At 39.8% G+C, this 71897-nt stretch overlaps 2 protein-coding genes and 1 long non-coding RNA gene across 21 annotated transcripts in view; 2 read left to right on the top strand and 1 right to left on the bottom strand.

Moving 5' to 3' along the window:
* The window catches only part of Parp9 (poly (ADP-ribose) polymerase family, member 9), a 33862-nt gene extending 27944 nt beyond the window's left edge, over positions 1–5918 (top strand). For 15 of the 16 annotated variants that reach the window (XM_087576207.1, XM_087576215.1, XM_087576211.1 and 12 more), the window contains 2 exons: positions 929–1103; positions 5145–5918. In XM_087576207.1, the coding sequence (XP_087432333.1) occupies positions 929–1103; positions 5145–5539 (570 nt within the window). In that variant the 3' untranslated portion in view covers positions 5540–5918. 16 annotated transcript variants of the gene reach the window in all.
* Positions 5919–12234: 6316 nt separating this feature from the next.
* Kpna1 (karyopherin subunit alpha 1) lies at positions 12235–71009 on the top strand. Of its 4 annotated transcripts, none has more exon segments than NM_198726.3 (14): positions 12235–12419; positions 26071–26204; positions 31054–31161; positions 37264–37363; positions 41521–41615; positions 47500–47631; positions 48378–48466; positions 48799–48898; positions 49607–49770; positions 50710–50788; positions 59741–59866; positions 61900–62027; positions 65340–65518; positions 65841–71009. In NM_198726.3, coding segments are annotated over 13 exon segments (1617 nt in total). In that variant the 5' UTR covers positions 12235–12419; positions 26071–26075; the 3' UTR covers positions 66029–71009.
* Positions 29792–35524, bottom strand: LOC148002619 (uncharacterized). The gene is made up of 3 exons (XR_015633476.1): positions 35438–35524; positions 33825–33931; positions 29792–30877 (listed from the first exon to the last, which is right to left on the bottom strand). It is a non-coding gene; the product is annotated as an uncharacterized LOC148002619 (long non-coding RNA).
* Positions 71010–71897: the final 888 nt, after the last annotated feature.

Raw genomic sequence — 71897 nt, 5'->3', positions numbered from 1 at the left:
ATACATTAGAATCCTTGGTCCCCAGTTAGTGTAACTATTTCTGAAGGGTTTGGAGGTGTGACCTTATTGGAGGGGGTGTGTCACTGGGGGGGTGGGCCTTGAGGTTTCAAAAGTTTTGCCAGTCTGTCTTGCTCTCTGTTATGTTCTAGCACACGCCCGCTTCCTTTAATATGATGATCATGGACCAAACCCCAAAAACTATAAGCCAGCCCCAGTTAAATGCAGTCTTTAATAAGAGTTGCCTTGGACATGGTGTCACTTCACAGAAGTAGAATAGTATATAACACAGGGTCTCTCATTTTTACTTGGAACTTGCTAACTGGGCAAGCTTGGCCAGCCAGTGCGCCTCAGGGACATGTGTCTTCCATGTGTCCTCCCCAGTGCTGGGATTACAAGCACATGTCACATGTTTGGCTTTTTAAAATGTAGAGTCTGAAGATTGAACACATGCCCTCATGTTTTTAAGCCAAGCACTTTACTAACTAATGGAGCCATCCCCCCCCAGGCCTGTGAGTTTTTATTAATATACTTTCTTTTGAGACATAGTCTCATGTAGCCCAGGCTAGCTTCCTACTTGCTGTGTAGCTGAGATTGTCCTTGATCTCTTTCTTTTTTTTTTTTTTTGGTTCTTTCTTTTTTCGGAGCTGGGGACCGAACCCAGGGCCTTGTGCTTCCTCCTTGATCTCTTTCTGATCCTCCTGTCTCTACTTCTGGGTCTATAGGCATACAACTGACATTATTACATTTGTTGGGAAAAAAAAGGGGGGAGTAGGTAGATTTTGAAGAGAGAGAAGCCAAATTAGGAGAGAACTGAAAAGCAAACTTCATATACTCCATCCACATAGCAATGCATTTTTCAAGCAGTGCAGGAAACAATTTAAGTCGCCACTTTTCTGACCATCGGTTCTCTTCTCCTCTCTGCTTATAGGTGGAGGAGGTAGACAATGAGGTGTTGCTGGCTGCGTTCCAAGAGAAGAAGAAGATGATGGAAGAGAAGATGCCAAAGGGATCTGGGAGCCAAAGGTTGTTTCAGCAGGTCCCACACCAGTTCTGCAATGCAGTATGCAGAGTCGGCTTCCACAGACTGTACTCCACACACAATGGTAGGTATCGGGCTTGTCTCTGGGGCTTGTCCTTGGGGCTTGTCTTCAGGGCTGCCTACTTGTGCACAGGCAAGCAGGCATCAGTGGATGGCTGTGGGGAAGGATCCTTCACCCCTGAGCTCTGTCAGAGACGAAGTCTTTTAGAAATGGTCACTCTTTTGTCTTTTCTGTCTTTTGTTTGTGGGCTATCCTTGGATGTGAGTATGGACAGCAGGAGCTATGGTTCTGGTTTTTCTCTCCTTCCTGTTTCTGTGTTCTAGCTTTCCTGTCTACAGAGAACACCGTGATGCATCCCTTCCTTACCTTTCTCATTCCAACAAAATTATCAATACCAACTCCTCATTCCTTAGTTAGAAGCTTACATTTAACTTAAAGGTAACTTAGTTATTTAAGAAAAGTAGCGTGAAGAAGCTTGTGTCTTGTGCCCCACCCCACCTTTTTTAGACAGAGTCTGTATAGTCTTGGCTGTCTTGTAACTCACAGAGATCTGCCTGCTGCCGCCTCTCCCTGGTACTGGTACTAGGATTTAAGGTGTGTACCATCAAGCCGATCTGTTCTGCTCTCTAGTTCCTGTGCTGAATCAGGTATAATCTGGCAGGCGAAGTGCCCCTCTTATTAGCTACTGGTATGAAGTGGATTGGGAGAAGTGTAGTGATCACTCCCATTTTGAAACGGGAGAGGGAAAACACAGAACAAACACTTACTGTGTGCTGCTGGAGAGGACTCTAGTTCTATGCCTAGAGAGGGGATTGCCTTTGGACTGCCTCACAGGCTAGAACATGCTCAGATTATTGTAGCCAGACTACAATTTCCCCAGCAATTTGACTCCTTTAACAATTCAGTGGTTAAGAGCACCTGTTGCTCTTGCAGAGGACTCAGGTTTGATTCCCAGAACCTACATGGCGGTCCACAACCCTCTGTTACTCCAGTTCCAGGGGATTTGATGCCCTCTTCTGAACTATCCAAGCACCAAACACACATCCTTGGTACACGCACATTGATGTAGGCAAAACCACTCACACATAAAATAAAATGAATAACAATATTTTTTTTTAAAGTCCAGCAAGCAGGGCTGGAGATGGCTCAGAAGTTAAAAGCACTTGTTCTCCCCCAGGACCAGGGTTTGACTCTACTTGGTGACTCACAACCATCTGAATCCCAGTCCCAGAGGGATCCAGTGCCCTCTTCTGGCTTCTATGGACACTACATGCACATGGTGTACAAACATGTACACAAGCATTCACGCAGACACACAGAAAATAAGTAAAATGAAATAAATCTACAAACACACACAAAAAAATTGAAAAACTCATCACGGAGGAGGATTCATTTGAGGTCAAGTTCATGTCTTCATGATTCCACAAGGGGACACAGGATCCCTTTCCTCAGGTAACATCAATAAAACAGTTTTAAAAATGGACTCAGCAGGTAGCTCAAAGATTACTTTGTGGGAGCCAGAGAAAATAATAGAGCAGGCAAACAGGCTGTGCACTGGCTAGATGTGGGGTGGGAATAGAGGGAACATCATACTTGCTGAGCTTCCAGTCAAGACAGCAGGCGGGCTCAGCAGGGGGAGTCTATGGCTTCACAGGACACAGAAGTGAGCTCCAGAGACTGAGGGACGCCCCAGTATCAGGACAGACAGGCTTAAGATTTTGGTCAGGAGATAAAAGTGAGTGTTAGGCTGGGGAGGGGGAAGGTTGCAGTTTCTGGGTCAGAGCTAGTCACATCTCTTTCTTATTATTTCGGTTCTACCAGCTGGAAGAAAGAATTCTGAACTGAGAAAACTGCTCTAAAAAACTATCATGCTTTATTTTCCTGTCATTTATAGTTTAAAGTCAAAACAGGAAAAAACATGTTTTTAGTCCTTTGGGCCTTTTGTTGGAAAAGAATCTTCTCAGAAAACTAATCTATGGAAGCTAGAATTTTAAGACCGTGATCTCCTTATGAATTAAAAATAAATATCATATATATTAATATATGGATATATTTTATATGTGGATAAATGTATTAAGAGGCTTTGTTCTCAGCTTTATCTCTTTTGTCCTTGAGGCGTTATTCAAAAAGAAGCTCTTGTAATAAAACTTTTATTTATTTTTAATCCCAGACTACTATTATTTTGGCACTGTCTCTTCTCTGTTTACATTTTAGGGAAATCTCTTTGTGATGTTTTCAGAACACAAATACCACCATAGCCATTTATCATGAACTGTTCAGTGTGGCAGCCTCTAGCAACCCATGGCTACTGAACATAAGGCGTGGCTAATCTGAATTGAAATGTACTCTAAATATAAGTAAAATAGATACTGGATTTCAAAGCCTACATAAAGTATCTCCTTAGTGAAAAAAAATTTAAGTATACAACCTTTTAAAAGATTTAATTTACGTGTAGCAGTGTTTTCCTGCATGGATGTATATGCATCACACTAGGAGTGTGCCTGATGCCTGTGGAGATCAGAAGATGGTGGATCCCCCAGGAACTGGAGATATGGATGGTTGTGAGCTACCATGTGGGTGTTTGGAACTGAACCTGGGCCCTCTGAAAAACAAGCGCTTATAACTTCTGAGCCATCTTTCCAGCCCCCATCCCTAGTGAATTATTATACTGATAATTAGATATTAAAATGGCACTATAATAATTTGATTTCATCGTTGTTGTTGTTGTTGTTTGTTGTTGTTGTTTGGGACGTGGTTTCTCTGCAGAGGTGGCTGGCCTGGAACTTTATTTGTAGACCAGACTGGCCTGGAATTCATAAGAGATCTGCCTGTACTAGGATTAAAGGTGTGCACCACTACGCCAGGCTCACCCCCCCCTCCCTTTTGTTTAAAGTGTGGCTACTAGAAAACTATTAAAGTGTCATACGTGGCTTATATTGCATGTCTAATTCTCAGTGCTGCTCTAGAGCCTAAGGCAGTGTTTGGTTCAGTGTAGAAGGGACAGGAAGAAGGAATGACACTATAGCTTCAAAGAGGCTTTAGTGTGTTACCTTCTACATGATGTTTTCACTGCTGAGAAGTGAACCATGGGCCCATGGTGCTAATACATGTCACTAAGTTGCATTAAGTCCCCCTACGGTGAAGAAGGGCTACTGAACAGAGGCCATCTTGAAACTCAGAATTTGGCTCAGTCTAGAGGGTTTTGGTGTGTTTATTTTCATTTCTGTTATTTTGCTATTTAAGACAAGGTCTTCCTAGATAGTCTTGGTTTGCTGAGAACTAACTGTCAGCTCTGGTGTGCCAGGATTACAGACCTATACCACTATGCCTGGCTCTTGAGTATTATTAATATCCTAGAATCTGTCTTTTCTACAATAGGTATAAACCTAGTTCATAAACCTAGTTCAAAGCAGTGGAGGATGCTTAGTGGGACATTGATTGTACCAGGCCACAGTAAGAGACTATCGTACTTTGCAAGGGATATAAGGACTATATTCTCCTAAACCAAGGTTGTTCTTCTTGAACAAACCAAAAACATTTACATTGTTTCTCTTACAGTGTCCAGGACTCTGCCTTCTTGCCCACTCCCCTTTCTCTTTTTGATTTTCATGCTGCCATCCTAGCACAGGCTGGCCTCAAACTCAACCATCCTCCTGTCCTAGTGCCGCCTGTTCTTGCTGGGTGCTATTTCAAGGCTGTATTCTCAATAGCTGTAGAGATAGATAGACCTATTTGTAGCTTATGTAGCCTGCCAATGTTCTAAGAAAAACACATTTTCTTACTGCTGCCAACTGCCTAGTTAATATTGATTTGAATCATAATTTCTCCAAATCTTAGATTTTTATGCTTTAAGTGAAAATATTACCCAAATTACAGGTTAATTGAATCTAATCAATGTGAAATTGCTTTGAAAGCCAGCAACTTCTCTGTAAATTCTAATTGTGTGCTCTAACATTATTGTTGATATCAGTGGTATCAGTGATATTGTCTCAGGGGAGCAACTTAAGGTGGAGGTAATTAATTATGTGAATGTCTAGAGAGAGGATACATATTAGTACCCAAATGGACATCATCTACCAGAACATATTTTTTTTTCTCTTTCAGACCCAGTTTATGGAGCCGGCATATATTTCACCAAGAGCCTCAAAAAACTAGCAGACAAGGCCAGGAAAACCTCTAGCACAGACAGGCTAATCTATGTGTTTGAGGCAGAAGTACTCACAGGGTCCTTCTGTCAGGGTAATTTCTCAAATATCATCCCTCCGCCATTGAGTCCTGGGGCTTTAGATGTTCATGACAGCGTGGTTGACAGTGTTTCCAACCCTGAAACCTTTGTTATTTTTAGTGGCGTACAGGCGATGCCCAGGTACTTGTGGACTTGTACACAGGATAGGACATTCTCACAGCATCCAATGTGGTCCCAGGGCTACTCGTCAGAACCAGGAATGGCCTCTTCGCTGCAGTCCTGGGGAAGGGTCTCAAATGGCAGCCCTGTTTAGTCTCCACGTCATTTTAACAAGCAGAAGGGTTTGCGTGAACTGACAAAAATGACGACCATTAGTGACTTGAGTAACAGGTTATCTGTTCAGATTGATGGGGTCACTAAAGGCACCAGCCACACACTAGCATCTAGTGCCTTCACCAGTAGCTGGGCAGATGCCAGCTAAAACTTCCTCACTGTCTTTTCTACTTGACATCTTTTATCTCCTTCCCTGTAGGTGACAGCAAGAATACTTTATATAGAACAAGGATTCTTTTTTCAAGTCTGTTATTCTAAAATGTGATAGCACAAACTAGGACGACAGGATGATTTTGATTTTTCTATATAATTTTATAAAGTGCTTTGGATATTCAAATAAATCACCTTTGTCTGAATAACTGGCTGTGAATAGTTAATGCGTGAAATGGAATGACGGAAACTCACAGGACATCAAGACTTTAGTCATATCAAACAATGCCACTCAATGCTGGGTATGGTAGGGCACACCAAGTTCAAGTCCCTGAACTTGAGAGGAAGAGGCAGGAGAGATCTCTGAGTTTAAGGCAAGCCTTGTCTGCAGAGGGAGTCCCAGGACAGCCAAGGCTACACAGAGAAACCCTGTCATGGAAAAACAAGATACCCCACCCCCAACCAATAAACAAAAATTCACTGCCATTCATCCACTGTGTGGCTTAAGTACTAACTCACCAGGCATTTATTTGTGACTACAGTTGCTTCAGTCACTAACCAAGACAAATAGCCCCAAAACATTTTATCCTGAATAATTGGAAAAGGCAGGTATGGACACATGGACAAATATTAATAGTTAAAGGAGGGTTAACAGAGGTTTTGGAAAAATTTAAGTGAGAATAGGGGAAATTCATCAAGGACTCAGAAGAAGCTTCAAAAGAAACAGAGACCAGAAGGTAAGGGGGAGCAGAGCTAGAGGAGTGTTGTAGGCAAAGAGGATAGCTCTTATACGGACTGAATCCAAAAGAAAAAAGGCTGAATCCACCTCGACTGGGCCCAGATTTGGCTTTAAGGTGCTATTTGTAATATATGAGGCCAATCTTAGCATCTATGTACTTCCTACTGCCACATCCATGTTTGTCTGTAATTCTAAACCTCTGACTTCTCACTGGTCAATCTTCAACTCCTCATAAGAACATTCCCTTCTGCTCTTACCTTAAGCTGTATTCTCCTTGTAAGAAACATACGTATTTTACTATATGGTGCTGTCCTAAAATCTGGGCTTTATACTATCGGCTTGAAAGGTCTCCCACTGGGCTGGAGAGATGGCTCAGTGGTTAAGAGTTCAAATCCAGCAACCACATGGTGGCTCACAACCATCTGTAATAAGATCTGATGTGCTCTTCTGGTGTGTCTGAAGAGAGCTACTGCATACTTATAATAAATAAATAAACAAACAAAAATAAATAAATCTTTAAAAAAATAAAAGAGAAAAAGAAAAAAAAAAGTCTCCCCACCTTGGTCCTTTGCTGGAGAGGTCCCATTATGGGTTTTCCATAGCTGGGCCTATCAACACAAGGTACGAAGTCACAGGGCCAAGACCTCGGACCATTAAGACCCTGTAATACTCACTCCTAAGTCAACTATTAGGTATCTAGAAATCTCAGATTTCCTGCTTAAAGAATTTTGAGTACATTTGCAGAACACTGCTGGGTTTTTTCCTTGGTTTTTCCCAGAACAGACTATAGTTGCAGTTAGGCTAGAGATGGACTCAGTGGTAGAGTGTGTGCCTTTCCTGTATGTGGCTGTAGGTTCAATCTGTAGCACATACACGTTTAAAACAAATGTTGTTGAGATGACTCAGTAGGTAAAAACACTTGTTACCAAGCCTGATGACCTGAGTTTGATCCCTGGAATTCACATGGTTCAAGGAGAGAACTTATTCCTGCAAGTTGTCTGATTTCCAAACAGCTCCCCCAACACTCTTCCAATAAAAATAAATGTAGTAGTGTGGTGGTTTGAATAGTTTGGCCCCCACAGACTTATGCATTTGAATTCTTGGTCCAGAGGGAGTAACACTATTAGGAGGTGTGTCCTTGTTCGAGTAGGTGTGGCCCGGGGGAAATGTATCGCTGTGGGGGTGGCCTTTGAGGTCCTATGCTCAAGCTCTGTCCAGTGAGCAAGGAATTCTCCTCCTGGCTGCCTGTGGATCAAGATGTAGAACTCTTGGGTCCTCCAGTACCATGTCCGTCTGTAGTCTGCCATGCTTCCCACCATAATGATGATGGATAAACCTCTTAAAATGTAAGCCAGTCCTAATTAAATGCTGCCTTTATAAGAGTTGCCTTGGTCCCGTGTCTCTTCACAGCAGTGAAACCCTAACTAAGACAAATAGTAATAAAAAAGAACAGCCAAAGGGTGACCAGTTGTCAGGACAGTGGGGCCTGCATGTGTTGACTAAGCAGTACCAAGCCGAGAATGAGAGGATAGGTCATCTGTGAAGCCATGTGGAACACAGAAAGGGGCGGGCTGACTGAGAAGTTGAGGGTTACTGCAGTGAAACACAGCAGGGAAGGATTCACTAATATTTTAGAAATAGAATTAGTTCTATATTTTAAAAAGAGTTCTCAGATGGGCTGAAGAGATGGCTCAGGGGTTAGGAGCACTGACTGCTCTTCCAGAGTTCCTGAGTTCAATTCCCAGCAACCACATGGTGGCTCAGAACCATCTGTAATGGGATCTGATGCCCTCTTCTGGTGTGTCTGAAGACAGCAACAGTGTACACACATATATAAAATAAATCTTTAAAAAAGTCCTTAGAAAAAGACAAGTTAAAATGTATTTCCTAAGTTTCTTATTAAAAAGTTATTATTTAAAAGTTCACTTCAATTTTGCAGCTTCAGATCACGTCTGCTTTATGGAAAGAGGTTTTACATGTGGTAGGTATTATTATTTTGTGGTCCTAGGGACTGAGCCTATGGCCTTAGGCATGCTAGGTAAACACTCTACCACTGACTATATCTTAGCCCTAGAAAAGATGTTTAACTTATGGTGACATACATCGCACATCGGAATGCCTTTAAAGTGCTGGGTATGTAAGGTACTGAGAGACTGCATGGTTAATTTATGGGCGTAAAGGATCTGATTGACAGGCTGTACACACAAAATAAGATAGCCATTTTAGAGAAGGGAAAACCAGTTCTTATGTGTGTTTATTTGCAGAGTTTCGTGTAGCTCAGGTTAGCTCTGAACTTGATTACTACTACTACTACTACTACTACTATTATTATTATTATTATTATTATTGTTTTTTGAGACAGGGTTTCTCTGTATAGTACCAGCTGTCCTGGAACTCACTCTGTAGACCAGGCTGTCCTCAAACTCAAGAGATCCTTCTGCCTCTGCTTCCTGAGTGATGGGATTAAAGGTTTGCTCAACCACTGCTGAGCAAACCTTGAACTTGTTATATAGTTGAGATAATCTTGAACTTCTGATCCTCCTGCCTCTGCCTTTCAAGTGCTGGGATTAGAGGCCCAAGCCATTATAATTAGCTAACAATGAATTTTTAGAAGCTTCTAACCTGCTTTGTCAGTAAATAAAACCTTCAATACTCTATGTTTGTGTACTGTTTGAGAGAAAATTTAGCTTGATGTCATTACTTTGCAATGACTACAGGAACCACTGCTATGCTGGTGAAAAAGCAGAGCTGCAGAATGGAGAGACAGCTCAGCAACAGTGAACCCACATACATGAAATAAATAACTCTTAAAAAAAGCAGAACTGCAAGTCAAAGTTTCATATTTGACTCTATTCAGCCTTACCACTGTGTGTGTGTGTGTGTGTGTGTGTGTGTGTGTGTGTGTGTGTGTGTGTGAGAGAGAGAGAGAGAGAGAGAGAGAGAGAGAGAGAGAACGCAGGAGCGAGACACTTCTCCTAAAAAGCTCGAGGCAGTTCATTGAAGCATTAATGGAAAAGGGAACAGAAAGAATAAAAATACTCAACCTTCTCAGGACAGAAATACATCATTATTTTTATTTAATACAGATATGCATTTAATTAGTTTTTATTGTGGTTATATTCTTCTTATATTTATATACTCTAAAATACAGACCAAGAGGCTGAGCCTAGTTGGTAATGTACTTGATTTCCACAGCGCCACTGCATAAAAACAAGTGTGCAAAAAGGATATAGAATAATATACCCTACAAGGTTTAAACAGGCAATAAAGAATTAAATTGTGGAAGCAAAGGGATAGAAGCATTATAAATATTGTCATATTTTATTATACCTTGTTACTTAATTCCTGTATTTATTACTAGCTGCTGTGTTTATTAAGAACTTGCAGAGGTTTTGAGATAGGGTCTTACTGTGTAGGTCACAGATCTTCCTGCTTCTACCTCTTAAGAGTGCTGGGATTAAAGTTGTGTGCCACCAAGCAAAGTAAGTGCATTTGTGTGGGCAACCTTAGGAGTGGTTCCTCAGGAACTGTCCACCTAGGTTTATTTGTTTGTTTTTGAGAGGAAGTTTCTCACTGAGATCTGGGGCATGCTGATTAGGCCATTGGGCGAGGCTGGGATTAAAAGCCCAAGTCTGGGGCTAGAGGGATGGCTCAGTGTTTAAGAACACTGACTGTTCTTCCTAGAGGTCCTGAGTTCAATTCCCAGCAACCATATGGTGGCTCACAATGGGATCTAATGCCCTTTTCTGGTGTGTCTGAATACACCGACTGACAGTGTATTTATATATAATAAATAAAAATATAAAAGAAACAAATTAAAAAAAAAGCCAAATGAACATACCTAGCTTTTTGCTTGGATGCTGGGGATTGAACTCAGGTCCTCAGACTCTAGTGGCTGGTACTTTCCTGACTGAGCTATCTTCTACTCTCAACCTGTAATTTCCTAATTGTTTTAAAAACAGTATCAGTGTGCAGGTGGTCAGTTGGGTCTTAATTTTCATAGAAGAAAGCCAAAAAAAAAAAAAAGAGAATGATAAAAGTAGTACCAAATGTATAGAATAAAAATAAACAGTTTACAAAGAGATGACGAAACTGAGAGAGAAATTTATTTTATATAAACTTATATAAATGCTCGCATAGAGGCAGGAGCTGACACTGAGGCCACAGAGGGATGCTGCCTTGTGGCTTATGTAGACTGCTGTTTTATAGAACCCAGGACTACCAGCCCAGCGATGGCATCACTCACAGTGGGCTGAGCCCTCTCCTATCAATCACTAATTAAGAAATTTCCTTACAACTGGATCTTCTGGAAGCATTTTCTCAGTTGAGGTCCCCTCCTTCCAGAGGACTAGCTTGTGTCAAACTGACAAAACTAGCTAGCATACTGCTCCTAAGTCCACCCCCCCCCCCCCAAGCTGCTTTGCTCAAACTCAGCTTTGATATAGCAAGCACAGTTAGTGATACGGATGCAGATGGGAGAAAGTGAGAAGAAAGGGAGGGAGGGACTGGAGGGACTGAAGGATCGAGGAAGTTCCAGTTTGCTTTCTGTTGCTATGATAAAACTAACCAAACAACTTGGGGGCAGGCATTTCAGAGCTTACAGTACATCTTTAAGGGAAGCCAGGTCAGGAATTCAAGGCAGGAACCTGGAGGCAGTAACTGAAGCTGACCATGAGAAATTTGGTCACCTCCCAGTCTCAGCTTGCTATCTTATACAGCCCATAGGTGGCACCGCCCACAGTGAGTCTCACAGTCACATGAATCAGGAAAACACCCCACCGACATGCCTACAGGCCAATCTGGTGGGAGCAGTTCTTCAATTGAGGGTCTCTTTTCCCAGGCGACTCTAGTTTGTGTCAAGTTTACTAAAACTAACACAGAGTCCAAGAGAAATGAACACTGCATTACCTAGGATTTAGTCTATGTGGTCCTTTTTCTCCTCCTGTCTTATTATAAATGTATTGCTTCGTGTTGTTGCTCTTCATTAGTCCTTTTAAACTGACTTATTAAATCGTGTCCGGTGTGAGATTTTCCTGTGACCTTTGCTTGGCTGTCTTAAAGTGCTCCTGTGAAGCCACCACTCTACTCCCCAGAAAGAAACATTCCATCACGTAACAGTAACAATCATTTTTCCTAAACATTTTGTTTTAACGCGTTTTCTCAGATCAAAGCAAATATTTTTTTTTTTTTGCCGAAAATTACCGTTATTGAGATAGTATCTTTCTGCGTAGTAATGCTGGTTTAGAATTCGCCATTCTCCTGCCTTATACTTCCCAGTGCTGAAAACATAGGCATGCGTCCCCATGCCAGGTTCAAAAATCCATTTCTTAATGTTTTAGGATACTAATAAATTACCAGGCAAAATGGGTGAGAACTGAAGAGAATACCCAGAAGGTTCTTGCAAATGGGTTGCATGTGAATTCTTTGAACGTGAGACACTGACGTATTTTGTAATACTCCCTCAGCCTCCAACCATGCCATCATTCATCCAATAAGCATGCTCGGGTGTGAGGTACCTACCATGTGAGAGGGAAGCTATATTGATGTGAGGAGGGGAATCCGTCCATTCTGGAAGAGTTTAGTAAGGACAAGTTTGTTTCCATAACTTCTACATGTTACTGACTGCCAACCTCGTCCTCAAGAGTCCCACGCCCTGATCGCTGCGGTTTCCCTGGCCCGTACTAAGCCTAGAGCGTCCACACACGGAGACTCCGCTTCCCGGCAGCCCCTGCGGCGGGCGGCGGAGAAGCGCACGCAGGCGCGCAGGCCGGCCCCCGCACGCAGGCGCAGTGCGCACGCCGGCTGAGCTGGGTCTCGCGGCTCTGTGCGCGGCGGCGAAGAGCGAGGCCTGGTGAGCGCCGCCGTGGTGCGCGCCGGCTGGTCAAGGTTGTGCGCAGAAGAGGCGCAGCGGGCGGGCAAAGAGCGAGCGTCTCACCCTCGTAGTGGCACCGGGGCCGGTCGCCTGAAGTCGGTGAGTGGGGGCTCCTTGCGGCCCCTCCCCCTCGGCGGGCGGTTCTGGGTTCCCTTTGCGGACCCGAGGGAGGCCCCGGGGCGAAGGCGGACACGGGCGGCGGCCGGAGCTGGAGCTGGCGCGCGGGGGACCGGACCCTCGCGTCGCTCCCGTGCGTCACGGGCCCGGCGGTCCTAACGGCCGCGCGGCGGCGGAGCGGGGTGGGGGTGGGGAACGCTGGTGCTCGCCGTGAGGAACGCCGGTCGGGGCGGGGCGGCGGTGGAAGCGGCGTCGGGGACTGCGGGGCGCCGGGCGGCGGCGCGGAGTCTGCGCGCCGCGCTAGCTTGAGGGCGGGGGCGGGCGGCGCGGAGTGCGGTGGCTGAGGCCGAGGCGTGCGGGGCCGATCCGGGAGTTGGCAGGTTACCACCGGGGCCGGTGTTTGGAGGGAGGCGGGGGTGGAGACGGGAGGCTGCAGTTTACAGATGTCATAACTACGCGGGTCTGGAGCTGCTGACGGGGGTGTGGTAATTATAGCAATGACAACTTGGTCGGCTGTGTGAGCGGTGATGCGAGGGAAACCGCCAAGCCTTAGCTGAGGCTCGCATTGGGAGCAGAAAACTGGAGGGTGACTGAGATCAGGGACGTCGGCAAGAAAGAATGTGAGGGTTTGAATGCAGCTGCTTCCAATCCACTTGTCAATGAAAAGTTTCAAATGAATTGATTTTAAGGCTTAAACTTCGGTTTGGTAAATTACTATCAGAGTCAGCCACCGAGAAATGCTTTTGAAATATTAAACACTATCATCTGACCTTTTCCCCCCTTTTAAAATAGTTCCTTCAAACACTATCTTCTTCCTCCTCCTCTTTTTTTTTTTTTTTTTTTTTTTTTTTTTTTTAATTTGAGACTGGGTTTTGTTTGGTAGGCTGGCTTTGAGCTTCTTGTCCTGCCCTGGCCTTTGGGGTGGCAGGATTTCAGATGTGCACCACGCAGTCAGCTCAAAATTTCAATCAGCCTAGATGACTAAGTAGGTATTAGTCCCCACCTTCTTGCCTGTAGGTTGCTTTTTCTTTGTGTTTGTTTTTGAGACAGGTCTCAGTATTTAGTCATGGCTGACCTAGCATTGGATACATAGCTCTTGGTTGTTTTGACCTCAAAACAGTCCTGCCTCAGCCTCTCAAGTGATGGGGTTACAATAACAGCATGTCCTCATGTGCGTGTCTTTGTATAAATTCGTATGCATAATGTGTATTTATTTACATACATACATACTTATAGACAGGGACTCATTACATAGCCCTGGAATTCATATATAGACCAGGCTGCCATTGAACTCAGAGACCTACCTGCCTCTGACTCCTGGAGTTCCGACATTAAAGATGAGTGCTTAAAGGCTGAAAGACCTAAATTTTGAAAGGAAATTGAAAATGGTTTATCTCTATAGTTTTGCTGAAATAATTTATTCTTGGCAGATTGTTGTTTATGTGATACACAATTTTAAGATGGAGGTCGGAGACAAAGAAATAAAAGCAAATTTACATCAACTTTCAAGCAGCTATTAGCTTTTCATAGTATGAATGGAAGCATGGAAGAGTGTAGTATTAAGAATAGCTTGTTTCTGGGGGCTGGGGATTTAGCTCAGTGGTAGAGCGCTTACCTAGGAAGCGCAAGGCCCTGGGTTCGGTCCCCAGCTCCGAAAAAAAAGAACCCAAAAAAAAAAAAAAAAGAATAGCTTGTTTCTTATAAATATTTTACTTAAATTTTAAGTGTGTGAGTGTTTGCCTGAGTGTCAGTGCATCGTGATGGTGCCTGGTGCTTACAGAGGCCGTAACAGTGTGTTAGAGCCTCTAAAACTGGAGGTGAAGATGGTTTGAGCTGGGTACCAGGACCCAAACTTGTCTTCTGCAAGAGCAGCAAGTGCTCTTAACCGCTGAACCATCTTTCTAGTCCAGAAACCACTGGAAGAAGACAGTAGTATATCTTGAAATCTTACAGTTCTAGGGAAACAAATTATTTGCTGATAAAAATGCATTGTAAGAGCTTGTTCCTATAATCCTGGGGGAGTCAGGAAGATCCTGAGTTTGAGGCCAGCCTGGAACTTGACCCTGTCACCAAACAAGAGAGCAAAACCTGTAACAGGGCAGGAGTGTAGCATGCCAGAGACCTGTAGTTAAAACCCTTAACCCCACCCCATCCCCAAAGAGGTCTACAAAATCCAACCTAGAAAACCTACAATCAAGTAACGAGAATTAAGATATTACCTTAAATTAAACACTTGGATTATACTCTTTTTTCTATTGAAATAGGGTCTCTATGTAGACTTGGCAGTCTTGGAACTCAAGTATTGGCATTAAAGGTGTCCACTGTGCCAGGAGATTGTGCTGTCTTTATTTTTGTGGTGCCAGGGTCCATTTCCTGGTCTACACATACTAGGTTAGTGTTCTGCCTCTGCATTATGTCTCCATTATGTGCTTTTTGGTGGTCTTCATGAAATGTTACACATTGTGACTTTAGAAATGACACCAAAGGGAACCACAAAAAAACAAAACAAAAACAAAACAAAATAAAAAACTTTGTTGCTTTAGTGGTAGGCTCTCTTTGTGTGTATACGTGTATGTGGGGTATGTTCATGAGGGTTGCAGGCACATGACTGTCCAGGTTCCTGTGCTCATGTGTGTGCATGTGGAAGCTGGAGAAGGACTTTGGGTGTCTTCCTCTGTTGATCTTTGCTGGGCTGGCTTGAGAAAGGGTCTCATTGAATCTGAAGCTCGTGGCTTGTCAGCTAAGCTGCCTGGCTGGCAGCTGAGCTCCAGAGATCTGCATATCTCTGCTCCCCAATACTGAGTTTGCAGTCACGTACATCCATATCCATACCCCTAATTTTTTATTTGGGTGTTGGGGAGTGAAACGCATATCCTTTCCCAGCAAGAGCTTTTACCCACTGAGAAATCTTCCTAGCCTTGGCTTTCTCTTTAAAAAAAAGTTATGTGCATATATAAATGTTTGCTGCATGTGTGGGGTTACCTGTGGAGGTGGCCAGAACAGGGTTGTGTGGGAGCCCATGGAGCTCTGGAATTACAAGCAATTGTCAGCTGTCCAACATGGATTCTGGGAATCAAATTTGGGTCCATGGGGAAAGAGCAGCAAAGTCTCAATTATTGAGCTACCCCCTCCAGCCATTGCCTCCCCCCCCTCCCTTAAATGCAAGATTGCTTGTATTAGACAAGTGTTTTTTGTAAGCAGTATTGTTTTCTATGTTGGTCGGTAGGCTCAATAGGTTCAATATTTGTGATTTTCTTCAGTCTCTACTATGTCATAAACTTTATACCATACAGTCATTTCCTGAACTATTTTGTTATCTGTTGCTTTCAATTATTTTACCATTTTATCTTTTCCGGAATGGAGAGTAGGATTATATCTTTTCATCCCTAAGGTTAGCACCAGTATTTGGGAGGGAGATAGGAAATCAGGAGTTCAAAGTTATCCTGGGCACAAAGTAGGCCTACTTGGCTTACATAAATCAAACCAAACTTAAGACCTTTGATTGGTTCAATGGCTGACTTGTTGATAAAAATAATCCCTTAATACTCTTGTTTTTGTTTTGTTATCTTTGTGCTTTGTGGGGCTTGTGAATTTAGGTGTGATAATTGAAGAGAACATTGGCTGTGACAATTCATTTAGCTGCACTGATGCAGTACAGATAGGACTTGTGCTAGAATTGTGAAGTAGTCCATTGAAAATGTGGGAATAAGGACTGATGAATTGTAGTTTCTGTTGGTTTTTTTTTTTGAAGACCTTAGCAACACCGCAAAATAGACTTTAAATGGAAAAAAAAAACTGATTCTGTCCCAATGTTGTAGACTAATTGGAATAATTTTTGAGAGCTGGCAATAATCCAGAATGTGGATAATGGGGGTAATCCTCTTCATATAACAAGAATAATGCTGCCCTTCATATACAAAGATATGTCTGCTTGCTCATCATGAATAGTTTTCCAGCCCGAGTAAGGATATGTGCTGAGTCGTCCATGTGTCTCTTATGCTTTGTGACCAGCAAGACACAGAATGAGGTCAGAATGAGGGCTTCTAACTGAGGAATAGAGAGACTCACAGAAAATAGTAAAATGCATTCTGTGTCAGTCTTGTCTACATCAGATGTTTTTCAGTTATTATCCTTGCAAAACCACTTTGAGAAGGAGATTGTCTTACTGTCTGATTAGGTAACTTGCCCCACTTCACAGTAAGTGGTGGGGCCAAGATCCAAGCCATAAGGCTGTTTGTAATATGCTTATACCAATCATTAAAGCTTGGTTTTATCAGCAGTTCAGTCTTTACATCAGAACAAACTTGGGGCTGAACTTATTTACAGTTAAAGGGATTGTCTTAAGTTTTTTATTTTATGACCATTAAATTTACCTCAATTTTAAAATAGGATAACAAGAAAAAACTACCTCCCCTGTTCCAGTCTCTGTACTTTTAGATGCTATTTTTTTTTCTGTTAAATGTTGTATAGTTCTATATTGATAAATACTTTGTTTTATTGCTCCTCTCACCTCCTTTTTTCCCCTTTAGTTCTGGGGCTTAAATGAAGGTCTTTGGGCATGCTGAGACACATGAGCTACTACTGAGTTACAGCCCTAACTTCTATTGCTACTATTGTTGTTACTGTTGTTATTATCTGTAATGGTCTCACTGTTTAGTCCTAGCTCCCTAGAACTTGCTATGTAGATCAGGCTGGCCTCATAGTTACAAACATGGATCCACCTTTGCTACAGAGAGTGCTGGGATCAAGGTTGTGCATCACCCTGGCTGCCTGGCTGGCTGGCTGGCTGGCTGGCTGGCTCCCTCCCTCCCTCCCTCCCTCCTTTTTTCAAGACAGGTGTAGCACTGACTGCCCTGTAACTCACTTTGTAGACCAGTCTGGTCTCCAACTCAGAGATCCGCTTGCCTGCCTCTGCCTCTCAAGTGCTGGGACTTAAGGTGTCCATAACCATGCCAGACTCTGGGTTCTTTCTTTCTAGAATAGTATTGATATTCCTCAGAGAAAAATATTCTTTGGAGTTACATTATCAGCTCCACCTAAACTTACCCTGCCCCTCCCTTGTCAATAGAGTTATCGTAGGATCTGTTAATACGACTGTAAATACAGCCAAACCATATAGACTAGTAGGAGATAATTTCCTGCTAACCAGTTGATGTTTATGTTTTTTCAATATTTTGTTTGTTTAAGATTTATTCATATTTTATGTATATGAGTGCTCTGACTTTATGTCTAACAGAAGAGGGCATCAGATTACATATGGTTGTGAGGCACCATATGGTCGCAGGCAATTGAACTCAGGACCTTTACAATAGCAGTCAAATTCTCTTAACAACCCTGAGCAATCTCTCCAGTGCCTTCAGTTTTATTTTTATGTGTATGGGCATTTTGTCTCTGTGCATGTCTGTGCACTACCTAGAGGCTAGAAGAGGGAGTCACATCCTTTGGAACTAGAATTACAGACAGTTGTGAGCCACCTGATGTGGGTGCTGGGAATTGAACCCCAGGTCTTCTGGAAGAGCAGTCAGTGTTCCAAATCTCTGTGCTTTCTAGCACCTGAATTTTTTTTTTTTCTTTAATGTGGTGCCAGGGTTGGAACCCCAGCATGGTAGAGAAGAACAGAGTTATGTTTTCATCACCCCCCCCACACTTTTTTCTTTTCTTTTTTAAAGAGCATTCTAGGGCTGGAGAGATGGCTCAGTGATTAAGAACATTGACTGTTCTTCCAGGGATCCTGAGTTTAGTTCCCAGCACCCATATAGTGGCTCACAACTGTCTATTACTGCAGACTTTAAGATCTGATAGCATCTTCTTGTATGCAAATGTCTATGTAGACAAAACATCCATATGTATACATAATTTTTTTTTTAAAAACATTCTATGAATCCTTAACAAACTGGCAATTTGTCTCCCAGGTTTGGAAAATTTGTTATTTCTTGTCCTTTAGGTAAAAAGAACTTTAATGTTGATTGCATCTCAATTTTGATACTCCAGATTATACATGTTACTTTAAATTATGTCTTGAATTCCTGAGCCCTGCTTTCTTTCTTTTTTTTTTTTTTTTTTTTTTTTTTCGGAGCTGGGGACCGAACCCAGGGCCTTGCGCTTCCTAGGCAAGCGCTCTACCGCTGAGCTAAATCCCCAACCCCTGAGCCCTGCTTTCGTCTTTCCTGTATGTAGCATTGTGGAATCATAGTACCTATGTGGTTCAGCTGTGAATATTCACAGTTGTAAAATATTTATCAAGACATATATGTATAACTTCCTCTGCTAGAGACCATTTTTGCCGAAGGAATTTTTATGCAGCCAAAGTATGTAGGGAGATATGAATAGGAAGGCAGATCAAGCATTTTTCTGATAAGTCACAAAGAAATTATTTTATTTATTTTTTTCTAAAGATGTGTTTATTTTATGTATATGAGTACAGTAGCTGTCTTCAGATGCACCAGAAGAGGGCATCAGATCAGATCACGGTGGGTTGTGGGCCACCATGTAGTTGCTTAGAATTTGAACTCAGGACCTCTGGAAGAGCAGTCAGTGCTCTTGACCACTGAGCCATCTCTCCAGCCTCCAGAAATTATTTAAAAATAATTCTTTGATATAAATGTACTTTTACCATTTATTAAAGACTAAAGCAAATTTGTATGAGTCAGTTGTGTGTTTATTTTTATATGAAGTATTAAATCTTGACTGAATGTTTGATGTAAGGTGTAGAACATTTTCAGCCCTTTTCAGAGTTGATAATTTGATTTCATGATCAACAGTGCTGAGACTATTTTATTTCATGTGAATACTAAGTACAAAATGGTAGCATTGTGCTGACAGCCTTTTTCAAAAGTGCTTGGAAAGTCTGTCCTGATCCTAGCAAGCCAAAATTCAAGTTGAAGAATTTTTCTTTTTAACTTACATAGCAAATTTAAAAATCAAGCCTTCTAATAATACAGTGTAATGTGAAGATGACATTGTCTTAATATCTGCCGAGGAAGTACTGTAGGAAAATATACAAGTCTTTGTTCTCTAAAATTACTCATGTTTTCTGTAAAAGCAGAAGGTCTTTAGTTTAGTATGAATGCTGCAGTTGGTACTGGAGAGATGGCAAAGATGTTAAGAGCACTTGCCATTTGTCCTAGTGAGGTTTCTGTTGATTGCAGTGACGAAACAACCATGACCAAAAGCAAGAAAGGGTTCATTTAGCTTACATGTTAGTATCTCAACTCATTCAAGGACAGGAACTCATGCATGGCTGGAACCTGAGACAGGAACTGATGATGCAAGGGCTGTGGAGGGGTGCTGCTTACTGGTTTGCTCCTCAAGGCTTGCTCAGCCTGCTTTCTTATAGAACCCAGGACAAACAGCCCAGGGGTGACCCCATCCACAGTGGGCTGGTCCCTTCCATACTAATCACTAATTAAGAATGTGCCCTGCGGGGCTGGGGATTTAGCACAGTGGTAGAGCGCTTACCTAGGAAGCGCAAGGCCCTGGGTTCGGTCCCCAGCTCCGAAAAAAAGAACCAAAAAAAAAAAAAAAAAAAAAAAAAAAAAAAAAAAAAGAATGTGCCCTGCAGGCTTGCCCACAGCTGATGAATATGAGCACATTATTGATCCATTTAGTTTTGTTTTTAGTTGTGCCTTTTGTTTTTGGCTGCTCCTTGTTGGCCTTCTGATTTGCTGAAGTTCACTGTGGATGTGAGATTTATTGTCGAAACACTACTTAGCTTAGACTGGCCTCAAACTAGGGATTGATTTTTGCCTTCTCCTGCTCCTCCCAGTTTGCAGGCATGTAGCACCATTCAGAGTTGAGGACATTGAATTTTAATGGTCTGTTGATTTTAAACTCAAAAAAGATGTATATTCTCTTTTTGTTAGTTTTGTTCTTGGTATTTCGTTAAATGGCTATTCTCAGATTGGTAAATTGGTTCTGTACTGTCCTTAGCCCCTAACTCTCAGCTCTTTGGGATTGGATAAAGGATCTTGAATGCTCGACAAGTACCAAGTCCTCAGCATTTGCTTATTTAGTCATTCACTTCTTTGTATTCAGGCTCTTGTTAAGTTGCTCAGGATGGTCTTAAATATCCATAGCCTTGGGGTTGGGGATTTATCTCAGTGGTAGAGTGCTTGCCTAGCAAGCGTAAGGCCCTGGGCAAGGCCCTGGGTTCGGTCCCCAGCTCCAAAAAAGAGAGAGAGAAAAAAAAATCCATAGCCTTGATGGGCTTTGAACTTGGTGATCTGCCTGCATCACCCTGCCTGGCTGGTAATCACTTTGTCCATAATATTTTAATTTTGGCTTTTTGTAATTTTTTATGTGAATTTTTAGAACTCTTATGTGGCTTAATATTTTATTGTCTTTGCTATTTTTTTTTAAATCTTAAACATTAAAAAAATTTTTGTGTGTATGCGTATGAATGCCCTCAGGCCAGAAGAGGGTGTTGGAGCTCCTGGAGCTGGAGTTAGAAGTTGTGAACTGTCTGTCTGACATGGGTGTGGGGAGCCAAAGTCAGGTCCTCTGAAAGAGCAGCAAGTGCTCCTAACCACTCAGCAAACTCTCCAGTCCCTTACTGAATATTGATTATAGTTTGTATGTGTGTGCTAGTGTTTTCTTTTGTTCCTTTATTTCTCCTATGTTTCCACCCTTGTGTTTTCTCTACTGAGACTTCCCATCTTTTCACTTTAGAGTGTAGTGCCAAACACCAAATTCGAAGCTTTGTGGGTGTGGCTTGTTGATCAACTTGCACTGGAGCAGTCTCAGACTTCCTAGTTCAGGTTTTTTACTCAGCATCTGAGGGAGTTAGGAGGGTTGCTTGACTATATTCAGAGAACAGGTGAAGCAGTCTGGCTATTTCATTGACTTTGAACTGGCAGCCTAGTGTTTAGTTTCTCTGTCTTCAGAGGTACCTGGGAGGTCTTGTGAAGCTTCCTGATTGGTGGGTAGTATTAATCATCTCTTTGTCCTGCACTTGCAGGTGTTCCCCTTCGTAGTTCTCTGCTGGGCCAGTGAAACCATTTGAGGGAGCAGAGGATTGAAAGAAACTTCGAATATTCTCAGGATTATTAGGAACCTACAACTCTTTAGAAGTTTATATATACCTCATGCTTCTTAGGATTTATATGTAACTCAGATCTTTCTGATTTTGTAGTAATGTTTTCTTATAGTTTTAGTTTTCCATGTTAAAGTCACAAATTTTCTAATAAGATGGTATGTCCTTTCTTATAATGTAGTTAAGAGTGTTTGCATTTGGAGGCTAGAGAGACGGCTCAGCAATTAAGAGCACTGGCTGTTCTTGCAGAACATGAGGATTGAATTCCCAGCACCCACATGATGCCTCATGACTGTAACTGCAGTCCCAGGGATTCAGTGCCCTCTTTGTGAGCACCAAGCAGGCACATGGTTGATATACAGACATATATGCAGATAAAACATCAGTATGCATCAATAAAAGAAAAAATGTAGTTTGTGGTGTCCCATTAATGGTATTGTAGCTATTAAATGTTTAGCCCATTTAGAATATGCTTCAGGTTTACAGGAGGGATAGGCTGACTTGGCATGATGGGATGATATAATGTTTGAATATAATAAAAGTAACATCTTTAGTCAGTGAGTTTGGGTATAGATTGGCAGAGAGTAGAGCTTTATTAAATGAATTGAGGCAAAAAAGCATCTTCTATGACAAAATCAGCGTTGATCAAAGCAGTGGTAAAGGCATCATAGGTATGCTTTTTGTTTGTTTTCTGAGACAGAGTTTCTCTGTATAGTCCAGGCTGTAGTGAAACTCACTCTGTAGACCAAGCTAGTCAGAGATCTGCCTTCCTCTGCAGTGCTGGGATTAAAGGTGTGTGCCACCAGACTTGGCTTAATGTTTTTTAAGTGTACACATTGTACAACCTTTATTACTGCCCGCAGGCAAGTTCTGACTTTTTTGTCTTTAGGATTTTTAAGGGGTTTCTCCTCAACTAAAGCCAACTTTTTTTCTTTAGGAAAAAAGAATTACTAAGTATCTTAATTTTTGTGAAATTATTTTTAGATTTTTATAATTTTAATTGGAAAAAATTTTGTTTTGGAACAGGCTCTTTTGCATAGCAGACTGGTATTGAACTTGCTTTGTAGCTGAGGGTGACCTTGAAATCTTGATCTTCTTGCCTCGCAAGTTCTGGAATCACAAGCTTATGCTACTATGTCAAACCTCTTTTGGGGCAGGGCTTGAGTCTCTGTCTGTGTACAAATGTAGATGCCTACAGTGTTGGCCAGAGGTATCAGATACCCTGGAGTTGGAGTTACCCGCGGCTGTGATCCACCTGACATGGGTTCTGGGATCCTCTGTGAGAGTAGTCTGTACTCTTAACCACCCAGTCATCTCCCTAGCCATATTCCCCCAAGATAAGGCCTCTATAGTAGGGCCTATAGTAAAGAGGTAGGGGTGTGTGTGTGTGTGAGACAGACGGACAGACAGACGGACAGACAGGTAAATGAAAGGATAACTGAAAAATTCCTAAGAGTGGGGATACTTCAGTAGTATACTTTCAGTAGAGGACAGAACAATTTGGTAGTAGGTCAGTGAGGAAGCAAACTGTAAATCAAGTCCAGTATCAGTCCTTGCCTTTTGGGGAGACATTCTTTTTCCCTCAATAGGTATCTGAAACTGAGTAATACTGCACATAGAAGCATCTCAGTGTACCAACAGTCGATACGATGGCCAAAATGTTTAGTTGCTAAGAAATAGGTAGTGGGTATAGCATGCATACACTGGACAGTGCAATGGTTTACTCACCTGACAAATTTTGAGTGAGATGGTGTGAGATTCAACAACAGTGGAATGACGAGCAGTGTAAAACTTACGAATTACTTATTTCTGGAATTTCCTAGGTTTAGATTGTGGTTGATTATGATGTCTGAAACTTGGGAAAGCAAAACCGTAGGAAAGGGGAGGGTTGCTGTATACAAAACTGAAGCAAAGTTGGGGACATTACTAGCTAGCTACCTTATAGTAAAAGGATTATAAAAATATCACAGTAAAGGCTTAGAGGAAAGATAAAAGTTAGAGAAGAGCTTTTAGACTTGCTGGCTTCACTCCTTAAGTGGACCAGACGTTAGTACTAAGAAGACTCTCAAGAAAAGTGCAGGTCAGTATCATAACTAGAACACAATTCTTAGCAGAGGACAAATAGAATCCAACAGTAAAAAAGACTTATCATAATCATAGTCAAGATGGGTTTAAAGTCTAAAACATGTTAGTGTAATATATTATTAGTAAAATAAAAACAAAAAGTACATCTTTGTAGACATAGAAAAGTCACTTGACAAAACCAAATTCCTTCAGCAGTAGAAACCCTCATGTAGGAATAGAAAGGAGTTTTCTCAACACAGGAGGGCACAGCCATGGAAAGCAGGTGGTTTAGTGGTTAAGAGCACTTCCTGCGCTGGAGAGATGGTTGGGCGTTAAAGGCTAAGCTCACACTAAAAACATAAGAGCACTTCCTGCATGATCACAGGACCTTAATCTAGTTTCCTGTACTCAAAAAACACTTGTAACTCTAGCTCTTGGAGTTTTGATGCTTTGTCTGGCCTTTGTGGGCACCCAAGTACCATAACGTACACAATAACACACATACATATAAGTTTAAAAAATCTTTTAAAGAAATACTTTCTAGGGTAATATTCTTAATGGCTGCCTTCCTTGAATGTCTGTTTCCTATTTATGTTCAGCTTCGTATTGAGAACTTTAACTAGAAAAACTAAGACAAAAGATACCAAGATTAGTAAGTGTAAATAAAGTGAGCGCTGCAGGAAATTATTTTGTATATCCACTGTTAACAAAATAGGTTAATATATAAGAATCATTTGAAATTGGGTGTGGTGGTCCATGCTTAGAGTCTCAGTCCTTGGGAGGTGGAGTTTGAGGCCAATGTGGGCTACCTCAAACACCATCTCAAAAACAGACCAGCAAACAAAACCCCAGAAGAATAAGTTATATTTCTATAGACAAATGATAGTTAACATAAAATAAAATTAAAATTTGATTCACTAGGACAAAAAAATGAAAAATACTTGGGAACATGCTTAGGAAAAGAAACTAAAAGTTGTACTCAGAATGATGTATAAATATTATATAGGGAGCTGGAGAGATGGCTCAGCAGTGCAGAACACTTGTTCTTGCAGAAGACCTGGGTTTGTTTCCCAGCACTTACACAGTGGCTCACAGTTGTCTGTAACGAGTTCCAGGGCATCCAACCACCTTTTCTGGTGTCCTCAGGGACACCAGGCATGTACATGGTGCACATACATACACACTGGAATAACGATTTAAAAAATTACTGTTAGAAAAATCACAACTGCAAATAGAATTAACTTGGTTAGTAGACTGGAATGTTTAGCTTGTCGTGGTGGCAGTACTATCCAAGTTGATCAGTACATTCATTCCAGTTCTGTTAGAATCTGAGCTGATTTATACAACTTGACAGACTGGTTCTGAAAATGGATGTGGACGTACAAGACATATGTAATGGCCAAGGCAGTCTTTTAAGAGAACATAAAGGAATGCATATACTTCCTTGCTCTAAAGCTTACATAGGCATTGATAATTCAAAGAGTAATTGAATAGAATTGAAAGGCATAAAACTAAACTCTGTGTGTGTGTGTGTGTGTGTGTGTGTGTGTGTGTGTGTGTGTGACAAACTAGTTATCAGCAATAGTACTGTCAGGCAGCTATATGCTTCACAAGCAACAGAATTTCATTTCTCATGGTTCTGGGAGGCTAGAAAGTACAAGGCCAGGGTTCTGGCACATTTAGTCTTTGGCAAGAGGTTGTGTCGAGGTTCATAGATGGTTGTCTTTTCACTTGACAGAAGAGACAACTAAATCCTGTTCACCATCTTTTTGAGATAGGGTTTCTGTAGCCCTGGCTTTCCTGCACCTCAGTATGTAGACCTGGCTGGCCTCAACTCAGAAATCTATCATCGAGTGCTGGGAATAAAGGTCTACGCTGCCATGCAAGCTGGTTGTGTGTTTTATAGAGGAATTAATCTCATTTCTGAGAGGTCTGCCATCATGACCAAATCATACTGGACTCACCTCATATCGGCACTTCTAGGGTGTCAGAAGACAGCTAAAGTATACTCATACATATTAAAAAAAAAAAAGCATTTGGCTAAATGAAACCTGTCAAGATTTCATGTCACATGATTCTGTTTCTATAAAATGTCTACAATAAATAAGATAGCTAAATGAATCAGGTTTCTTTCTAAGGTGATAAAAATACTCAGGTTCAATCTGGTAATGGTTGTAGATACCCATTAATATAGTAAGAACTGTTAAGTTGAATATTTTAATAAAACTATTAGCAATAAAGTGGAACTGTGAGGTAAGACACTTGTCACTAAGACTGGCAATACAAGTTCCATCGGCTAGGCTGATTGACCGCCATACAGTGCGCTGGTATCCTTCCTCCTAACAAACACGTGAATAAAATTTGAAAATAACCTTTTTGGTGAGCCTGTTTTTTTTGTGTGTGTGTGTGTGTGTGTGTGTGTGTGTGTGTGTGTGTAAAATATGTATGTATGTATGTATATATGTATGTATGTTAAAAGCTGAGCTCATTGAATAATAAAACTCTTAAAATTCATCTGTTTCCTCTCTTTTCCTCTAGAAATCATGTCCACGCCAGGAAAAGAGAACTTTCGCCTGAAAAGTTACAAGAACAAATCTCTGAATCCTGATGAGATGCGCAGGAGGAGGGAGGAAGAAGGACTGCAGTTACGGAAGCAGAAAAGGGAAGAACAGGTCGGTCACCTCTCTCAAAGTGCAGTGTGCTTCTGATTTGCATGTGTCACTGAAGTCTCGGATGACAGATGTTTGAGAAGTTTGAAGTTAAACAAAGTTTGAGGGCTTATGAACCTAATAAACCCGTACCTTAACCTGAGTGACTGTCATCAGTGTGCTATGGCTTCTTTGTGTCTCTCTTTGTACAGTTCTAATACCTAATGTTTTGAAGTATAACTTCAGGGAATACACCTTTTCTTTTCTCAGTATATGCTATCCAAAAGTATATTTTGGATAATGCTTTTAGAATAATAGTAATAGAATTATTATTACTAATATTACATTTATTTAATGTGTGTGCATGATGTGTGTGTGGTAGGGTAAGAGTAGACATGTTGGAGCCGAGGGTGTGGAGCAGCTAGAGGACAACTTGTGGGAGTTGATTCTCTGTCTGCCATGTGGGTCCCAGGTGGTAGTAAGTGCCACTAAGCCAGCTCATGGATGCCTTTAATTATTACTATATTTTATGAAAATGTACTGGAAGGAAGAGGACTCAGTCTCACTTGTAAATGCTCAGGGAAAAGCAGGTGCGGCAGCTCACATCTGCAGTTTGAAGTCCTTGGGAAGCTGAGGCAAGAACATTGATATTGATGCTGGTTTGAGGACAACCCAGGTTGCAGACTGTCTTAAACAAAGCTTGGGGTAGCAATTGGTTCAGTAGGTAAAGATTTTTTTCTTTGCAACCTTGTGTCAGTGTCAAAAAGTTTTTCACCTTAGTGACTTATTTTTTTGTGATAGCTTATTCATGTTTCAGTTCTGTTAAAACTTTTTTCTTATTTACTTAACTGCTAAAAGCAGAAGCTTAGCACCCATAGTATATAAATTGACAAATATGACCATACTTTTGACTAAAAGCATTTGTTATAGTTGGAAGTTTACCATATTTATTGTATAAAAATCTGAATTTTCTGGAATATTGTTCTATTTAAAATTTTGAGGGCTGGAGTGATGGCTCAGTGGTTACCTCAATTTCTAGCTACCACAAGATGGCTCACAGCTATCCATAATGGGATCTGGTGCCCTTTTCTGGCATGCAGGTGTAGATGCAGATAGAGTACTCATAGACATAAAAATAAATAAATCTTTTTAAGATACAGTCTCAGCTTTGAGCTGAGTATGGTGGTATACCTTTAATCCCAGTACTTGGGAAGCAGGGGCAAGAATATATTTTTAGGTTGGTGGCCAGTTTGGTCTTGAGAGAGGATGTTCTAGGCCAGCCAAAGACTCCCCCCACAAGAAATCTTAACTTTGTCACTTCATAAATTCTGTTTTGTATGGATAAACTGTTAAACTATTTAGTACTTCATGCTTGACTTGTAAGATAGGAGGGTCAGGAAAACAGGAATTCATTTGGCACTGTTGGTCCCCCTAGCTGCTCTGTCACTTATCTGGAAAAGCACCATCCTTCCAGTAGAGTAGAAATTAACATTATTGTATAGGTACAGTGTGTAAATGATCTCTGTCTAGTTCTCAGACAGTTGAACCAAACATTTTCCTGTACAGAAAAACCTATTATTTACTGAATTACAGATTCTTGCTGACTTGATGTGATTTGGTCATAGGATATTGCTGCTAAAGTTCAAAAAAAAAAAAAAAAAACCAGATTGATACAGAATGAAAGGCTTGTTTGACAGTTTTAGTTACAAGAAGTATCTTCTGGAATAACAGGTTGAAAAAAAACTGGACTGTTGGTGTTCCCATCAGTTGGCTTGGCTTATGAGTGAGTTCTGGTAATTGGTTCTGTATGTGGTAGTCATACCTACCTACCTACCTACCTACCTACCTACCTACCAACCAACCATGATTGTCTGGGCAGTTACATTTTCTTTTTACAGTCCTACTTTGTGAGCGACTGGCATACACAGTAGGAGAGCCCAGTAGTATTAAAGAACTTGAAAATAAATGGGCAGTTTCCTAGGTAAGATGATTTTAAATCTTGTGGATGTTAAATTTCTGAGAGTAATTCCTCCATATTGGTGAGTTTAAAATGTCTACTGATGTTCCAGTCTTCCCATTTGTTTCTAGTAGTACAGTTGTATTCCTGTGTGTATGCAGTATCCATCATGGAATTGAGGAGCTACTTTTTTTTTTCTGGAGTTTTTATTCTTTTTTTTTTTAAAGATTTATTTATACATTATGCATATGGGTTTTCTCTGCATGCATGTATGTGCACTATGTGCATGAAAGTGCCCATGGAGGCCAGAAGAGGAACTGTGAGCCACCATGTGGGACTATGAACTTGGGATGGCTGGTCCTCTGTAAGAACAACAAATGCTCTTAACTACTGAGCCATCTCCACCCCTTTAAAAAATATTTTACTTCTGCATTTTATGTATGTGTTTTGTCTCTATGTATGTCTGTGCTTGGTACATGCCTGGTACCTGAGGAAGACAGTAGAAGCTCGTTTAGATCCCCTGGAACTAGAAGTAGAGGTGGTCGTGAACCACTAGGTAGGTGCTCAGAATTGAACCCAGGACCTCTGGAAGAGCAGTCAGTGTTTTAACATTTAGTCTAACATTTAATCATTCCCTTCTATAGTTAGGTTGGTTTTTAGTTTAACTTTATATTTGTAAACTTTTCAGATAATTTTTTGGCTTAAGTATTGGGGGGGGGTATTGATATTCCTTCCCCAGTATAATTTTTTTCTCTTGGGTCAGATAATATTGCTTATCCTGTGGACTTGCTGTGTAGTTGTTGTACTGAAACTTCTTTACTGGGAATTTCTTACCTTTTCTTATAATTATCCTTTCTCCTTAATTTTATGTGTTTTCTAGAGCAGTGGTTAATCTCATGTGTTTTCTAGAAAAGTGGCTCTCAACTATCTTAATGTTGCCACCCTTTAATACAATTCCTCCTGTTGTGGTGAACCCAACTGTATAATTCTTTTGTTGCTACTTTGTAACTGCAATTTTGCTACTGTTATGAATCATGTTGTAAATATTTGTATTTCCTGATGGACTTAGGTGACCCCTGTGAAAGGGTCCTTTGACCCGCAAAGGGGTGGAGACTCACATGTGAGGACCACTTTTCTAGAAGCATTAACTTCATCCTTTTGCTGCAGTTAGTTGTAGAGTAGACTTTTGAAAAGGAGACGTGGGTCTTGCCTGATAGTTCTGACCGGTCTGGTAGTCACTGTGTAGACTGTGGAACTCTTGTCAGTCTTTCTACCTCAGCCCCTCAAGCAGAGTCTCTTAGAATATGGAAACTGTTTTCCTTCATACTGGTTTTCAAATGCTACTGTTGCTTCTTTGTATATTATTTTCTTTTTATATATTTCTCCCAATTCTGAAGTCTATAATGATAAATGTTGTTTTTTTTTTAAATTATTCATTGTGGTAGGCTTAATTAAACAATTCTTTGAAATCAGACAGCAAACTTTATAGATGATCTTGATTGCTCTTTTCTTCCTTTTAAACTCTCCTGCTGTACTTAATTTCTGAGTGTGTGTAAAGCTTTGCTAGCTTGTGTCTTCTTTCCTTGTAATTTACATATTTCCCTCCCTTACCATAACCTCCCCTTCCTCTTTTCTTTCTTTCATTTCTTTTTTTGTAAGCACTGGCTACGTTGCTTATGTAGCCCTGACTGGACTAGAATTGTCTACATAGAGCAGTCCTGCCTTCCTCTGTCCTGAATGCTGGGATTAAAGTGCGTGCCACTACACCCACCACAACAGGGTTTTATTTTTGAGGTTACAGGCATGGAAAAGCCTCACTCTGTCACTTTTCTGTGTCTTATAGAAAGGTCATATTTTTTTTTAGTTTGCAAAATTTTATTGACTATACAAGGAAAATTAGCATGTTAATTTTTTGTTGTAAATGACTACACAGTTCTAAATTAGTGAACTGAACCAATTAATATTTTGAAGTGTGGATAATAGTTAACTCTTGAATATTTGCTGTACCAGGTACCATTCTAAGCATTTTTGTGGAGGTAGTCTCCTTGTGTAGCTCTGGCTGGCCAGGCTAGCCTTGAACTCACAAAGATTGATATGCTTCTCTCTCCCGAGGGCCCAGCTCCATTCTAAGCATTTTATAAATTCCTTGTCCTAGTCCTTATCCAGAGTTGCATAGGTGGTTGACATCACCTGAACCAGTAATTTTGAAAGTGTGTTCTGTAGAGTTTCAGGGTCTAGCTGCGTCTGACACTGCTTTTATCGCTCCGCATTCCTAAACTTTTGAGCTGATTGTCCAATATGGTGGCCACTTGTTACAGTTAATTTTTAGCTAGTTCAGATTGTGACGAGTGGTGCAAGCTTAGTAGTAGGCTTTGAAGACATAGACAATATAAAGTATTGCCTCGGAAAATTAATGAGGCTTTAAAAGACACTGTTCATATAGTCATCCTTTGCTGTCATTGACTCCTGGAGATTGACAGCTCTAGAGCCCTCTATACACTGTCCTTGAAGACTGTTAAGATGAAGTGTCCGATCATTTTGATAGCGTTTGATAGCGTCTTTGTCATTTTTTCCTGAAGAAATGTTAAGACTGCCTTCTGCCTGAAACAGGTGTTGAAAGAGATGGCTTCAACATGCCCAAAGTTGTTCTCATCCCTGTGGGTTGTTGTTGTCGTCGTCGTCGTCGTCATCATCACCACCACCACATTTATTTCATGCAGTATCAGGTTTCTCTTGAGAACTGGCATAGATAGTGTGGTAGTTAATTGATTCAACTGTAAGGTTGTAGAGAAAGAATTCTAAAGTCTTTCTCACTAGGAAACACACTAAAGGCAGCACAAACAAAGCTTTAGAACTAAAAAGGTGTTGAATTCCTTTGTGTTAAAATTATGTGACTAACATTCTTATACTTTTCAGTTATTCAAGAGAAGAAATGTTGCTACAGCAGAAGAAGAAACAGAAGAAGAAGTTATGTCTGATGGTGGCTTTCATGAGGCCCAGATAAATAACATGGAGATGGCACCAGTAAGTATGATGGTAAAAAGAACTCTTTGGTGGTGTTGTGATGAGATGTTGGGATTTTTCCTTTTTTAGTTTAATAGAAAGGGTAAGTTAGGGCTGGAGAGATGGCTCAGCAGTTAAGAGCTCTGTCTGCTCTTCCAGAAGTCCTGCGTTCAAATCCCAGTAACCTCATGGTGGTCCTCAACCATCTCTAATAGAATCTGATGCCCTCTTCTGCTGTGTCTGAAGACAGTGACAGTGTACTCACATACATAAAATAAATAAATATCTTTAAAAAAAAAAAGGTTAAGTTAATTGGGCATGGTGATGTCTGTAATCCTAGTACTGGGGAATCTGAGGAAAGAGGATAGTTCCGGGCCCTCGTTGACCTCATAGATACTGTTTTAAAACAAAACAAAACTATAAAGCACACGTGTTGAAACATCTCGTTGTACTTTATAATGTATACAGTGAAGGGCGTATGCTGTACAGAAAGTACATCATAGGAAGCACAGAAAGGTGAGAGGGTTCAGTGCGAAAGGCCTGAGTTCACTCTCTGACTCATGTGGTGGTGGAGCGTGAGAACTGACTCCCTTGTCTTGACCACCACATGCAACTGTGGCATGGGCACCCTCCCCAGAGTTGTCATCATAGAACCAACATACATTTGAAAAACTGGATTCTGTATCAGATAGTTTTGTTACAACTTTCTTGGGGGTTGCATAAAAGATACAGAAATTATGCAGAAATGGATCAGATCTGTTGAGTGTCTGTGCATCATAATTAAGTAATTTTAATTATATTAAATATGCTATGCATTTATGAAAATGTCATTAAAAATCCTTTTATAATGAGCAATTAGTATATGTGTTTTTTCTTTTCTTTTTTTCTTTTTCTTTTTTCTTATTTCTGTTCTTCTGAGACAGGGTTTCTTTGTGAAACTCTGACTGTCCAAGAACTAACTTACTCTGAACCAGACTGGGCTCGAACTCACAGAGATCCATCTGCCTCTGCCTCCCAAGTGCTAGGATTAAAGGCTTGCACCATCACTGCATGGACAGTCTATACATTGTAAAGATAGGTTTTTTATTTTACCTGTGTGAGTGTTTTGCTTGCATGTGTATTGATGTGTGTGTGCCTGATGCCCCTGGAGGCTGGAGGAAGGTGTGAACTCCTTAGATTGAGAGTTATAGGTGGCTGTGAGCTGCCATGTTGATGATGAGATTGAACTCAGGTCCTCTGCAAGAATGGCAAGTGCCCTTAACTGCTGAATCATCTTTTCAGGCCCCTATTTTGAACTGTTCATATAGTTTAAAAAAATCACATGCATACATCTTTGTGGTAGTGGGGATTTAACTCAGCCTTTTTCAGGCTAGACAAACAGCATTGCCACTGAGCCACACCCCAACTCTGCATATAGCTTTTTTTAAAAACAGCCCTGTATTTGCTATTTCAATCACCAAATATTTTCTTCTCCTAGTAGTCATTAATATTCACTCATTATTATTCTTTATGAGAACTTCTGTGTGCGAAAGAAAACAAGTATTTCCCCCTTTTTCTATACAAATGGTGGCATGTGATACACTGTTATGTTTTATGTCATTACACAGCTCTCCAGTTTATATAAAAAGATTCCGTTAAGATTTGACAGGGTATTATTGCTTCTGAAAGTTTTAATAGATAGGGTGAAATTTTTAGAATATTTAGCTTCACAGCAAAACAGTAAAAAATGAAAAGCAAAATCCAAACCAAAACAAAACCACAAGCTTTCCCTGTAGTACCCTGACTCTCTACGTGTACAGCGTCTCCCTTCCTCAGCCCAATCATCAGAGTGGTACGTTAGTTAGTGAGCCGCTGTTAACATACCTTCCCCCCTGGGTCCTGAGATTTATTTTTGGGTCCTCTTTTACTAGGATCTTACATAGTTTTACTGTCTTGGAACTCGTCTGTTTATCTCCCCCAAAGCCACTGACTGTTTTATTCTCTCCACGGCGTTGCCGGTGCCATGATCGCATGGTTAGGATTACATCTGTGTAGACTGTTGAGGTTGGCCTTTCAGTTGGTAATGGTGCGTTTATGTTTTTTTTTTTAAATACTTATTTATTTATTTTACGTATAGCATTCTGCCTGCATATGTGACTGCAGGCCAGAAGAGGGCACCAGATCTCATTACAGATGGTTGTGAGCCACCATGTGGTTGCTGGGAATTGAACTCATGACCTCTGGAAGAGCAGTCAGTGCTCTTAACTGCTGAGCCATCTCTCCAGCCCCGCGTTTATGTTTTTTTAATCTATGACTGGCACCTCACTGGAACTGAGCTTTTTTTTTTATAGCGTTGCTTTAAAACTGTGCTTTCCGTGGTAAAAATGGCATTTAAGTTTTATATTCTGATAAATTTTGGAGCAGATAAGGCCTGAACTTAAGAGACAATAATAAAAAATATTAAAAAAAGATACAATAATAGTTAAGGGGCCATGTTCTTGAAACTTACTTGGATAGAAATTTAGAGTGTGGTGGTGGTGCATCCCTTTAACCCCCCAGCACTTGGGATGCAGAGGCAGGCAGATCTCTGAGTTTGAGACCAGCCTGATCTACAAATTGAGTTCAGGACAGTTGGGGTTATACAGAAAAACCCTGTCTCAATCCTCTACCCCCACCCTACTTCTTCCCAAAAGAAAGAAACTTACCTCTGAGGTGAATGGACTCTGAACAGAGTGGAGCTTAAGTGTCGGTGATGCACTTTAGCTTGAGATTGGTACCCAAGATGAAGTGATGACACACTGACCAATTACATCTGTTTAATAAAAATGAACTGAGAGAACTCCAAAATAAATCACAAGTAACAGACATAGGCTCACTAATGTACCATTCTGAGCATACAACACCGAAACCGTTAAAATTGAGAGATGAAAAGAAAATGGGTCCAAAGTTATACATATGTCTCAAAATAAATTCAAGCCATATTCATACTACAAAACAAAACATACTCAATGTAGAGCACAGTTTGGACTATTTTAATAATAGGAGGTTAATGTTAAACTAAGTATAAATGGGTAAGAATATAAAAGTGTATACATATAGGTGAGTGCTGAACTTGAGGTAGATTATATATAAGGTAGCTATAACTAAGGAAGTATTTCAGAGTGCTCATAGCACTTAACTCTGACTGAGAAGTATACCCATCCCAGATTTTTTTAGAAAACAATTGGAACAATTTTGTGTCTTATTGATTAACTTAGGAACTTGTATATACTAGAAGAACTTGGTCAGTGAGCTGCATCCCAGCTCCACAAATGGTCTCAAACATTAATTTGATGAGAATGTATTAAGGGATTGGTAAGGCTTCTGTGGGGAATGTTACAGCTTGCCTAGGCCAAGAGGGATTGGGTTTTCCTCAAAGATAGAAATTGTGGCTAACATTTTAATCCGTTTGCAATAAACCTTTCTTAGGCCTTTAGAAGATCTGTTTCTCTGGTGCATACCTTTAATCCCAGCACTCCGGAGGGGCAGGCAGGCAGATCTCTGAGTTCAAAGCAAGCTAGGTCTACAGAGTGAGTTCAAGGTCAATAAGAATGACACCGAAAGACAGACAGACACACAGACGGGCTGTCTGTCTTTCCAACTATTAAAGTAGTGTTTCCAACAACTACTGCAGTAGTGTTGTTTTTAAAAGATGTCTCTCTGGTACATACTTGTACCTGAGGAGGCCAGAAGTGAGCATTAGATCCCCTGGAATGGGAGTTACAGATACTTGTGAGTGGCCCAACGTGAGTTCTAGCAAAATGGGTCTTTCTGCAAGAGCAGTATATCCTCTTAACTGCTTAGCCATCTCTTCAGAACGTGGTGTTCTTGGAGAAAGAACCATGGAATGGGGCTGGGAAAGGGAGGGAGAGGGGGAAGAAGAGAGGGACTTTTATGATGGGAGCTAGCGACCAAGTAGTTTGGAGGGCAGGTCAGCAAGCTGTAAACTCAAGAAGCATTGTTATAGTCTGAGACTGGATTCTCTCTTTCTGGAAATCTCAGTCTGAAAGGCTTATAGCTAAGTTCACTCCACGTTAGGAAAAGCAATCATAATCTGTTCTATTCAGATGTCCTGATTTAAATGTTAATCACATCTAAAGTACTTAAGAGTAACATTTAATATTAGTCTAGATATTCTGGTTGACACATAAAATTAGCTATCAGAATCTATTCCTTATTTATTAGGCATACATACATTTTTTTAAACTACATGGAGCTTCAAATAAAGATAAAGACGTCATGCCTTCATCTAAAATGGTATAGCTTTTATGTAACCAACCTTCTCCCTAGAAGAGGATGCAAACATCTTTGTGTAATGATCACTCTTCTTCTTGATGTCTTGTAACTTAAATACCATGATATAAATCTGAAAGTGAGGATATATAAAAAGGTAGAAAAAGACAGTTGTTTACCATATATGACACTATCATGTACACATAGGTGTACATATTTTTCATATATGAAGACATGTAGTGGTCCCTTAAACACTAGTTTACTCAGGAATCAGTCTTTAAGGACTTAATTTTTGAATTTGCAGTGGTTAGAGTCTGGTTTCTGCAAGATCACTACCACCTCCTTTACTGAGTGTTAGTTGTACATTTCTTGCATGACTGCCATCAGTAGTGGTGATTAATGTACATAGAAATACTTAATATTAATGCTACCCTATTAATATGTACAATTTTATGTCACTATATATCTGTTGGGAAAATAAACACAAAAATTAGTGTTATTGGGTTTCAAGAAGATTACAGGGGTTGGGGATTTAGCTCAGTGGTAGTGCACTTGCCTAGCAATCGCAAGGCCCTGGGTTCGATCCTCAGCTCCGAGAAAAAAAAAAGTTCAAGGCCACCCTTGGCCAGCTTGGGTTGCATGAGACCCTGTGTCTCGGAATAAATTTAAAAAATAAAAATTAAAAAAAAAAGATTACAGAAATCTGGAAGCTCAGATATTAACAAATAACTAGGAAAAATACCCAGTAATAATAGGAGTTTGGTATGTGACCGAATGGCTAGGGCTGTGGGATGTCTCAGGTAGCAGAATGCTTTCCCTGCAAAGCCTTGGGTTTCAGCCCCCAGTTCGACATAAATTGGGCCTGGTGGCCATGCCTATAAGTTTAGTGCTCAGGAATTGGTAGCAAGATCAGAAGTTCAAGGTTGCCCTTGGCTACATAGAGAGTTTGAGGCCAGTCTGAGATGTATGATATCTGGTCTCATAAATAAAAAAGGAATAGAATAGAAATGACTAATGTAACAGATATATGGAGCAGTTGCTTTAGATTTAGAGGTCATGAAAAGAAACTTTAAATATTTGTATTTTATGCATGTGAGTGTTTTGTCTGTTTTATGTCTATGCACTACTTGGGTTCATGACGCCCAGGGAGTCTAGAAGAGGAGTGGTAGTCCCCCGGAACTGGAGGCTGTTGTGAGCTGTCCTGTGGGTGCTGGGACTTGAGTCTGGGCCCTCAGGAAGAGCAGCCAGTACTCTTAACTGCTGAGCCATCTCTCCAGTTCCACTTTTAAATTTTTTTTATAGTTAGTTTTGATAGCAATAATAGCCATATGTTTTCTGAGCTAGGTGGATAGTGCTAACACATCTGCTTACAGCATTATGGCTTAAATGGCTTTCTTACTGCCAGCACCTACCTTTCTTTGTTTCCCTCCCCTCCCCTTCCCTCCCCTCCCCTTCCCTCCCCTCCCCTCCCCCTCTCCATCCCCTTTCTCTCCCCTTCCCTCTCCCTCCATCCCCCTCCCTTTCTTTCTTTTAAAATGTTTTTTTATTTTTTGAGACAGGGTTTCTCCGTGTAGCCCTGGCTGTCCTGGAACTCACTCTGTAGACCAGGCCAGCCTTGAACTCAGAGATTGCCTGCCTCTGCTTCCCTAGCTCTGGGACTAAAGACCTGCAGCACCCCTGCCCAGCTATCACAGAGTTCTTAGTAATAGAGAGTCCGACCATATCATGCTATGCAGTTGTGGGTTTCAAGATTTTTATTTACTTGTATAACTTTTGAAAAATGTGTTATTAATTTGTTGGCATTTTATGTTGTCTTTCTTTCCTGAACTAAGGTTAATGTTGTGTTGTATTTGCTCTTTGTCTATGGTCCAGGGGGGAGTCATTACCTCTGACATGACTGAGATGATATTCTCCAATAGCCCAGAACAGCAGCTTTCTGCAACACAGAAATTTAGGAAACTACTTTCAAAAGGTAAGTCTTGAGTACATTTTATCTTTGTGTAATCTATTCCTTGTCCATAATCTCTTTTCTACAGGGTTCCTCTGTGGTTTCTTTTGGAATGTGTTTTATAAGTAGAAATACTTCCGTTCTTATTTATGGGATCTTACCAGAAGGGAAAATTACTTTGATTTGAGATTGTTATGTAAAAGACCTCATAGTAAGTAATAATAGCTTATGGTGACTGAAATCGAAAAGCTCTGCTCTCTATAAAAAATTACTTGAATAGTAATTATTGATTTTAATGTTAGCATTTTACCACTGAAAGTTAAGTGTAGATTTATTATGGAATAGGAAAAATCCTTCTTGTATAATTAGAATGAATTGGTGTATGTACTTGTTACTCTGGGCAGGTAAAAATAATTCTGAGCAGTATTAAAGTCTTGATAATAAATAATGAACCATACTATTAAATTATGGTTGTTTAAAATCATATTATTAAAAGTATTTATAGCTAGAGGTGATAACTGCATTAAAAATTGACCATCATAATTTAACACACATATAAGAAGTGGTATTTAAGGCTGGAGAAGTGGCTCAGCAGTTAAGAGCACTGACTGTTCTTCTAGAGGACCTGGGTTCAGTTCTCAGCACCCACATGGCAGCTCACAACTCTCTGTAGCTCCAGTTCCAGGGGATCTGGCTTACACAGACACACACACAGGCAAACCCCAGTGCATTTAAGTTAGGTAAGTAAGTAAGTAAATACATCTTAAACAAAACAAAAAAGTGGTATTTAGTATGACAGTTTGGTAAAATTCTGTATCGTGTCCGTTTTTAGCATGGCTTTTCCATTTTATGACCATTGCTTTCCTACGTGTATTCTAGTTTGTCAGCTTCCTTCTTTTTTTTTTTTTTTTTTTTTTTTGTTTTTTTTTTTTCCGGAGCTGGGGACCGAACCCAGGGCCTTGCGCTTCCTAGGCAAGCGCTCTACCACTGAGCTAAATCCCCAACCCCTTGTCAGCTTCCTTCTTAAAATGCAATAGCCAGAATGTTTACTCTAGATGTGTTTATTACTGAAACTGATGGCAAGAGATTTGCTTTCTTGTCCTGAGAAGACTGTCCATTTCAATGTCAGTTTAAGAGAGCAGTAGTGGTTATGGCATAGTTATGCATCTGACTTTTTTAGCAAAAAAACTTTTCTTAAACTACAGTTTTGAATGATTTAGGTTTTTGGTCAAAAGCAACTTAGGGACAAAGGGCTTATTTGGTTTAGTTACTTTTTTATTGCTGTGCTAAGACTTGAAAGGAATTGTTTGTTTGGGTCTTACAGGTTCAGATGGTTAGAATTCATGGTGAGGGAGGGAGGGGTGTGCACTAGGAGACTAGAGCAGCAGCTGAGAGCTCACATCTCAAACCAATGAGAGGAAGAGGGCTCATGCTGTGTTTTAAACCTCATGATTCTGAAGCCTGTCCTCAGTGATACACTATACTTTCTTTAGCAAGGGCATACCTTCTAATCCTTTCAAATAGTCATTAACTTGGGACCAGGTGATCATGTGTGCAGTACTTATGGGGACCAAGTCACTGCAGCCTACAGTCTATTGTAGAAGGAAGTAAAGGGAGGAATGGAAGGCAGGCCTGTTTTGCTATTTCATGCCAAAGAACACAATTCATAGCAAAAAAAGGGGGGGGGGTTGGGGCTGGGGCTGGAAAGATGGCTCAGTGGTTAAGAGCACTGACTGCTCTTCCAGAGGTCCTGAGTTCAAATCCCAGCGACCACATGATAGCTCACAACCATCTATAATGGGATCTGAGGCCCTCTTGTGGTTTGTCTGAAGACAGCTACAGTGTACTCATAATAAATAAATCGTTTTTAAAATGTGTAGCAGGTGTGCTATGAGGAATCCTCTTACTGGCTAGCAGTCAGTCTTAGGTTCAGCTTGCTTTCTCAGACTGTTCAGGATCATCCTCCTAGAGAAAAGTGCTGCATGTAATGTGGGCAGGGTCCTCATATATCAATTAACAGTCAAGACACTCTCCAGTAGGTAAATCTGATGTAGGCAATGTTTCAGTTGAACTCTCTTACCAGATAATTCTAGGTTCTGTCTAGTTGACAGTTTAATCAGGACAATAAACACAATAGAATTTTTAAAAAGCCTTTAAACAACTACAGTGGGCAGGCCATCAGGCTGATAAAAGACTTTGGGCTCCAAGATTGATGGCCTGAGTTTGGTCTCTGGAACCCTCATGGTGTGAACCAACTCCTGTAGGGTGTTCTCTGACCACCACACGTGTGCCATGTCACATGGGTCCACACAGAGAGACAAACAGAAACAAATAAGTAAATTTAAAATATGTACAAAAAATATGTATTTGTTAAGATGGTTGTGAAATTGTCTACCACTCTAGGAGGTTAAGGTGGGAATCTCAGCTGACCTGGGTAACATATCTTAAAGTATAAATAAAAACAGTCAGCTGCTGTGGCCATAGAAGTAACTTAATGTAGACTGCTTGCCTGCGATGCACACAAAGCCTGGGGTGTATTTTCTGTACTGACAACCAATCTTCTAAAAGGTTGCTTTTATTCTATTCTTCATTTTTTATACAATGTTTCTGTAATTCAGAATATTAACTAATATATCTTCAGTGTTACCAAGTTTGTTATGTATGAGTGATTGATAAAAATGTTGAACCAAGCAAAGGTCATGCTTCCAAACCAGCATTAAACTGTTTAAGTTTTTAGTCAGAACAAAACCAGAGTCTCAGTGTAGTTACAGCCGTCCTGTAACTCGCCCTGAGAATCATCTAAACTCCACATCCACCTCCACTTTTGGAGTGTTGGGATTATTCGTGTGGGTCACCACGCCTGGTTTGCACTGTTTTACAATAAGGCTGGCCGAAGATTTCCCTGGTAGTATTGTTCTAACTGTATTTTTCTGGCATTACTACATACACATAAAAATCTGAAGTTATTGGTCTGATTATCTGATATTTTCTGTCTGTTCACCTAAGAATTATTTATTAATGGGTTGGGGATTTAGCTCAGTGGTAGAGCGCTTGCCTTGGAAGCGCAAGGCACTGGGTTCGGTCCCCAGCTCTGGAAAAAAAAAAAGAATTATTTATTAAATGACAACTTATACTCATTGTCATAAATCAAAGTGATAATGAATTCTTGCTGGCACTTTCTTGTTGTAAGTGCATTGAGAATCTTGTAATCCAGATTCTCTAGGCAGAAACTGAAACCTTTACCAGAGTAAAGTATATCAGAATACTGATGATAGTTGACTGTTGGATTTCCCCTGCTTTCTGAGTTTCTTTTTTTTTTTTTTTGGTTCTTTTTTTTCGGAGCTGGGGACCGAACCCAGGGCCTTGCGCTTCCTAGGTAAGCGCTCTACCACTGAGCTAAATCCCCAGCCCTCTTTATGAGTTTCTTAAAACAGCGAAGTTTTTCAACCTGTAGATCGAAATGATCCTCTTTCACAGGAATTACATATCAGATATTTGCATTACGAGTTATGACAGTAGCAAACTTCAGTTTTATGAAGCAGCAATGAAATAATTTTTTGGTTAGGGTTTATCACAGCATGAGAAACTGTATTAAAGGAGCACAGCATTAGAAAGGTTGAGAATAACAATAGTAGAGGCATTAATTTTAAGAATTCTTGGGGGCTGGAGAGATGGCTCAGCGGTTAAGAGCACCCGACTGCTCTTCCAGAGGTCATGAGTTCAATTCCCAGCAACCACATGGTGGCTCACAACCATCTGTAAAGAGATCTGATGCCCTCTTCTGGTGTATCTGAAGACAGCTACAGTGTACTTATATATAATAAATAAATAAATAAAAAAAAAGAATTCTTGGGATCTGGCGATATGTTTCAGTGATAAGAATTAGTTGCTTAACATACAAGGTCCAGTTCTGAGGGTGCACACATGAGAGATTTCCCTTGTACTGCAAAAAGTAACCAAAGAGTTATTCCCTTCCTTTATTCTCAGGATTAAAGCTTATATTTTTATGATGTCTTTCAAGCCACACTACTTTTAAAGTGACCAGACTCAATTTTGACCTTTTTTGGGGGATAGATTTTAATGAGAGATGGCCCGGGAATGAAGAGAGGGGTATTGTGACTAACTTTGATCTATAAAGTCATTATATTGAGATCTCTTATTTTTATTTTATGGGGAAACAGAACCTAATCCTCCTATTGATGAAGTCATCAACACACCAGGAGTAGTGGCCAGGTTTGTGGAGTTCCTCAAACGAAAAGAAAATTGTACACTGCAGGTGCGGATATTCTCATTTTGTTTGTTCTAGAAAACTTTCTCAGTTACTTATTTTACTCTGTATGAAGACGTATTTGTTTAGAGTGGTATTGGTGGTAACTACCTTGTAAACTGCTTGTATAAGTTTGTTACTGTGTAAGTTCCAGTCCATACTCACAGAATTTGTATCTTACTTGAATTTTAGCAGTGAGTCTACATAACAGGAGCCTATGCAAGCTATGTAAAGTTTTGAGAGAGACAGAGACAAGAGACAACACTACTTGTGTCTCTCAAGAGGTATACATAACATAGACTGCCAGAAACTTAGCAATCAGACCAGGTCTTAACTTAGCCTCCTCCTACACCAAAAGATCTGACAATGAAACTTTGCCGTGAAAACTTTTTGCTTTACGTTTGACCTTCTAATAGTGTACTGTACAGAGACTTACCACCTTATGACTGAATAAATTTTACAGTATAAGGGGTCAGTTGTCAAGCTCACAGTCTTTGAGTGTCTACAATCTAAAAATACTACTTTAATTACTGAATAAATTAAACTTTTGCTACTATTTTGATTGTTCAGTAGCTACACATCCTTGGTATGTGTAGAAATTCCTTTAATATCTGAATTATTGACAAATACCTATAACCTATAAGTTCTCACCAAAGAAGGGCTCAGACCTTTTAGAGATATCCTACAGCTATAAAGTTTGGTTAATTCACAAGTAGATCACAAGATGGGAGAAATAAATGCCAATAGTAAGGTTAATGTCTACTCGAGACTGAGGCATTTTATAGTGGCAGTCCATGTCCCAGGCTCCTTATTGGCTAGGCCATTGCATATGACTCTTGAGTCTTAATGCTTTGTCTTCATATTTTTTCTCTTTCTGCTCCATCTTTCTTTTTATTTTACATCTTTATTACAGTGGTGAATTTCTTCTAGAGGAGAAGGAAGAAATCCAGAAAAGGTAGAGTACTTCCCTGTCCCATCAGTTTCTCTCCTCCAGTTTGACCTTTGCCAATCCCTGTGTTTATTTGAATTAAGACTCTGTTTTGCTTGCTGCCTCTTGTATTATAATTCTGGTCTCCACTTAAGTCCAGAATCACCAGACAGTTGAAAAATCATGTTTATACTGAGAGCAAGGAAAGAGAGATTTTTCTCAGAAAAAAGGAAATCCAGACAACCAACACTGCAGAGAACAGAGCCTGAGCCCCTAAGCAACCTGCCAAGAGAATCAGAGGGACCCAAAGAGGCGTTTACTGCAGTTTATCATTTGAAATGGTTTGTGGAAAGGGAGGTAGGGAAGAGAGCCATTTTGTTAAAGTCTCTGGGAATGAGTATAGTTGAACAGTACTAGTTATACTGTCAGTTCGGCAGTTTTTATTAGATGATTATAGAGACCTACTAGTACACTAACAAAATAGGCTTAAAATGATAAACCTTGAGAAACAAATCTCCCTGTTTTTCCATTCTTCTGTACTTTTTAAAAGCAGTATTCTTTGTTCATATACAGTTCCCTTTCCTGGCTGACACAGAAAGTCCTGAATCATTTTGTGACTCATAATTGGTTAGAATTTAGGTGAACATCTTTAAGCTCTGATTTGCTTTTATCTAAATTTCTAGATTCTACCCTTGGGATCAAAGACTGAAAAATGATTCCTCTCAAGTGATCACTTTATAAATTTTTGCCTTAACTCTCTAAGCCTGAGAGGTAAGGAGGCTAGTGTTGTGCTTGTTGTATCCACTTTTCCTTGTGCTTGTGACGCACAGCATAGTATTCTTTCTCTGTGTGAGTACTGGGTAGCGCCTGTCACCTCTAAAGCAGTAAGAGATTTGTGTATGTCAGGGAGACATACTTGCTCTACTATGGCTTCAAATAAATAGGCACGTTCTGGAAAGCTTGTGGCTAGGGGAGAGCACTAAATGTAAGGTGGTGTATGTGTGCCTGCCTGCTTTCTGGAGATGGGAGTAGCTCATTTTGGATAGGGGTTTACCATTTCTCTTTCAGAAAGACACTGGTAGTATGTGGCACAGAGGAAACTAGATGGTTAAATAATAAATCCCAGGGCCAAGTTTGATTTTTTTTTTTTTTTTTACCCCATAGCTAAAGAATTGAGCTTTAGTGAACCTCACTACCATTTTGTCTACTCAAACTAGTAGAGTGTCTCAAATAAGGGTGCTTAAAATGCCTCTTGTTTGGACATCATTACCCAGATACTCTCTTGCCATTCAAACTGGAGGTGAATTTGGGTAGAATCTAGATTTTGGAATTAGGCAGCTACTTAGCTTCTGAGTATGGTCAAGCGTAGTGACTCCCCTAACCTTTGGTGCGAGACTGGTCTGCTCTCTGAGATGTTCAGGCCCGGCATCTTTATACTATTTTCTGCGGTGCTGAGACACTGTGTTGCCCAACCTCATATTAAAATATCTAGATAGAATTGCTTCCTGCTTCTAAACATTAGATGGCACTTCTCTGAAAGTTGTAACATTGAATGAAGTTGGCTTAGTTTTCCCCCTTTCTTGGCTTTCGTGTCCCCTCTGGAAACTTAGTGTGATAAACTGCAGTAAGCTTCACCCTCTTCCCTCCCATCTGCACTGATCTCCACCTTTCCTGGACGGTTGCTCAGATGCCTCAGGTGCTCTTCTCTGCAGAGTTTGATAACCTGGGTTTATTTTTCTGATGTGAGCCTTTCTTTTCACTTGCTCTCCAGGTGAGCCTGGCATTTGCTAGGAACCAGAGTGGAACCGGCAAAGTGGCCAGCAACAGAGTCCTGATCCAAATGGAGAAAGGGAGCCAGGCGTACCTCAACCTGGAGTGGGAAACTTGATAGGAGGTCAGAAGTACTTCAGCTTTGGACTCTCGTTTTCCTTATTATTAAAGGAACTGAGCACCAGAAGGTAGAGACTCAGAAAGAGGACAGAGAGAAAACCTCAATCCTGAAGAACACAGATTGCAATTGTAGCAGTCAGTTCTTATGTAGCAGGTTCCTGGGTAAAATATCAGTGGACAATGATCTATGAGCAATTGTAGCTACACAGTAGGCTGGTTTCTGTGGTGCAGTTTTTGGACTGCTAAGAATATATTAGTATAAGATAACAGAAAGCTAAGACTGTGATGATTTTGTTCATCTTGTGTTTCTCTTAGTTATAACATTTTTAGATTCTCCCTTTCACCTTTCAGGTTACTGTTCTCTTGAGTTAACACAGTTACTTAAGTTATTATTGTTTCTTTCTATCATATCTTTATGTATTTGTAGTCACCATTAGTTCTGAGCTTTCCTGTTTTACTATCTCTTTCTGGTTGCATTCTAATCTAGCATCTAAGGCTGAAATATTAAAAATAAAGCTTCCTGTCTAAGTGAAATGGAGTTTGTAGTACAGACTATGAAGAAATAACATCTAGGTAGCTCACATCCAAGTTTAAAAAAAATATTCCTGCATGTTAAACACATTTGATAGTGACTGACATTAGCAGGCTTACATTCCTGAAGTGAATTTTGTCTTTCTCATTTCATCTCTCTTACACACATGGCTGTATCCCATTGTAGCTTTCATTCTGGAATGTCCTTTGCATTTGAAGATGGCTACCATTATGATTATTATGTAATGAATATAAGTGTAACTATGGCACATTAGCTCTTTCAAAAGCATATCTCTTGTTTATCATCCATGCTCAGGTGTGGATCACTCTTCCATTTTCCTAATCATCATTGCAGTTGTTTTTTTGTCTTAATTATCTGAGTATGTTTTTGATTCTCATTTTTCTTAGAGACCTTTGATGTTAAAATCAGTCAGCAGTGTGAAGCGGCAGTTAATGATTTTTTTTCCCCACCGATAACTCTTAGCATGCTCTTTATGGTAGCAGGGTATTAGTGTGATTTTTCATCCAACTCTGACTGCAATGGTTTTTCTCTTGGATTTGTAGTATCCACATAGAACTACTCTTTCCAGGTCGCTTTTCGTCAGAGTTTTCAAATTGTTTTGACTTGAACTCTATAGTAATTGGTGATTATTTTTGAACTTTTTAAAAAAATATTTATTTATTTATGCATGTGAGTGTACAGTTACTCTTCAGACACACCAGAAGAGGGCATTGGATCCCATTACAGGTGGTTGTGAGCCACCATGTGGTTGCTGGGAGTTGAACTCAGGGCCTCTGGAAGTGCAGTCAGTGCTGTAAACTGCTGAGCCATCTCTCCAGCCCCTCTTCTTTTGAACTTCGAGTCTGCCTTCTGATAGGACATTCTGCTGCTTTCTTGCATCATTTGACTTGTATTCTAACCGATTAATTTTAAATAGTTGCCTGCACTACATTTAGGCAGCCCCTCCTCTATAGGATAAATAACGTAATATGCTGTTTGAACTTTCCCTAGGTAGTAGAACTAAAAGCAAATGAAATATTTATGTATATGCCTCAGAGAGATTGAAAAGAGTTTGAACATTTCTTCAATTAATTAACTAGAGATAAATATATAAAATGCCCTTTTCCCCCATGATATTTCAGCTTTAATTTTTTTTTATACTTCCACCCCCAAAGTCTTCTTTATTGATGTAGTTTCATGTATGTACATCATATAGTACTAGCCAAACATTTCTGCTCATAGGTGTTTTTGACTTCCCTTTCGTTCTGGTGGCATTTTTTCCCAACTATAGACCAAATCAGATCATCGTACATAGATGTATCCCATAAGGACAAGAAAGAACACATAGATATAGAACTCACTTGATCTTTTGTTTCTTCTGCTATAAATTTACTGTCGGTCGCATGGATTTGTTCTGCTGCATCCAACGTTTGACAGCTTGATTTTCCCTGTGACAGTTGCCTTTTCACTGGTATAAAATCTTAGAAAATATTCACAAGCATGTTTTTGATGACATGTAATTGACTTTTTACTCAATTTTACCTCTAAATAGAAACGTGACCTTTTTTTCTACTACATACACTATTCATTAAAGAATAGGGAATGGCAGAAGGAATTAACCTAATAAAATTCAGGAGTTTTTTTTTTGTTTGTTTGTTTTGTTTTTGTTTTTTGTTTTTTTCCCGGAGCTGGGGACCGAACCCAGGGCCTTGCGCTTGCTAGGCAAGCACTCTACCACTGAGCTAAATCCCCAACCCCAAAATTCAGGAGTCTTGATTGAATTACTTTTGGATTTCTTAATGTTAAGCTAAAGAGAAAATTAAGAATCTCTGAAATTGGTAATAGCTGTAATTGTTGGCCATAAGTTCATTTCTCCTTACCAGTGCTGTAATACTAGGCCGACTTTTCCTCCGTTCAACTTTGCCACCACCTCTTCATCTCCCCCCCCCTCCTCTTTTTCTTTTTTCTTGTAAGAAACTTACCTTTAGCTGCTGGGTATAGTGGCACTTGTTTTTAATCCTGACACTTGGGAGGCAGATGCAGGCAGACCTCTTGATTTCAAGGCCAGTGTGGTCTACATAGAGAGCTCCAGGCCATTTCATAATCATCTAGGCCTGTCTGTGTAAGCTTATGATGGTTTCTTGTGACTGTCTAGAGATTATGTGTACAATATGTATATTAATGTGTTTATTCCCTTTTAACCTTTTAATGAAATGGTATTTTAACTGTATTGAAGTATATTATTTGTCATTTTGTTCCTTTCATTAGAGATCATTTCATATAAACTTATGAAACACATTTTTTTCCCCTGTGGTTTCATGGTAATTATACTTTGGTCTGAAATTTTAGATACCTTTAAATATTCCTTTCATAGACTGAGGTATTCTGGAAACTATTTTAAATGAACATGGTATTTACAATATGCCAATAATAGTCCCAGTCTGACTCCAGACTTTTATTTTATGTTCAAAATACTGTATTTCTTTATGTAAATAACCTTCTAAATTTTAATAAGGTAATGGAACTTACTTTTGTCTTTGTAGTTTGAATCAGCTTGGGTCCTGACAAATATTGCTTCAGGAAACTCTCTTCAGACCCGGATTGTGATTCAGGCAGGAGCTGTTCCTATCTTCATCGAGTTGCTTAGCTCAGAGTTTGAAGATGTCCAGGAGCAGGTAAGGTCTCAGCAGTCACACAGATAAGAGAGCTCACATTCTCGTAGCCACACCCAGCTTCATTTAGATTACTCCATCACAGTGAGTCATAGCTTGTTTAAATAGGAAAAATCCTCTAGTATTTCCCTTTCAACCATGGCATTCTTGCAGCTTTTAGCTGTCTTCTTTTTAAAATAAAAATTGTACAGTGTGGCATGTACACCTGTGAGACCATTGTTATTAAACTTTCACAAGTTTAATAAACACCTATATTTTTATTTTGGTTATGTGCTTAAGAGTTTTCTATTAAAAGCAACCTTAAGTACATTTTTAATCTACCAAGTAAGCCATTTAAATCCTTGTTCTGTGCAGAGGACTATAAAATATTACTTATGAGGGAGGATGGGATCCTATAAAAATAATTGCCTCCAGACTGGGGGTACATCTTATTAGTAGTGGGGCAATTGTTCAGTGCCAGCAATTGTGTGAAGTCCTGAATTCAATTCCCAGCTCTGGGAAAAGTTCTCTTACTTGTAAGCTTTCACTTTAGTGGAACATTTCCTTTTGCTTTTCCACATAGTCACATATTTTCTAACTCTAATCCTGGAACTGCTTTGACTCCCTGATGAGTGGTTTTAAGAGTTAATAATAGTCTTTATATAAAATGTTGGTGAACTATTATTGATTTTGTAAAATGTTACTATGGTATGCTGGCATCCCTTTTAAAGAATTGTGAGGGAATGAAAGTATACAACTTTACTTCACAGGCAGTCTGGGCTCTTGGCAACATTGCTGGAGATAGCACCATGTGCAGGGACTACGTCTTAGACTGCAATATCCTTCCCCCTCTGCTGCAGTAAGTGTCGTCTTCTTCCTTTTTTCTTTTTTTTCTTTCTTTTTTTTTTTTTTTGATATGAGAAGTATTATATCTTGGGACATCATTTTGGATTTCCTAGTGTTATTTTGATTTCCAGTATCTTGTTACATTGTTAGGGTGATGTCTCTTACTGAAATTCTGAAATAGTGAATAAAAATTAGTGAAGTTTATCTTCAAAGAGTGAGTAATGTAGGAAAGGGATGAATCTTTATTGTTCTGGAGAAAAGTTAGAGAATCCTTTATCAGTAGTATTAATTCCTTTCTAGAGAATTAGTATCTTAGAACTTACCATGGAACCATTATACTTGTAGGTTATTTTCAAAGCAAAACCGCTTGACCATGACCCGGAATGCAGTGTGGGCTTTATCTAATCTATGTAGAGGGAAGAGTCCACCTCCAGAATTTGCTAAGGTAAATACTACGCTTGTGGGAAATTGTTAGGGAATACTGCTCTTAAATATTAATGTTTACAGAAAGGGATTTTTGTTTGCTTTGTGTTTGTTTTTCAAGATAGGGTTTCTCTTGTAGCTTTGGTTGTCCCAGAACTTGAGTCCAAGGCTGTCCTTGAACTCACAGAGAACTGCCTCCCTTTGCTTCCTGAGTGTTGGGATGACATGAACCATCACCACTTGGCTAGGACAATTTTTGATAAAATTATTTAGAGTGTTAGAAAATGTACTGGTTTGTAGAGAAAATGCTTTTGGTAGTTTGTTTTCGTTTTTAATTTAGTGTAGTTTCTCAGTGCTGGGATGAAGCTCTATGTTACGTTTAGGGCTGTAGCAGTTTTTGTGGATAACAAAGTTCTGCAACAGAAGTTCTCAGCAGTAGTGTTTGTGGAAGTTCCTTTACCTCCTTGTTGGAAGTGTGTATTAAGGAAGAATGCATAAAAGTTTTCTTCTTGAAATCAGTTTTCTTGTGTTCTGACATCCTCAGTTTAGTAAACTGAATACCTATTGACCACATTGCCAGAGATAGAAATGTCCTTCAGAGACTTGACGGTTCCTAACTAGAAGTGTAACTCACCCAGCATCTATCTGGTAAGCTTCTTGAGAGTCTTATCTCACTCCAGCAGTTGTAATCATCTTTTTTTTCTTTTCTTTTTTTTTTTTTTTAAACCAGGTTTCTCCCTGTCTGAATGTCCTTTCTTGGTTGCTGTTTGTCAGTGACACTGATGTACTGGCTGATGCTTGCTGGGCTCTCTCATACCTGTCAGATGGACCCAATGATAAAATCCAAGCAGTCATCGATGCAGGAGTATGCAGGAGACTTGTGGAGCTTCTGATGTAAGATGATCTTGAAGGAAGTGTCTGAGCACTCCTGCTTGTCTCCTTCCTGTTGCCATGATTCACAGTCTTAGAAGTGGACTTTGAGTCTCTGAATCTTTAGCTAATCCTTAGAAGAAAATGGAGCCACAATATGATGTTGAAACAGTAAAGTTATAAGCAGCATGAAATTAATTGGTGTACAAAACAGTTTTGTGTGTTATAGCTAATCGCAGACTAATTGTAGATCAGCAATGTAGTTTTGTTACAAGTTAAAGGCAGCATGGTGCTACTAGGGTCCAAAGAAGTAAAAATCTGAGAAACATTTGTCCTGTTTACAACCTGTGTCATTTTAGTCATTAGATCTTAAATGTGAAGCAAGACAATAGGGTCTTGGAGGAAAGTTACATGTTATAAGTTTACCTTGAAATCTCTCCTCAATGTCCGTCTTGACAGACATACAGCAGACTTTGTGGGAAACTTTCTTGTCCATTGAGGCAGCCTTGTAGTTTAGTGGAAACAGAAAAGTATTTGAGATGTGAGTTTCACTTGGGTTTTGAAGTTAGCTGAACTGTAGACATAGCAGATTCAGAAATAGGAACAGTGTATGAATGTTGCCTATGCCTCCCCGTCACCTTAGCAGCTCCAGGAGACCATGTAAGAGGGAGAGGGGCCCTGTAGCAAAGAATAAAAGTGTGGAGTTCAGGCTGAAGTATCTGGGAAAGATTACTAGGAAAGAATTTTCTTTAAAAATAAGGAGAATGATTGCTTTTTAAGGTAATGGTCAATTCTGTCACTGTGGTAGGTTCCCTACATAGCCATAATCATAAAGTGCCTTTCTGCTCTAAAATCGAACCACATTGTCCTTATTTTGAATTTCATCCCCCAAAGAAAAGATTTTGGATAGAACTATTGTTTCTAATGTGTTTTGTTTTTTTTTTTTTTTTTTTATGGTTGTAGGCACAATGATTATAAAGTGGTTTCTCCTGCTTTGCGGGCTGTGGGAAACATTGTTACAGGGGATGACATTCAGACACAGGTATGAACAAGTGATAACATTTCTCTAATGTGAGTCCATTAAACTTCACGAGCACAGTTCTGTTATATTGAATTCTGTATTGTTAAGTGTACTAATTAATGGTGTTTAATATTCTCAGTATCTTCAGTACCTCTCTGTCATTCTGTGATTTGTAGCAATTGTAGGTTCCCTTATGAAACATTCTTCCTGTCAGTTCCTCTCTGCTTTTATTTGTAGTGGGTCTTAGAAGCACCAAATGGGCTTTCTAGTAGTGTACTTTCTGGTAGTGCCCTCCTTTGTTTATGCTAAGTTTTCTGTAAGAAAACTCTTTCCTCATAGTTCTCAAAGTCCATTCTACACTTAATAATGAGACATGTTGTCCACAGTGAATTGTTTTAGCCATTTATTTTATTCCAGGTGCCTCTGACGAATTGGTGATGGTGTCTTAAAATTATCTTTCTAGACTTCCATGATAATGGATACTTTGGTTCTTTATCTCTATTTCTTGTTAGTAACCTCCTATTCTTGTTCTCATTTGTTTGCTGGCATTAAGGAGCAGCTCTTTAGCCTCATTCCTGCATTCTATAACTTCACTCATCAACCCTTATGTGCATGGGCTATAAGAATTGAGAGCTAGGTTTCAGCTGTATCAATCAGCTTCAACTTCAATTTTCTAATCTCTAAAAAGAAGGAAATTAGATTTGTGTTCTCATGTCATAGTTATAGTGCTTTTAATTTGAGTTTATTCCATCTGCAAGGGAACTCATTTCCCCCTCTTTATCTGTTTTAGTTTTCAGTCTCAGTATTTGGCTTTAACAGTTGCCCATGCCAGTAATGCAACTAGCTTGATTCTACTCTTCCTCATTCGCTCTCTCGCTAGATCTTTCATTGGTATTCTATCGCTGCTCATCCCTTGCATTGCACAGTGTCGATGTCTTAGACAAGAAAAAGAGAATATATATTTGATTGTACTTGTATAAGATTTCTCTGGGACAACTCACAGGAAATTAATAACTTTGATTATCTCAGAGAACTTGGTTGTTGGAATATAGGAAGGGAAAGGAGTCTTTTACTTATGCAGTCTTTATACATTCTGAATTTTTAAAATTCTGTATGTTTGTGTACTATGTGCACGTGCATACATGTGGCATAGCTCCTGTGTGGACATCCTTGTGGATGATGTCAGAGGACGTCTTTGTGTGGTTGGTTTTATTCTTTCATTAAAATGAGTTTTAGGGATCAGTCAGGTTTCCAGACTTTTGTGGCAAATGACTTTATGCATTGATAAATCTCGCCAGCCCATATCTTGGATTTTTTAACCATATTAATGTTTTTACTTGGGGTCGGGGGCAAGTTTGTAGGGCTTAGCCCTACAAGTTTGTACAGCTCAGCCATAAATTGCTTGACTAGTATATATGAAGTCCTGAGTTCAATTCCTAGCCCCACACAAGAAAACATTTTCACTGTCTCCTGTTGCACCTATGTTCTTTCTTGCTGTTTGTTCGTTGTATTTTGCCTGACTACTCTTTAACTCTGAGGTTAGCACATGTTTTTTTTCCTTTACCTCCTCTCTCTGCCTTGGCTACTGCTTTCCCCATAACTGTACTCTTGTATGATTCTTTATTCTTTGTGCTTTTTATATTGGCATTGTATTCTTTGGAAGGCTTTGTTTGAACCTCAAACTCTTTTTAAGTTGGGTGGTAATCTTTTACAAGAGCATTAGTCATACTGTATTGTTACTATATAATTTATAGGTATATTTCTCATCATTGAAGAATGCTTTCCCTAAACCACTTAAAAGGCTGTTTGGGCTGGAAGTGGTGATACACAGGTTTTAATCCCAGCACCTGGGAGATGGAGACAGGTGAGTGTTTGAGGACAGCCAAGACTACATAGAAAATCCCTGTCTCAAAAAGAAAGGAAAGAGAGTGAGTAAAAACACTTGGTTTGGGCTTATGGCCTAGGCTTATGCTTGTGGTCATTCGGCTCTCTGCTTGAGTCCTGTTACCAAGCAGAACGTTATGAAAGTGTAGCAGAGGAGCTTTTCTGTGTCCGTCTGCTGGGAAGTAGATGGAACAGTAGAAGAGACTTGGTACGATACTTAAACACAAAACTCAGCAAACCGCTTCCCCCAGCTAGTTCCACCTTTCAGAGTTTCTGGAGCCTTCTAAAATAGTGCTACCTGCTAGAGAACAAGTATTTAAAACATGAGGCTATAGGGAAATTTCATCTTAAACCACACTAGGTTGTATAATTTTAGAAGTATACGGTGTTGACCTTACTCATGTCTGTGCCTCTATAATCTAATAGGCTCTGGCATAGCACAAGTACTCAAGTGTACATTGCTAGGTGGGGTATAGTGAGATTTTAGGTTTTTTTAATTGTTGTTGTTACTATTTTATTATTATTTTTATACTGAGGGGATGTGGGGAGGTGTTAGATAGAATGGTATAAGGAGGTTTTGGTTTTCTCGTTTGTTTTTACCATGTCTACTTGATTTACCTTCCTATTCATCCTAAACCATTATTTCTCTAAGTTTCTTTTTCCCTATATGGTCTTTTTTCCCCTCAGGTAATACATAGAAACATATCCTCACTATAGATAAGACAAAAATAGACCAAAAAAAGGATTCCTTCAGGTTTAGTGAAGCAGTAGGTTTATTGGGGTTACTTACAAGAACATAGGTGTCTTGCTTCTGTATCATTGACATTCAAGAAGTTGGAATCATTGGAAGTGAAATTTTCAGACATATATACATACATATACCAGGACAGAGTCTCCTTCCCTGAGCTGAGTTCCACTCACATCAGTCTCAGACAGCAGCTTCATGAGAAAACAGCTATATGGCACCTATAAGAACAGCTAAGGGTCTCCTCCTGACCTTTGAACAAAGTGTTATTTTCCTCTTAGATACAGTTTGTTTAGTGTCTTAACAAAGAACCTCACAAATTCCTAACTTAGATTTTGGTTTCATCCCCCTTTTGGGGCCTATTTATTTTGGGAGTACAAACTTTTTAATAGCCTTACTCCTAGTCACTGCTTTTGTTCTTAGGGTGCTTTCTGGTGGCCCATGTCTCCTCCACGCCCATTTTTAGCTATTTTGTGCAGTATTGTCCCTCTTCGTTTAAGAAGTTCTGTGTGACCCAAGACCCCTCCCATGACGTTTTTCTAGAATTCTCTTCACCGTGTATTTTTTTTTTTTTACCATGTATTCTTTTTAATTCCTGACGCGTTTATTTTCTAGATCACTTCTTTGTATTTAAAAATTATATTGTGATATCTCTTGGCAATTTGAAGATCCTTATTTCTCCCAGTATCTTAATTGAATTTCCTAACTACTGCTACTCTTCACACATTGTGACATGTTTATCTTTGGCTGTTTTGTATATTGCCATGAAACTGTGTGCAGCTGATTTTACTGTTCTTTTCCTATTGCTCATTTACCATTCTCCTAGAAGATTTATAATTGCTTCTGGGTAGATAACCTAGAATTATTTATGTCAGTGATTTGATAAAACAGAACAAAACTCTTTGGTTCCTTTAATTCAGTCCTCCTTCCTCCCTCAATATTTAGCCTTTCCTGTTCTTTTTTCTACATGTTCTAATGTATCCACATGTGCATTTTTTACATATGTACATAAATTATTTGCTAATTCCATATATGACAGTATGAGAAAGTGTAGTTTATGTGATCTTGCTTAATATTTTATATATTTTTTTAAATTAAGATTTATTTGTTTTATATGAGTACACTGTAGTTGTCCTCAGAGACACCAGAAGAGGGCATTGGATCCTCATGGATGGTTGTGAGCCACCATGTGGTTGCTGGGATTTGAACTCAGGACCTCTGGAAGAGCAGTCAGTGCTCTTATCGGCTGAGCCACCTCTCCAGCCCCAATATTTTATATTCTAAGCACATCTATTATCCTACAAATTTTGTAATTTTAATTTTCAGAGCTGAATACTATTTTTATATGTATACCAACTTTTCATTGTTTGTTCATCTATATTAATGGATGATTAGATTTATTCTAATTTTTTCTATAACGAATAAAGCAGCATTAAACTTGGGACTATGGATGATATCTCTGTGGGTAGGATCTGGAGTTCTCTGCATATGCTGAGGTGAGATAGAGGTGTCCTGTGGCAGTTCTGTACCAGGCTGTCTCTGCTGTGGTTGTGTGACGCCGTGACTTGACGTCTGGCACTCTAATACTTCAGCGGAGGTTTTGCTCTGTAGGATTGCTTTGGCTGACTGAGTCTTTTTGGTGTTTTTGTTTTTATTGTTGTTGTTCCATATGAATTTTTATATTGCTTTTTCTAAAGCTGAGAAACATAAGAAATTTGGATACTGCATTAATTTTATAAATTAATTTTGGTAGTATATCCATTTTTGCAAAATTTATTGTGCTAATCCAGAATTTGTTTCCATTGTCTAGTATCTTCTGAAATTTTCTTTGTCATTGTCTTGAAGTTTTTATTGTAGAGGTCTTTCACTCCTTTGGCTAAATGCATTCCTAGATAGAATTCAGGGGGAACTATTTTGAATGGAAAATTAGTTCTAATTTTTCTGAGTAGATTGCTGGTATAAGTGAATGCTCTTTGTTTAATTATATTGAATTTGTAACTTGTAACTTTAATGCATTTATTAGATCAGAGCCACGGCCGGGCGGTCCACACCATCAGTTCCAGCACTTGAGAGGCAGGGCAGGCGGATCTGTGAGTGTGGACAGCCTGGTTTACAGAGGGAGTTCTAGGCCAGTTAGAGCTACATAGTGAGACCCTGCTTCAAAAACAAAATCAAGACATTAAACAGAAAAGAACAAAACCGGACCAGAATCCTGTCTACAAATAGGGATAATTTGATTTCTCCCCTTCCTGTTTTAATCCCCTTTATGTCTTTGTCTCCTCAAGTTGCTTTAGCTAAAAATTTGGGCACTGTTATCAAAAAAGAGGGGGAAAGCATACACATGCTCTTCATTTTTAAGGAGATGCTTGCTTTGTCTCCATTAACGTTGGCTGTAGGGTTGTTGTGTGTATTTTTTATTATAAATGTGTGAGGCATTATAGTTTAGTGCCCTCTATTCCTAAAGTCTTCATAACGCTTATCATCAAGGGATGTTGAATTAATTGTCAAATGCTTTTCCAGAGTCTGTTGAAATGATTACATAGTTTCTTGTCTTTGAGTTTACACTTATTGATATGTATGCGTTAATCAACCCTGCTTTTCTGTGATAAAGCCCACCAGTCATAATGTATAATCTTATTAATGTGTCCTTGGATTTGCAAGTATTTTTAAGAAGTTTTGCATCTATGTTCACCAAGGAAATTGATTTGTAGGGTTTTTGGTGGTTTTTTTTTTGGGGGGGGGGTACTGTCTTGACCTGGTTTTACTGTCAAGATAATGCTGGCTCCATAGAGTGAATTTGGTAGTGCTCCTTTATGTTTTATGGAACAGATAAAGAGGTTCTGGTATAAGTTCTTCCTTGATGGTTTGCTAGGACTCTAATGGATTCATCTGGCCTCGGATCTTCTTTGAGGAGAGGCTTTTAATAACATTTCAGTCTGATTACTCATGAAGAGTCTGTTTATATCTTAAGGGCTTAGTTTTGGTAGATGACATACACTTAGAAAAATCTTTATTTTATTTTATTTTATTTTTTTAGGTTATCCAGCTTTTCAGGCCCAAGTTATGAAAGAGTAAAGCTAATTGTTTTCTTACTCTAACTCTGTGGTGGTTTTGTGGTGAATGAGTGTGTGTTTAGTAGTGAGGGTGTGGTGCTCCATCGCTTCTGAGCGGCTGCTTTCCTACGTAAGGGGCTTACTGACACTCACAGACTTCAAACTTCTGTGGTGTGAGGATGTAGCAAAAAGGCCCTGTATACCAGGCAACATGCGAATTAAATCTCTGCCCTGCCTCGCCCTCCCCAGCTCTGCTCTTCTCCTTTCTCTTCTTCCCTGCTTCCTTCTTTCCTTCATTGTTCTTCCTCCGCCCCCCAAGACAGGCTTTCTCTGTGCAGCCCTGGCTGTCTTGGAACTCACTCTGTAGACCTTGGTGGCGTCAAACTCAGAGATCCCACCTGCCTCTGTTGGGATTAAGAGGTATGCACCACTGTTGTGGTAAAAATTGAGGATCTTTTGCTGGGCACCTCTTGTTGGGCACCACCTGTTGCGGTAAAAATTAAAAAGGATCATTCACTATCAGTTCCTGTGCTACTCTGCCACAGGGTCTGAAAGCCACCCTCTCCTGGCTGTCTCTCTTGTCCCCTAGGAGGTAGTTACCACACCCCACCCACACCCACCTATACACACCCACCTCATTCTGCAGACCCTGCACATTCTCATTCTGTGCAGGCAACAGAACCAGATCCGCTCGCTCCAACTGCTCGTCCAGCTGCTTCTTAGCCATGTCTTTCACACACTGTCCTCTTTAGCCTGGTAAAATCAAAGTTCCAGAAACTTGCAGGTTAACAATTATGTTTACATGTTAAATTGTCAATTCATAATTCATCCACACAGTAAATTCAGTGCCAATTGATAAAGATATAAACTACCTACCTAGACAAGATAAAATCCATCTAATTCACCTAAATCTGAACCATCCTCCATGGTAGACTCCATCTTGGTCTCTTCTCCCCCCACCCCTCCTCCTCCTCTCTCCTTCCTAGACTTTTCTCCACCAACCTGTCCTTCTCATCCAGCGATAGGCTGGATCTGCCTTGCTGTGTAATGACATCATCCTACACACCACTACTACTAGATTCTTTTCTTTTTGTAAATGAAAGAACACTTTTAGCTGTAAGTTTTATTGTTTTAGTTGATACATTGAATAGGAAATGCATGGCTTTGTTTTAACTTTTATTCATATTAGTGAAGAAATTTTCTATTTTAGGTTTTTCTTTTTAATTTATTTAACTATGATAAATTATTTGTTGTACTTTTTTTGCATCTGTTTTGTGTTTCTGTGTGCGTGTGTTGGTGTGATATCTGTATATGTCACATGGTAGTGAGAGGAGAATGTAATGAGAGTCTGTTTTTTCCTACTATATGGGTCATTGAGACTGAATTCAGGTCATCGGGCCGATTGCCAGCAAATGCACTTACTCTCTGGACTGTATGGCCAGTCCATGTTACAAATAGTTTTTCATCTGATATGGTATACATTTTAATTTTAGGATTTTTGACATGTAGCAGTTTTTCTTAGATAAATGTTAATTTTTTTGCCTGTCATTTTAATGTCTGTGTGTCTGAAAAGGCTTTTAGCACCTCCAGACCGGCCTGAAATGTGCTGATTTGTTTTGTTTTTCCTGGCGATTTTGTGGGTAGGGTTTTTATTTTTATTTTTTAAAAAAGAATGTGTTCCATCCATTTGGGCTATTTTACTTGTGTAGTAAGTAAAACCATTAAATTACCAGTTATTTTCTATTTCTTTATAAATACTTGCCTCTTTCTGGAATAGAGCCTATTCAGTTGTACAGTGATGGATTCTTGAACTCTTCACCTACCTACCATTTTAATGATTTTATCTGTTTTAGTTTCTGATATAATCTGATTCCTTTGCTTTTGAAAGCTGTTTTAAGGTATTGGCTTTTTGTTTAGGTTTGCTTTGGTTTTTAACTCTTAGTATCCTGTAGACTTCAGTTTGTATTGGATTATTGAGTATAAGGTAGAAAGATTCCAGAGGTCAAACCCTCTTCAACCTCTAGAAAGTCAGCCCCAAAGGGTTAGAATATCATTATTTAGCACCAAAGGCCTCAGCAAAGTTTCCCTACCCCTTTTCTTTTCAGTAGAGACAGTGTTTTACAATGTTTCCCTGGCTGGCCCTATTATAATAATTCTCTCTATACTGGGTTTAAACCCAGTAGAAATCCAACTCTGTCTTCCAAGTGCTAGGATTATTATAGTATGTGTCAACACACCTGGCCCCTATTTTTTAGTTGTTTTAGAAAAGACTTAGTTCATTCTATTCTGTGTGCTTTGTGTGCACATATGTATGTGTACTATATGTAAGCTTGGTTCCTCTGAGGACCAGAAAGGAAAGCATCAGATCTCTGGAACTGGACTTGTGCCTGGTTATAAACCACAATTGAGGCTGGGTCCTCTCTGCAAGAGCAACAAGTACTCTAACTGTTGAGCCCTTTCTTTAGTGCCTCTTAGAGTTTTTAAATACATCATTGTAGATGTATTATATTGTATTTTGTTTTATTTCTTTTTAGTTTTTTGCTTATTTCTTGGAGAGCCAGTTGACTATAAAGATCAAGTTATCCTCAAATTCAAGATCTTCCTATGTTTACCTCCCAAGTGCTTGGTTACCATTGTGTGTTCCACCACAAATGTCCTGGTGGTTGTGAATGTATACAATGAAACCAGTTTAATAATCTTAGAATGTATTTCAGGCTAGTACTGATTTTTTTATTGGGTTGGTAATTTGGCTCAAATGATAAAGGCCACCAAGCCTACTGACCTGAGCGTGATTCCTCGGACCCATGATGGAAGGAGAGAATCAACTGCTTCAAACTTTTCTCTGATTTTCATATGTACTGTGGTTTACCCAAGTCTGTATACATACATGAGTAAATGCAAGTTAAAGATACTTTATGTATTATATAAAGTTACCTTTTAAAATTTTAGAGGAGGGTTTCTCTCCTCCTACATGTTTCTTAAAACGAGTTTGTTGAATTAAAGATGTACTTATTAACTCCTGGGGAAGTAGATACTGGAAGATCTGGGATTTCAAGATCTTCTTACATTAGGCATTGAGTTTGAGGCCACTCTGCTACATAGGACCCTGTCTCAAGAAACAAAAAAATACAACAAAAATCCAAAACCAAATGATATATTGAGAACGATGCCATAATTAAAACTTAAAGGGGTTGGGGATTTAGCTCAGTGGCCTGGGTTCGGTCCCCAGCTACGAAAACAAAAACAAAACAAAAAAAAATTTAAGACTCTTTTTTTTTTTCCCCCTTTTAGGTAATTTTGAATTGCTCAGCTCTTCAGAGTTTATTGCATCTGCTGAGTAGCCCAAAGGAATCTATCAAAAAAGAAGCATGTTGGACAATCTCTAATATTACAGCTGGAAATAGGGCACAGATCCAGGTAATGCTGTCGTACCCTCCCTTCTCTCCCTGTGTGAAAGGTGCATTGTCAAGATATTCTATTTACTTTTATGTGTGTATGTGCTTGCCTTAACGTATGTGCATCATGTGCATGTGATGCTGTTGGGGACCAGAAGTGGGGATTGCATCTCCCAAAACTGGAATTACAGTCAGTTTTAAGCCATCTGTGGGTGCTAGAAACTGAACTTAGATCCTATGAAAGAGTAGTAACAGCTGAGCCATCCTTCCAGCCTCTTTTTTTTTTTAAATCTTTAATTATAAGTAAAATTGTTTTGGTCAGCCTTTAATATACAGACTGTAAGCATTTCCCGTAGAACTGTCAACCTCCAGTGTTACTTTTTCAGTCTGATTTTTCTGTATCCTGATGATAGTCTTTTGTCTTTTGATATTTTTGCTTAGCCATACATTTCCTCTTTAATTTATGGAAGATCCAAAAAAAGTATTTATGTTTTCAAAATGGTTTTTTTTTTTTTTTTTTACTTTTCTATTTTTCAGAGCTGGGGACCGAAGCAAGCGCTCTACCACTGAGCTAAATCCCCAGCCCTTCAAAATGTTTTGATGAACTAACTATATGCTATAGATTGACTTTACTTCTTACTAAATTACATTTTCCAATGAACCCATGTGTTAGGTTGATTTAAAGTTTTTATTGACTATTAATGGCCTTTTATAACCTTAGCTGGCCTGAATTTTACTGTTCAGACCATGCTGCTCCCATACTCCCGGAGATCTGTTTGCCTTTACTTCCTGAGTGTCAGGATTAAAGGTGAATACCACTAGGCCCAGGAGGTCTATTTTCTTTAAATATGCTCTTTTGCAGAGTTTCTCATTTTCTTGATAGAAGAAATTATACCAGCCTATATTAGGTTTCTGGGCCATTTCAAGCATGAAGAAAGTATATTAGGAAGACTAGTGATAATATGTAACTGGAATTGAGTAAAATATGCCATTAAAAAGAAATACTATGGGCTGGAGAGATGGCTCAGTGGTTAAGAGCACTGACTACTTTTCCAGAAGTCCTGAGTTCAAATCCCAGCAACCATATCGTGGCTCACAACCATCTGTAATGAGATCTGATGCCCTCTTCTGGTGTGTCTGAAGACAGCTACAGTGTACTTATATATAATAAATGAATAAATCTTTAAAAAAAAAAAGAAATACTATTATTATTTTGAGACAGGGTCTCTGTGTAGCCATGGCTGATCCGAAACTCACTATGTAGACCACATTAGCATCAAACTCAAAAGAATAGGCTCTATTCTCCCTCTCTAGTATGCAATTAAAGGCTTGCCTTAACATTTCCTAGCCCAGGTAAATAAATATATTTCACCTTTATTTGTTTATTGTGTGTGTGTCATATACAGGTAGGCAATTCTATGACCCTCATTTTGAGCGTGCCACCACATCTGATATTTCTAATGGCTTCTAGGAATTAAAACTCACTGCCAGTCTTGTACAGTGAGAATTTATGTACTGCCATCTCTTCTAACCACAAACTCCATGAGGGTATTACCTGTGGTATAAGTATGAGCCTCCTAAGACAACGGTCGGCTGTGTGAGGGAAGCCTCAGCAGGAAGAACAGGTGCTGAGTGAGCGAGCCAAAGGCCCAGCTGCCATCCTCAGAGCCATGGTGGAAGGGGGGAGTCAGTGCTGTGTCTGTGCGCTCTCTCTCTCTCTCTGTCTCTGTCTCTGTCTCTCTGTCACACACACACACACACACACACACACACACACACTCACTCACTCTCTCTCTCTCTCTCTCTCTCTCTCTCTCTCTCTCTCTCGTCAAGTTAGTTCAAAAGGTGCACTTTTAATCCCAGCACTCAGGAACCAGAGGCAGTTAGAACTGTAAATTGTCGGCTAGCTTTGTCTACTTAGCATGCTCCAGGTCAGTCGGAGCTGGTTTTGGTCTCAAAAGACAAAACAAAAAGAAAACAAATTATAATGACAATTAGTAATAATTTTACAATTCATGTAACTTCCTATTCTTTTAACTTTTCCTTCAATTTCAGACTGTGATAGACGCTAACATGTTCCCAGCTCTCATCAGTATATTGCAAACAGCAGAGTTCCGGACGAGAAAGGAAGCTGCTTGGGCCATCACAAATGCAACTTCTGGAGGATCAGCTGAGCAGATCAAGTAAGCACTACCTAGGTAGCATCTTGCAAATTAAAGGAAAACAGGTTTAACCTCTGTCCATCCCCAATATATAACCTAAAACCTTGGTCACTAAGAAAGGAATTTCTTGACTGAATGCTTAAGTCTGGCACTTTGGGAAATTATCAGTGTTATGATTAGACTCAGAAGTACATTTCGTCTTTAAGATTTATTTTTACAATTCTAGTTATTCATGTATGAGTGGTGTGTGTGTGTGTGTGTGTGTGTGTGTGTGTGTGTGTGTGTGTTTTCATGTAAATGTAAGTGCCTGCAAGACTAGATAAATTGAAGTTACATGTGGTTGTGAGCTGCTTGGTATGGGTGATGGAGGCTGAACTCAGGTCCTAGAGTAGCAAGTGTACTTCTGAGCCATCTGTGCAACCCTTATATTTAGTTTTCAATACTTGTTTTCTCTCTCTTTTCAGGTTTTTAAAAAAAGACTTATTTGCCCCCCACCCCCCGTTCTGTGTGTGTTACGAATCTCTGTTGTGTGAACTATAAAAAGGCAGCCCATCCCAGCAGACAGGCCAAGACGGACGGGCTGAGACCACATTCTTTCCTTTTAACTGTGGCCTGTCTTACCCACATTGGCTCTGACTCTACCTGGCCTGAGAAGTTCCCATGGCCAACTGCTGCCATGCCTGCACTGCACTTCCAAATTCATGTGGCTGGCTGGGGTGCACACCACAGTTCTGCCCTGTACTTTCTCTGGAACCCAGTTGAGTTACTGCGTGAAGGAAAGCACCACACAATCTTAGTTTAGAATCAACAGGTAACACAATTGCTGGACGCAGAACCTAGTATCCTAATTTTGTAAGCTATTCTTCCATGTATGTGAGTACACTGTAGCTGTCTTCAGACACACCAGAAGAAGGCATCAGATCCCATTACAGGTGGTTGTGAGCCACCATGTGGTTGCTGGGAATTGAACTCAGGACTTTAGGAAGAGCAGTCATTGCTCTTAACCACGGAGCCATCTCTCCCATCCGTAAGCTATTCTATGTTATAAATCTTCTGGTGGTAAATCCCGGTGGATCCACCACTTAAACTGACAGCCTTTGGCTACTTACATTGTGTCTCCATGCTCTCTCCCATTGAAAAGGAAGTTCCTTCCTCCTGCCTCCCCTCTTCCTCTTCCCAACCCAGAAGTCTGCCTTCTTGCCCAGTGATTGCTCCCTTGAAATCTTTATTCATTATGGGAAGGCTCTGCCAAAACTACCTTTTCTGTCCAATTTAAAAACAAAACAAAAGCAAAACAAAAAACCCTTTTCTCTCAAAAATAAACTGAGTAGAACTATTACCGTTTCTGTAATTTAAAAAGTAAAAAATACACCTAACACCCATTTTATCATTTTTGTCAACTAAATAGAACACGCTGTTATATATCCTAACTTACAAAAGGCTTATAATTTCGTATCTATCTTGTTCTGGTTTAGTTTGTAAACTATCTGAAAACTATCCTCAGATATGTTCTCTCAGTGTTAAATATTAAATAGCCTGGGTTGGCTATGAGATTATAATTAGTCTTCCACCCTGTCAGAAATCCAAGAATAACCAATATTATCTGAAAATATAGGAAGCCTAGCACAGCTTCCAGAGCTGAGACAAGTTGTAGAGGCAGCTGCCTACCTATACAGCCCCAGTGTGTCAGGAAGTCGGAGCATCAGTCTGCGGCCTTCTGGCCTAGATCATCTAACAGACCTTTGAAACAGGAACTACTATGGCTAGCTTCTTCTATCTTGGCAGAACTAAGCTGTCCTGTCCTGTAACTGTGTCCTCTCATGAACACGACAGGTCTGTAGAAGAATAGGCAATTTCTGCCCAATGGCTGGCTACCTTGCCACAGTGTACCACCTCATCTGGAGGTAGGGATGTTCAGTGTCTCTGAATCCATGAATGGGGAGTTGTTAGGAGCAGATATGTCTCAACAACAAATGAATAAGTCACATTAAATGTGCTATTCTGTGCATTTCTGACATTTTTGAAAACGATGTAAAGTAAACTGGACTGTTGTGTGTTAACTACTCTCAGCTATTTCTAAATAAAATATCTTGTAAATACACTAGTAATTAACTCAGAGCCAAGAGTTTGCTGTCTGACCCTTAACTCACGACCGAGGCCCCTGGCCAGTGCCTAGCTGATGATAGCATAGAATGCCCTTTTGGTGTTCACACAACATCTCTCCCTTCCTCCCTCCCTCCCTTCCTCCCTCCCTCCCTCCCTCCCTCCCTCCCTCCCTCCCTCCCTCCGTTTGTGTGTGTGTGTGTGTGTGTGTGTGTGTGTGTGTGTGTGTGTGTGTGTGTGTGTGTTTCCTAACCTGCACAGACAATAATGGAAGACTTTTCTTCCATTCCTTTCTATACTCCTTTTTAAATCCTTTCTAAAAATACTGCTTAGGTCTGCATGTAGTGTGCAGTAGGAACAGTTAGAGAATACCCCTTGCTGCTTCTTTGTTTTTGTTTAAATATGATGCTAGGTTAACTTTCTTGTTAAGCTCTTTATCATATTTCCTCTATCCTTAGTTTATTGTGAGATGTTTTCTTTTTTAAATTGATAAGATGGATTTTGATTATTTTCTTAATCTCCATGTCATTAGAAGTGATTTCATCTTTATCATATATACTATACTATATATACCCATATGTATATACTATTGTAATAGTATAATATTAGTTTTCTGTGTTCTCTCTTCCTTCTAGAAATCTATATATGTATTTTAAGTTTAAAGCAGTGTAGAAAGGCTGTAAAGACTAGCACGAAGTTCCACAGTAACACTCCATGTAGACAGGTTTCAGCTCCATCAGTTATCTCCGTTTTCTCTATATACAACTTGAGAGAGTGGAATGATGGGGAGTGTGAATATCTGCTGTGCATGTGATACAGAGGTCTGTGTCTGATATCTTTATGCTTAGTCTGCATTGCATTGTAAGTCCTGCTAGAGTTAAAAGATAACAGCTGTGGAGTCCTTCATTGGTTTCTTTTTCTCTTAGCTCACACAGTGTGTATTTGAGAAGTGTGCCTACATGTAGAAATAATAACTAACTTCTAACTTATCAATCTTTATGTACTGGTTGAGGCTGAAGGAGATGGCTTAGTGGTTCTGCAGACTGGTAGAGGTTTCCCTCAATAATGGACTGTAGTCAAGATGTGTGAGCTAAACAAAGTCCTCCCTAAAGTTCCATAGTTGACAACATATTTTATTTGTACAGCAGGCTTGAAGATGCCTCACAGTTCAATAAAAATCTAACAGTTGAATAGTTTGTATGACTAAATTGTCCTTTTTTACTGATTCAGGTACCTAGTAGAACTGGGTTGTATCAAGCCACTCTGTGATCTCCTCACTGTCATGGATGCAAAAATTGTACAGGTTGCCCTAAATGGCTTAGAAAACATCCTGAGGCTTGGGGAACAAGAAGCCAAAAGAAATGGCTCAGGAATTAACCCTTACTGTGCTTTGATTGAGGAAGCATATGGTAAGTAAGACTTTGACTGGGCAGCTTTTAGCTGTGTATGAGGAAATGAACAATAGTCAGATAAAAACAGGAACACGGGAACACTGGGTGACACAGTGACAACGTAAGAGAAATTTTGCTTCCTTAGGCCAGAAACTGCTTACCATGTGCATTTAATTTAAAATGTTAATTTATAATATTAGCTTTCAGATGTAATAGTAACAATCATTTCTATATGATTATGTAATATGTTTATGTAGAGAATTCTTATATCAAAAAAGTAGAGTTAAGAATGTAGTTACTGAGATTTTCAAGAAAGATTCTTCTTTATTCTTCATTTTAGGTCTGGATAAAATTGAGTTTTTACAGAGTCATGAAAACCAGGAGATCTATCAGAAGGCTTTTGATCTTATTGAGCATTACTTTGGGACGGAGGACGAGGACAGCAGCATCGCACCCCAGGTTGACCTTAGCCAGCAGCAGTACATCTTCCAGCAGTGTGAGGCTCCCATGGAAGGTTTCCAGCTCTGAAGCAACCCTCTGCTTTCTTGTTCCTGTGTCAGACCAGGCTACCCAGTCAAGTCCTCTTGTGGAGCCCACAGTCCTCATGGAGCTAATTTCTCAAATGTTTTCCATAATACTGTTTGCGCTCATTTGCTTGCCTTGCGCACCTGCTCTCTTACACACATCTGGAAAACCTCTGGCTCTCTGTGGTGGAATACCCTTTTATTACAAGGGTGACTAGAACGGCCCACTCTCTTATGGAAAAATCCCTAAGCTTTGGAGATCCGCACTTACATTAGAGTCATGGGAATGTACACATACTAATGTGGCTCCCTTTTTTTGTGGGGGAAAAAGAGGACTCTTCCTCATTCCGTAAAGTGGGGAAAATGACATTAAAAGATAAAACTAAAACCTTTATCTTGAATTTTACACAACTACTTGGACAAGGGAGATATTTAGACTTGTGTATACGTCAGAGTACTCTTCTCGAGTTCTTCCACAGTGAATCAACCCTTGGAGTACCTGGTGGCTTTTTCTAGCCACATTCGCATTAATCCTTATTGAAATGGGATGGTTTTCTTTCCTCTAATGGAGTCATTTTCTTCAGATATTAAAGTTAAACCATCCAATCCCTCACCTTCAGCCTTCAGTGAATGTGCTTCTAGTTGTCAGGAATGCTGAAGAATTAACACTTTGACTTTTAAATGTGATCCTGGCTTGGCAGATTTCCTTAAAGCAGGAAGGAGAGAAGCATATATTAGTTTGTATGGCTTTTGCTTCTCTTTGGTTTTGTTTCCTAGGATTTGGAAGTGGTTCAGTTTTAATGCTGGTATGAAGGCTAATAGTCCTTAAGTGAAACCATGTTCTAAAATTCAATTAAATTGTAAGAAGAACACAAAACCCACCACTTTCTTTAAACCAGTGCAACTAAAGGCTGTGTTTCTGCATTACAAAAGATACTCAGGCTTTGTGGTCCTGATCAAGGTCCTGGTAAATTGGAGTTCACCCTAGGTGCTTTTCCTCTTTGTGACTGGCAGATAACACGTATTTAAATGTTACTTAGGGATTTTTTTTCCCTTTGTTGAGTGCAGCTCGATTCTGATGTAGTCATGCTGCATACATGCTCTTACAGTGCAGCATCCTTACCTTTAAGAGCATACTAGTCTCCGCAGTGTGACCTCTAGACTAAAGGGCAGTGATCGGATAACCTCAGTGTCCCCTGGTTTTATTCCATCTCCTGCGACCCTCCCTCCCGTACCTAGGAAGAACACGCCCACCTCCTGCTTATCTAATGATGACTGTAATGTACCTGCAAATGGCGCTTCCAGTTCTGTGCTCACTGACCCACATTTGTGCTTGGACTAGAAGGGGAAGAAACAAGATAAAAAGGATGATTGCCAAGAGAACTGCAAATGAGTTCAATGTGACTTCTCGGTGCTAGTTGGCCATCTTGGCTCAATGTTGGGACACACTATCAGAGAGGAGTCTTTTTTTTTTTTTTTTTTTTTTTTTAAATGATACTCTATTCAAAATGAATTCTGAAGGAAAAGTTGCTCAAGTCTGTTTCAGAGCATATCCTTTGAAATCTTTTTAGACTACTCTTCTAGAATTCATCATAACCCCAAAATAGATAAAAGCTATTATCTGGAAGTTGCCCTGACAAGCTATTGCACATCTCTGGTAAATCCTGCTGAATGTAAGGAATATTCAGAGCTTTCATACCTCATCATGATGTTATTTAAGCAGCCAACTTACATGACCTGATTTACTTTGAAAAATTTGTTTCATTCAAACTAGAAAGTTCCAGAGACAAAGGACATTGCTCAGCCAAGAGTGTGAGGCGTTCTTGCCCTAGTCTTTACTTGTGTCTGTGCTCTGGGATGGATGCCGTCTGATGTCTGTTACTGATGGAGCAGACACTACAAAACTATTCAACTCCCATCTGTCCTGTTGTTTTCTAGTGCTGCTTTGTGCTGAGAGAACATGTTAGTTTACTGAACTTGACCTGTACAAGACTGATTCTTTGTAATTTTAGGGATAAATTAGGTGGTTAATTTAAAGATGAACTTTCAATGTTGCCTTTACATCACATTACAATATCACTTCTTTGAGAAGGGTAATAGAAGCACTGATTCATAGTAAAAATTTTGTTTTTAGCTTTGACTTTTCTTGTGGCTGATTTCTTTTTAAATTGTAAATTACTGGTAACATGTTATTTCTAGATAATGCTTTAAATTATGTACCTTCTATTGGATAGTTAAAACCTTTGCATCTTATAAACGCGTTTGATCGAAAAGAAATACAAAGCACACAGAGTTGTCACCCCACCTTACCAAGAGCATACAGCTGGAACTTTTGTAGCAATATCAGGGTGACCCCGTGAGTTCAGGTCCATTCATCAGTGTGAGCTCTTTTATCTTAAGCCTGACCAGAAGTTCATGAACTTTAAATATCCTGAACGTTGTTTTTATAGTAAAACGATTGTTTAAGTGTAAACATTGGAGTCAGCTAAACCCCAGCAAATTTAGATGTTATGGAACTGAGTATTTACAACACAGACTTTTTTGTTTTTTAATGCAAGTGGAATTTTAGGGGTTACTTGTAAATCCTATTTTTAGTCTTTCACCTGGCAAAATCTATTAATTTAGTTTAATCTTTTGAATATTTTTATCAGAAAGGTATTACTTATTACAGAAGCATGTTATTAGTATTTATAACACAAAACCTCTTAAGGATTTTAGATAGTGATCAGGGCAAAGTGGCTTTGTTGTTGTTACTTCCCAGTCTCCCTCCAGACTTTCCAAGTATGTATTTAATACTGAGAACTTTGATTTAAAAAGAAAAAAACATTCAGAGAATTTGAGATATAAAGGTATCTGGCACCTGAAGCACCAGAAGGTCAATACAGTTGGGTGGAGAAATAATTGGGAGAGTACAGATGCCTGATGTAGAGCACATTTAGGAGACTCGTCTGTGGACACTTGTTCTTGCCACCAGTCAGAGCTTGTAGACTGCCCTCACTCGCCCACTGCTGGAAGGAAGCTCTGCTGCGCCGGGGTCGTCCCCACACCAGACAGAGCTGTTGGACCCTGGGTGTTTCTTCAGCCTTACTGTCCTATAATAAGTCTGAATTGTTCCAGTTGCTGCTGACTATGCCTAAGAAAGCATATGTAAGTATAATTTGTCAACCAAATTCTGTTGTACATGACCACCTACTGGCAACTTTGGTTGGTTTCTGTAGTGCTAATAAACATTTCAGCTGTCTGACCCCAAACATGGGGCTGTATTGTAAAACAGGTTTTCCTTGGGTTATGGGATTTATTTCTGATTAAATTTGGGACATTTTTCATATCAACAAGCAAGCCATTTTAGCTGTTTTTAGGGGCTAAACCTTTTTATTTAAGTTGGGAAGTGTGTTGAGTACCATAAGAAAAAGGAGTCAGCTTTTTTTCCCCCCCTTTTCTTTTTTTCGGAGCTGGGGACCGAACCCAGGGCCTTGCGCTTCCTAGGCAAGCGCTCTACCACTGAGCTAAATCCCCAGCCCCAGGAGTCAGCTTTTGAGAGGGGGACTCCCACATTCCCAAGTTTGCTCACTTGCAGTTTCATTTTGAAGTCCTAAATTAGTAGAGCCATTTCCTTTTGTTTGGGGTAAACAAATCAACTATCTGCAGAGTTGAAGGATTTTGGTCTACCTTTTCCTATCATTCAAAATTAGTTAAAGGTAGTAATTGGAGACCAGATGTGACTAAGTATATTTGTAATATAAATGATATTCTGTGATACTCTTTATTGTCAGGAAAGGACAGCTTAGAAAAATAAGTCCTAAGACATCAGGTTAATGTTTAATAAAATAGATGTTTACTATTTTAAAAATATGTCATTGCTGGAGCTGGAGAGATGGCTCGTGCTAAGAGATCATCTGTTATGAGAAGTCACTGCCCTTGAAGAGGGGGTGGGGATCCTGGCACCCCTGTCAGGTGGCTCATGCTGCTGTCACTGCAGTTCCAGTGGAGCCAGAGCCACCTTCTGGCTTTCTCAGGTACCACGTGCACACATGGTGCGCGTGCATACCCGGGAACAAGCACTCGCAGATGAAAACAAACCTTAATTTTTTACAAAGTGTCAAACTTCTGTTGGTCATAAGATCATCTGGAGGCTCCAGGTAAGAGGGAATATTAGTGGAGCCAAGGTTCAGTTTTTAGCTAAGAGTAGACAAATTTTTGTTTTCCTTTAGGTCAAATAAACGCAAGTCATATTTAGTGTCTATTTTGTTCCAGTTAATTGACTGAGTTCCCTTAATCAGTCCTCTAGTTGCTATTGAAGATGGAAAATTAAGACTTAATGGATTACTTCCCTTCAGTGTCATAATTCTTAGATGTGGCTGTCCAAAGGAGAAAGCCTTTGCAAGTTCTGTTTCTCATGGTCAGACAACATTTCTGTGCTCAGGAAGTCCTGGGCTAGATTTTTTAATAGTCATCAGTGGGCAAACCTTTTGTATTAGACCATTGTTCCCAACCATTCCTAATTGGCACTACTTTGAAGTGGCTCCATCTCATATATCACTATTGCTATTAATTTGCATATATGGATAGATGAACTGTCATTAGATATAGTCAGACGAGTGCAACAATGGTTTAAAAGAAATTCATTTGTTGGTTATGAATTTAATGACCTAAGTGAAAACAGAGATACTGATGAACAACAACAACAACAACAAAAACGCTTTGGGGTGCAGAGTATCTGGTCTTCTGAGTAGCACCATGGGCGTGACGTTAGCCTGCCCTGCTCTCTTAAACGTAGATTGCCCCGTGAACCTATCCCTTTTGTTTGTCCATTGGTTATTTCCTACCTCAAAACATTCTGACCATCCTGTGCCCTTTCTCAAAAGAGTGTTTGTACACCTGATCTAGAATGGCTATTGATTCTTTGTACTGTATGCATTCTGCCAGGCCTTGGGTGAATGCTTTGCACATGGTCAATTTTCAATAAATAGTGAATGAGGAATATACACCTGTGATAGTAATGGGTGCTGGATTACAAGAGGAAATTCATTGGGATTCTCTCAGAGTTGGCTAAAACCAGAATTGACAACTGTTAAAGCAAATGTCTCAACAAAGTGTTTCAATTGTAGTTACCTTTGAGGATATAAAGAGGGACCTGAAGACTTATGAAAAGAAACATTTCCGAACCAGAAATCTAGTCACATCAAAGCAATAACAGGAAGAGGAAAAGCTGCTGGTTTACTCTGCAAATAACACTCCAGTGCATTTGATGTATAGCAGATAGCACCTTAATTAGTCTGTCCTGATATACTTTGAAGTTTTAGAAGTTTTGTTAATATACCCACCTGAGGTGGGAGCAGATGGCTAGACTGTCGAGATTTCCCATTTTCACATACTGCATATATTACAGAAGAATGCTTTATTCCTCTAGGCTTATGAGACAAAAGAAAACAAAAAGTTGGTATATTTTGTTACTCTGACAGTTTCACTCTTTGGGGGTTTACTGGCCAGGTAGTTTTATGAAAGAAACTAAACTCTAAATGAAAACATAGCTTTGGTTCCTGTAAACTGTTTCATGTTCAGTACACAATTGTGGACTGTACAGATTTACCACAAAGCTTGAGTGATTTATGCCCATGATTCACCTACATAAGGGGGTGTGTGTGCGTGCGGTGCATGCGTGTAAAGAGAGGTAAGAGTCTCATGAAGCCCAGGCCAGCTTTGTAGCTGATAACTTTGAACTGGCTCCCATGCTTCCAATGCTGGGGTGCTGGAATTAAAGGTAGGCACCATTACACCCAACTCTTGAGAGGTGCTGAGGGCTGAACTTGCAGCTTTGAGAATTCTAGGCAAGTATTCTGCCTATTGACCCATATTTCAACCTGACCCACGTT

Source organism: Rattus norvegicus, chromosome 11 (genome assembly GCF_021556685.1).
Source record: "Rattus norvegicus strain SHRSP/BbbUtx chromosome 11, alternate assembly SHRSP_T2T, whole genome shotgun sequence".
In the NCBI taxonomy this organism is placed as follows: Eukaryota; Metazoa; Chordata; class Mammalia; order Rodentia; family Muridae; genus Rattus; species Rattus norvegicus.
The sequence above is the reverse complement of the archived record's forward strand: the minus strand, read 5'-3'. Positions and strand labels throughout refer to the sequence as shown.

Coding starts and splice junctions, on each gene's coding strand:
- Kpna1 (XM_087575818.1), top strand. CDS start 48,417: ATGTGCAGGGACTACGTCTTAGACTGCAATATCCTTCCCCCTCTGCTG. Junction 48,467..48,798: donor ATCCTTCCCCCTCTGCTGCA/GTAAGTGTCGTC, acceptor TTATACTTGTAG/GTTATTTTCAAAGCAAAACC. Junction 62,028..65,339: donor GGATCAGCTGAGCAGATCAA/GTAAGCACTACC, acceptor TTACTGATTCAG/GTACCTAGTAGAACTGGGTT.